This window comes from Taudactylus pleione, unplaced genomic scaffold, assembly GCF_031769625.1.
Source record: "Taudactylus pleione unplaced genomic scaffold, aTauple2 ptg000037l, whole genome shotgun sequence".
NCBI classification, from domain to species: Eukaryota; Metazoa; Chordata; class Amphibia; order Anura; family Myobatrachidae; genus Taudactylus; species Taudactylus pleione.
Genome location: NW_028284439.1, coordinates 22,981,969 through 23,054,057, shown reverse-complemented (window position 1 = coordinate 23,054,057; position 72,089 = coordinate 22,981,969).

The window sequence follows — 72,089 nt, the reverse complement described above, 5'->3', positions numbered from 1 at the left end:
AAAGGTATTCTATGTGAATTAAGTGGTGATGCCATGAGAAAGGCCCAGTCAGAACCCCCCCGGGGGCCCCTCTCCCAAACGCTCACCCCAAAATAATTATTGCTACATAATGGTAGCACCCACTCTGGGTCATATAATTACAATTGATGTACTGCATGATAACAGTACCTGTGTTATGCAATTAAGCTGATCTGAGCAACTACCATTTTTTTTTTTGCAAGTTTGGAGAGGCATGAAGGCAGTCAGCATTAGGAGGATGTGCTGATGCTTATAGTGCCATGTGGAGGTTTTTTGGGGTACCTCCAAGGTAAGTTAGCTCTCAGCTTTTGTATGTACTGTTATCATGCAGTACATCAATTGTAATTATATGACCCAGAGTGGGTGCTACTATTATGTAGCAATAATTATTTTGGGGTGAGGGTTTGGGTGGGGGGCCCCCGGGGGGGTTCTGACTGGGCCTTTCTCATGGCATCACCACTTAATTCACATAGAATACCTTTATCACTTCTCTATTTGTTTGTATATTATTTGTGTCAGTTTAATTCTTTCTCATTTCATTAACACTTATTGATTTATACTTACACATTTTTTCTTTATACTTCACTATCACCTTTTTCCCTTTTTCATGTGATGCCCTGGGGATGGCCCTTGGTTGGAATTTTTTTGGGGTGCCTTGCTTCTCGGATGTGAACCCCTTAATGCTAGGGACGCCAGTATAGAGGAGCCTTGACGATTGGCCTGGCGCTTATTCATATATTTGCAAATGTATGTAACTAATACCTCTGAATCGCTATTATCATGTAGGATTTAAGTATTGTTTTTGCTGCACTGTGCTGGGGGGCAAATCTCTTTTTTTTCTGTGTTTTTTTTTTTCTAACAGCTTGTTGCCTCCTCTATTTCCCCTGCATGCACAAAAATACATTTTGGTTCTTTATGTCTTTACGGTCCATAAGTTGCGAACGCATGTTCCGATCTTCACACCGTTGATACCGGAAAGCTGTGGATAAAGTGCGGATCAGTATAATATCAAACACGGCTTACTTATCATGTATTAAACCTTAGATACCAAAATAGTCTTTATTTCACAGCATTTGTAATAAATGAATAAAACTTGGATCTCTCACTTTATAGCTATGGAACCTTTTGTGTAAGTGTGCATTATGTAAGTATTACGGATATGGGAAAAGACACTAGTTAAGTTTATCTGATTTGGGACAGATGTGCACGAATGCAGCTAATAAACAGCGTTCGCATGCAGGATATTGTGCATTCGCTACTGAGCGTCATGTTAGCAGCGCAACTGTGCGTAATGTGCAGTGTTTATGCTCGTGAGTTGTAACTTAAAATGGCGCTGGTCGCAAAATGGCGTCTTGCATATTCTTGTTTCTAAAACGGAGTCTAGCTGCCATTCGCAAGATGGCGTTGTGCACGCTAATTTTTACGCTGATTCCGTCTCAGCCATTAATCCAGCTTCGACACTATGTAAATAAGATGGTCAGAGGGACATGGTGGCATAGTGATTAGCATTGACTAAACATTTGTGGGTACCAAAGGCTATTTTTTTTTTTTAAGCCTGGATGCTTTAGGTGTCATGCCACCCCCCCAACCTTTGTAAGGTGCCACCCCGAGCAGCTTTTATTTTTGGCAGTGTGGCTCTTGGTTGTGACATTGTAGTGAAGCACCATATTGTGACATGGAGGAGCAGAACCCGGCAGCTTCACAGGTAAGAGGTCCCAGCTGTTGCCCCTTCATGTTAAGAATTGGCACTCCTTGTGGTGGTGCAGAGGTGACAATAAGACACTGCCTGAGTGACAATATATTGCTTAATAAAGGGGAGATGTACTAAGCCTTGGAGAGTGATAAAGTGGAGAGAGATAAAGTGCCAACCAATCAGCTCGTAACTGTCATGTTACAGGCTGTATTTGAAAATCACAGTTAGGAGCTGATTGGTTGGTACTTTATCTCTCTCCACTTTATCTTTCTTCAAGGCTTAGTACATTTCCTTACTGTTTTTGGTTGCCTAATGGTAGTTTCTGTCCTGGTGGGCCCCACAGCAACATTAGCTAAGGGTCCACATGTAATTTGGGGCTTTTACAGTTAAGGTGGGTCCCAAAGCAGCTGCACTCCTTGTTACTATGATGATAATACAATAATACTTATGTCTTTCGTGGTTAGTAGTAGGGGTGTGCACCGGCCACTTTTTGTGTTTTGGTTTTGGATCTGGATCTTTCTTCGTGTTTTGGATCTGGATTGGTTTTGCCAAAACCACCCTTCCGTGTTTTGGGTTCTGGGTTTTGTGTTTTGGATCTGTATTTTTTTGAAAAAAAGCATAAAAACATCTAAAATCACAGAATTTGTGGGTTTTTTCTGCTCCTATGCTATTATTAATCTCAATAACCTTAATTTCCACTCATTTCCAATCTATTCTGAACACCTCACACCTCACAATAGTGTTTTTATGTCCAAAAGGTTGCACCGAGGTAGCTGGATGACTATGTTAAGCGACACGAGTGGGCGGCACAAACACGTGGCCAATCTAGGAGTGACACTGCAGTGGCAGACAGGATGGCAGTTTGAAAAACTAGGCCCCTGACAGTACATAATGCAAAGAAAAAAAAGAGGTGCAAGATGGAATTGTCCTTGGGCCCTCCCACCCACCCTAATGTTGTATAAACAGGACATGCACACTTTAGCAAACCACAAAACAAGCTGGCAATTAATCTGTCCCTGCACAAACTGGCTCTACGGAGGCAAGATGTCATCCTCATCCTCCTCATCCACCGATTCCTCACCCTCTTCAGTGTTGTGTACATCCTCATCCTCACAGAGTATTAATTTGACCCCGCTGGAATCCACCACCGCAGGTCCCTCTGTACGTTCTAGAGGCTGGTCTCCCTGGAAGAGTTGATAATTCATTTTTATGAACATCATCTTCTCCACATTTTGTGGAAGCAACCTCCTACGCCTTTCGCTGACAAGGTTCCCGGCTGCACTAAACACTCTTTCGGAGTGCACACTGGACGGGGGGGCAATTCAGGTAAAATAGAGCCAGTTTGTACAGGGGCCTCCAAATTGCCTCTTTTTCCTGCCAGTACAGGTACGGACTGTCTGACATGCCTACTTGGATGCCTACACCGATATAATCCTCCACCATTCTGTCAACGGTGACAGTATCATATGCAGTGACAGTAGACATGTCAGAAATTGTTGCCAGGTCCTTCAGTCCGGACCAGATGTCCAAATTTGGTCCTGCCTGCCCTGCATCACTGCCAGCGGGTTGCTTAGGATACCTAAGTTTTTTTCCTGGCAGCCCAGTTGCAGGAGAAAATTAAGAAGGAGCTGTTGACGTGTCACATTCCGCTTCAGCTGACAGTGTTTTCACCAGCAAGTCTTTGCACCTCTGCACGCTTGTGTAGGCTGAAAAGAGAGACACCACATAGACTTTAAACCTAGGATCGAGCACGGTGGCCAAAATGTAGTGGTCTGATTTCAACAGATTGACCACCCTGGAATCCAAGGCAAAGCGACTGAAGGGCTTCATCCACAAGTCCCACATGCCGAGCAGAATCGCTCCGTCTTTGCTTCTCCTTCACTTTCTCCAGCTGCTTCTTCAAAAGCCTGATGAGGGGAATGACCTGACTCAAGCTGGCAGTGTCTGAACTGACTTCACATGTGGCAAGATCGAAGGGCTGGAGAACCTTGCACAATACAGAAATCATTCTCCACTGCGCTTGAGTCAGGTGCATACCCCCTCCTTTGCCTATGTCATAGGTGGATGTATAGGTTTGAATGGCCTTTTGCTGCTCCTCCATCCTCTGAAGCATATAGAGGGTTGAGTTCCACCGCGTCACAACCACTTGCTTCAGGTGATGGCGGGGCAGGTTCAAGAGTGTTTGCTGGCACTCCAGTCTTCGGCACACAGTCGCTGAATGGCGAAAGTGGCCAGCAATTTTTTGGGCCACCCAAAGCGTCTCCTGCACACCCCTGTCGCCTTTCAGACAATTCTGCACCACCAAGTCTTTTGTTTGAGCAAAACATGGGACATGCTGGAATTTGCCCAGATGTAATGCCCGCACAATATTGGTGGTGTTGTCAGATATCACAAATCCCCAGGAGAGTCTAAGTGGGGTAAGCCACTGGGCGATGATTTCCCTCAGTTTCTCTAAGATGTTGTCGGCAGTTTGCCTCTTACTGAAACCGGTGATACACAGCGTAGCCTGCCTTGGAATGAGCTGGCGTTTCTGAGATGCTGCTACTGGTGACGCTGCTGTTGTTGCTGCGTAGGGTGATACATCTACCCAATGGGCTGTCACAGTCATATAGTCCTTAGTTTGCCCTTTTCCACTTGTCCACATGTCCGTGGTTAAGTGGACATTGGGTACAACTGCCTTTTTCAGGACACTGAGGACACTTTTTCTGACGTTTCTGTACAGTCTCGGTATCGCCTGCCTAGTGAAGTGGAATCTAGACGGGATTTGGAACCGGGGACACACTACCTCCATCAATTGTCTAAATCCCACTGCACTAATGGCGGATACCGGATGGGTGTTTAACACCAACATAGCAGTCAAAGCCTCAGTTATACGTTTTGCTTCAGGATGACTGCTGTCGTACTTCATCCTCCTCGCTAAGGACTGTTGGAGGGTCAATTGTTTAGTAAAAGTAGAGGTGTTCCTACTTCCTCTCTGGGATGATGAACGACTCCCAACAGCAGCAGCAGTAGGCTTAGCAATGCAGGATCCTCCGGAGGAAACCAGGATAGGAGAGTCCAGTCATGCCAGTGACATGGCCTGCTGGACTACTTCCGATCCTATCTAAGGAGGAAATTGACGAGGAGGGAGTTGACGGTGTGGTTTACAGGTGCTTGGATACAACAGGACAACGGGATTTAGGTGTACCTGGACTGCTTACCGTCTTAGCCAAAGTTTCTGAACTTGACAGTAACTTTTTATGAATGCGCTGCAGGTGCCGTATAAGGGAGGATGTTCCTAAGTGGTTAACGTCCCTACCCCTACTTATTTTACCTTTACATATGGTACATATGGCAAGACAGTTGTTATCCGGATTTGGATAGAAATATTACCAGACCAAAGAGGTGGAATGTTTGGTCTTCTGCCCAGGCATGACCGTGATGGGATTTTTCATCCCACAGAAAACTGTCTCCCACGGATCGTTTTAAACAAACCACATCACCATCAGAATCCTCCTCGCCAACTTCCTCCTCAGCGCTAGCTACACCAGTATCCTCATCCTGTTGTATTCAACAGTGACATCTTCAATTTGCATATCAGCAAGTGGACTGTGGGTGCACCTTTCAGCACTTGCAGGGGGCGTGCAAATGGTGGAAAGAGCCACCTCTTCCCATCCAGTGTTGGGAAGGTCAGGCATCGCAACCGCCACCACACTTGGACTCTCCTTGGGGATTTGTGATATCTTCTTAGAACGCACAGTTCTTCGCTGTGCTTTTGCCAGCTTAACTCATTTGATTTTTTTAGTGGGAGGAGGGCTTCCATTCATCATGTGAAGCTGAACCACTAGTCATGAACATAGGGAAAGACCTTAGCCGTTCCTTGCCACTCCGTGTCGTAAATGGCATATTGGCAAGTTTACGTTTCTCCTCAGATGATTTAAATGTTTTTTTAAGGTCTTTTTCCTGAACTTTGTCATTTGGGATTGTATGTGCCCTCTACTATGACATTTACGGCATCGGCCTTGGCAGATGTCGTTAATGGCATGTTATCGTCTAAGTCATGACTAGTGGCAGCAGCTTCAGCACTAGGAGGAAGTGGTTCTTGATCTTTCCCTATTTTATTTTTATCGGAGAAAGTTTGGTCCTCCATTTATGTTATATTGATATATACGTGCGGCTAAGGCGCACAAAAACACAGAAAATATTTTTTTATTTTTGTTGGAGACTAGTGCACTTTGTGGGTTACACCACCCTTTAAGAAATGAGCCAGCCGGCTCTTTGCTTATGGGACACAGGCGCACGCTTGGCGCTGCTCCTTTGTTGATGCATGTGCAGCTACAGTGCACACAATTCACAAAGACAGAAAAAAAAGATTTTTCTTTGTGGAGCGCACTTTGAGGGTTACACCACCCTTTAACAGATAGACGCACTCTTGTCGCTGCTGCTTTGAGGATGCACGTACAGTGCAGACAATTTACAAAAATTTACAAACACAGAAGAAAATGTTTTATTTTTGTTGGAGTGCACTTTGGGGGTTACACCACCCTTTAACAGACAGACGCACGCTTGTCACTGCTGCTTTGAGGATGCACGTACAGTGCAGATAATTCACAAACACAGAAGAAAATGTTTTATTGTTGGAGTGCACTGTGGTGGTTACACAACCCTTTAACAGACAGACGCACGCTTGTCACTGCTGCATTGAGGATGCAGGTGCGGCTATAGCCCACACAATTCACAAAGACAGAAAAAAAAGAAGAATTTTTTATTCTTTGTGGAGCGCACTTTGAGGGTTACACCACCCTTTAACAGACAGACGCACGGTTGGCGCTGCTGCTTTGAGGATGCACGTACAGTGCAGACAATTCACAAACACAGAAGAAAATGTTTTATTTTTGTTGGAGTGCACTTTGGGGGTTACAACACCCTTTAACAGACAGACGCAAGCTTGGCGCTGCTCCTTTGAGGATGCAGGTGCAGCTACAGCCCATACAATTCACAAAGACAGAAAAAAAAGTAGAATTTTCTATTTTTTGTGGAGTGCACTTTGGGAGCTATAGCACCCTTTAACTGACAAGCCAGCCGGCCCTTTACTTATGGGACACAGGCGCACGCTTGGCGCTGCTCCTTTGTTGAAGCACGTGCAGCCACAGTGCACACAATTCACAAACACAGAAAATATTTTTTTATTTGGTTTCGAGTGTACTTTGGGGGTTACAGCACCCTTTAATGGACAAGCCAGCCGGCCCTTTACTTATGGGACACAGGCGCACGCTTGGCGCTGCTCCTTTGTTGATGCACGTGTAGCCACAGTGCACACAATTCACAAACACAGAAAATATTCTTTTATTTTGTTTGGAGTGCACTTTGGGGGTTACAGCACCCTTTAACGGACAAGCCAGCCGGCCCTTTACTTATGGGACACAGGCGCACGCTTGGCGCTGCTCCTTTGTTGAAGCACGTGCAGCCACAGTGCACACAATTCACAAACACAGAAAATATTGTTTTTATTTTGTTTGGAGTGCACTTTGGGGGTTACAGCACCCTTTAATGGTCAAGCCAGCCGGCCCTTTACTTATGACACAGGCGCACGCTTGGCGCTACTTTATTGATGCACGTGCGGCTACTGCGCACACAATTCACAAACACAGAAATTTAAATTTTTTTCACTTGGGGGGAGCACCCCTGATGGACAGAGCACCCCATGGACAACACTACAGCAGCCCTTTAGGACTGGGACACTGCACAGGGCTTTGGAGTGGACACAGCCCCTATGAACAACTGACTGCACAACACAGTCCAGCCAGCCCCTATGGACTTTGGAGGAGTGGACACAGCCCCTATGGACAATAGCAGCACAGCTCAACACAGCCAGGCCCTATAGACTTTGGAGGAGTGGACACAGGGTCTCATTCAGACCCGCTCGCGAGCGCAGGATGCTCGCAGGCGGGTCGATCGTACCCAAATGCGCATGCGCACGACGGAGGGAGCCGTCGTGCGCATGCGCGAGACCCGCATAGCGATGGCCAAGCCGTCGTTATGGGTCTCGCACTAAAGGATGCGTGCTGACGATGGTGACTGACAGCACACCCCCTTTAGTGGGCGTGCCGGGGGCGTGGTTGACAGACGGAGGCGTTCCCATGGGAATGCCTACCGTCTGGGTCCGGCCCCACTGACATCACTAGTGATGTCAGTGGGAGTGATTTTGGCTCTGATAGAGCCAAAATCACTCCTGGGCTTGCGGCAGCGAGACCCTACCGCATGGTCTCGTTGCAAGCCCGATGGTCGTGATGGTCTTGACCATCGCGACCATCATCTTGGACGCTCGCATAAGCTGTGGGTGGTCACCCACAGCTTTGCGAGCGTCCAAGAGGCCGCTCCATTTTCAGGTAGGAGGGCCCTGATTCAGAGCCCTCAGCCCCTATGGACAACAGCAGCACAGCACAACACAGCCAGCCCCTATGGACTTTGGAGGAGTGGACACAGCCCCTATGGACAACAGCAGCACAGCGCAGTACAGCACAGCACGACACTACACTGCACTACACTACACTACACAGCCCAGCCAGCCCTAACTCCCACCCTCCCTCTTCACTGTCCACAGCCGAGTGAGAAAATGGCGCCGACGCGGGTACCTTATATAGAATCCAAAACCCGCGAGACCCGGAAGGCGGGATGATGACGTTTTGCCTCGATTTCAGATCCGAGTAAGGCAGGAAAAGTCGAGCCTGACTCGGATCGGCCTCGGATCGGGGGGGCTCGGGGGGCTTCGGATTTCAGAAATCCGAACCCGCTCACCCCTAGTTAGTAGTATTGCTATCTCACTGTATTGGGGCCAATAACACACATATGCCTTCTTGTCTAACTTTTACCACCTTCATTTATTTAAACTTTTTACTTTTTCTCCTAAGCTACTGCTCACCTTACTTTCATGTCTTCAAAGTAATCATAATAATGAAGGAACATCAGGACTGTCTTTACTATATGTGTCACTTTTGTATGTTTGAATGATTTTATTACATTGTTTGATGTGCACAAAGAAATGCACTTTTCTTGGGTGCAACCTGTGTTACATTTAAAGTATAGGACAAAATCCAGTTTCTGGCACCTCAGAGGTGCTGTGCTCACAATTTTGAAACACCCCGAATGCTCATTCATCACTCAATTATGTCATTTAAATAGTCATCTCACAAAATACAAATTTATTTTGACATTTTGGGGCTCTAGTGTACCTAAGTACATGTAATGGTTAATGTAATGTTTAACTTTACTGTAAATATCTTTTTTTGTTTAAATAAACATTTTTTTTAAATGATTTCTATTTGTTATAGCAATCCGGAGATGCAATACTTGTTACATAACATCCCCAAAGCAAAACACTGTGAATGTTATCCAGATAACTTCAGCAATTGAGTGTGTGGGACAGGAGAAATGGTCAGAGAGTTTGCTGGGTCCTCATTCGTGTGTGACGGAGTCTGATCAGGATCTTTGGACATGGAGGAGGGTCCATTGATTCACCTCACGGCTCACGCACGTCGGGTTGCAGGCTGAACTGATATTCCCAGCATCCTTTCTGCGGAGTGCTGTAACTAGGCCAAGCTAACTCCTGGGACAGCAGGGCTGTGGATCAATGCAAATCTAGATCAGCTCCTGTGGGTGCGTGAGTCCAGAACTCTCTCTCTCTCTCTCTCTCTCCCTCTCTCTTTCTTTCTTTCTCTCTCTCTCTCTCTCTTTCTCACTCGAGACGAGAGCACTGGCAGGGCATGCTTGGACTTGTAGTTCCAGAAGAGTTGGATAGACACAGGATGTCTCCCAGCTCCTTGTAAATCTTTCACACCTAGTTTCCTTTCATCAAGTGGTAAAACAACCTCTCACCAACATCTTTGTGAAACAAAGTCTTTTCCGATACTTATCTTTGTATCTCGCCTGAAATTTATTCTCAAAAGTTGTCCTTCGTTGCCCGGCCGACGTGCCTCTTCCTCTCCAATGGAGTCGCTTCAAATCCAAAAATGTTTAAAATCCTTAAATCTCCTCATCTCATTCTGAGACAGGCGGTGAACGTTCCTGGATTCTGGATTACTCTTGTAGTGGATGCTGTGTACGTATTAAACCAGTGACTAATATTCTCCTTTCATGCGCACAGATGTGTTCTCCATAGTTCCATAAGTCGCCCCACTGCGGGGATGACTAATATCGTATCAGTATGCTTGGAGCATAATTGCTGACATTTTAAAAAGGACTGCAGGATCTCTAAGAGAGCAGGCACAGGTATGGGGGGTTGTGGCGGCTAGCTTGCATTGATGCCATTCACTGCGTCATGCACCTCGCAGTTGCATATTCTCTTGGGAATGCACGAGAGCCCCTCAAGACTCGGGAATCTCCCAGACTGGCCAGAAGAGTAGGCCAGTATGGTGTGGGGTTACTACAGGGGAATGGTAAAATTAAGTTTTGTTTACTTTTCTGTACCCACAATACCCATTTAATAAATGTCTAATTGTGTATTTGTGCAAACTTAAGTTTGACATAAGGTCATAAAACACACACATTCCACAGCATTTTTCTAACCCACTGCTCCATGCTCCTTCCGCACTATCTGCCTCATCTGTGTCGCCCCTGTCTGTCTGCCCCTCCCCTTTAGAATGTAAGCTCTCACGAGCAGGGCCCTCACGTGCTTCTCCTTCCCCTACTTATACTATCATGTACTTCTGACTCCCCAATTGGCACCTAACGCCCTGCTGCTTGTGTTATGCAGCAATGTTTATAAACCAGGTCTTTGTCCTGAATTGTTTTGTACAGCTAATAACTGTTTTTCTTGTGTGCTCATTTATGTACTGTCAGCCGGATTCAGAGGCATTCGCTATTTGCGAGCGCTTGCTCTGAATCAGGGCGGATTTTTTTTTTAAAAATCCGCCTCCAGGCCGCTCGCATAGCTGTGGGTGACTCAGGGCGGATTTTTAAAAAAAAAATCCGCCTCCAGGCCGCTCGCATAGCTGTGGCGCGCCAATTTACTGTCTTGCCCTGGGTGACAAAAATCCTAGTTTCGGCCCTGACATGGTGATGCCTGCATCGCAAAGGCTATTACATTTACCCCTTAGAGTGAAATGTGACATATTGGCACACTGTTAACAGTGGTAATTTTACTGTAATGTATGTTTTATTAACTGCTTTATATTTATTACATGATTTCTCGATGATCTTTGTAACTGTGTAAATATTTTGCAATAAGTGGTTTAACAACTGTTTTGTACCCTACAAATCTTTAATAATTTGCTGGATGTTCTCAAATGGTCAGAATTTAACTTAGCAGGTTAGTCACAAAGAAACAGCATAAAATAACAGTGGGCCTCATTCAGACCCGGTCGCAAGCGCTAAGTGCTCGCAACCGGGTCGATGTTTGGCCACTGGGTATGCGCACGACGGAGCCGGCTCCATCGTGCGCATGCGTGAGACCCGGCTAGCGACGGGTGCACCGTCGCTCCGGGTCTCGCACCAAAGGGGGCGAGCTGTCTATGGTGAGTGACAGCTCGCCCCGTTTGGTAGGCGTGGCCGGGTGTGGCTTCTCAAATGGAGGCGTTCCCAAGCAAACGCCTGCCGTTTGTGGGCGGGCCCCACTGACATCGCCACTGATGTCTGTGGGAGAGCTTCCGGCTCTGTTAGAGCCAGAAGCTCTCTGGGGCTTGCGGCCACGAGACCCTACCACAAGGGTCTCGTCGCAAGCCCGATGGTCGTGATGGTCTTGACCATCGTGACCATCAACCTGGCCGCTCGCTATAGCTGTGGGTGGTCACCTCCAAAAATAAAAAAAACACCCTGATTCAGAGCAAGCGCTCTTTCAGAGCGTCCGGCTCTGAATCAGGCCCTGTGTTCACAATAATTAGTATTTAGAAGCAATCACTTTATTCCATGAAATGATGAATGGCTAAAACGAAAAAGTAATTTGTCAAAGTTCTTGCAGGCAGTCTGAAACAAACAAAAAAGGAAAACCTATATACCTGTTCATGCTCAGAATAGTCAAGGGGGAAGGGAGATTGGGTTTTTGGAGGCCTCGGGAGGCAATAGCGTATCTATAATGGGTGCAGGGTGTGCTGTGCTCACGGGCCTCTTGGTCCAGGGGGGCCCACCCTGCACACCCTCACCTATATATAGTTATACTTGCCTCTCCGCAATCTCCGTCTGGACACACACATAAGTGGTCAAGCAGCAGGCTTTCTTCCAGGATCATTGGATCCTGTTAGGGGCTGTGACACACACTCACCAATATAGGCCATTTGTACTCATCTTTCTATCATATTTACCAACATGTCAGATTATTATTGTGTTTTTGGACAATACATGGGGGAGATTTATCAAACTTTCTAAACAGGGCAAGTGGAGAAGTTGTCCATAGCAACCAAATCAAAGTCTAACTATCTTTTTTATAGATTGTATAAGATGAATGATAGAAGCTGACTGATTCCTATGGACATCTTCTCCACTTATCTTCTTTAGGAGGTTTGATAAATATTCTCCAAGGTGCCATTTAGGCCAGAACTATGCAAACTGTTTTTCTATATTTAAAAGAGCAAAGAACATATACAAACTGCTTTTACACATATAATATATCGACATATGGACAGCAAAGTAATCCTTTATTTTAAACACTAGCTTATGACCCCTGGCATAAATGTCAAATGTTTTTTTCTTCTATGAGATCTATTACTATTTGGCAAATGTGACACCTTCAGAACTATACGTTCCCAAATAACAAATATATCAATTGTGTCTTTTCATGTTGAGATGGCGAGGTATTGTCATGTACAGCTAGGAAGTTCAACTTCTTCCTGTTGCTTTGGCATATATACATCTGACTAGTCCAACTTCAAACTTTTTGCATTGGCATATATTTATAGCTGACCAGTCCTACTTCTTCCTGTTACCTCAGCATACTCTATATATAGCTGACCAGTCCTGCTTCTTCCTGTTACCTCAGCATACTGTATATATAGCTGACCAGCCCTACTTCTTCCTGTTGCTTTGGCATATATACATCTGACTAGTCCAACTTCAAACTTTTTGCATTGGCATATATTTATAGCTGACCAGTCCTACTTCTTCCTGTTACCTCAGCATACTGTATATATAGCTGACCAGCCCTACTTCTTCCTGTTGCATTGGCATAAATACAGCTGACCAGTCCTACTTCCTGTTTCATTGGCATATATACAGCTGACCAGTCCTAGTTCTTCCTGTTGCATTGGCATATATACAGCTGTTCAGTCCTACTTCTTCTTGTTGCATTGGCATATATACAGCTGTTCAGTCCTACTTCTTCTTGTTGCATTGGCATATATACAGCTGTTCAGTCCTACTTCTTCTTGTTGCATTGGCATATATACAGCTGTTCAGTCCTACTTTTTCCTGTTGCATTGGCATATATACACCTGACCAGTCATACTTCTTCTTTTTGCACTGGCATATATACAGCTGTCCTATCCTATTTCTTCCTGTTGCATTGGCATATATACAGCAGACCAGTCATACTTCTTCCTGTTGCATTGGCATATATACAGTTGACCAGTCCTATTTCTTCCTGTTGTATTGGCATATATACAGCTGACCAGTCCTACTTCTTCCTGTTGCATTGGCATATATACAGTTGACCAGTTGTACTTTTTCCTGTTGCATTGGCATATATACAGCTGACCTGTCCTATTTCTTCCTGTTGTATTGGCATATATACAGCTGACCAGTCCTACTTCTTCCTGTTGCATTTGCATATATACAGCTGACCAGTCCTACTTCTTCCTGTTGCATTGGCATATATACAGCTGTTCAGACCTACTTCTTCTTGCTGCATTGGCGTATATAAAGCTCTTCAGTCCTACTTCTTCCTGTTGCATTGGCATATATACACCTGACCAGTCATACTTCTTCCTTTTGCACTGGCATATATACAGCTGTCCTATCCTATTTCTTCCTGTTGCATTGGCATATATACAGCAGACCAGTCATACTTCTTCCTGTTGCATTGGCATATATACAGTTGACCAGTCCTATTTCTTCCTGTTGTATTGGCATATATACAGCTGACCAGTCCTACTTCTTCCTGTTGCATTGGCATATATACAGTTGACCAGTTGTACTTTTTCCTGTTGCATTGGCATATATACAGCTGACCTGTCCTATTTCTTCCTGTTGTATTGGCATATATACAGCTGACCAGTCCTACTTCTTCCTGTTGCATTTGCATATATACAGCTGACCAGTCCTACTTCTTCCTGTTGCATTGGCATATATACAGCTGACCAGTCCTACTTCTTCCTGTTGTATTGGCATATATGCAGCTGACCAGTCCTACTTCTTCCTGTTGCATTGGCATATATACAGCTGACCAGTCCTATTTCTTCCTGTTGTATTTGCACATATACAGCTGACCAGTCTTACTTCTTGCTGTTGCATTGGCATATATACAGTTGACCAGTTGTCCTTTTTCCTGTTGCATTGGCATATATACAGCTGACCTGTCCTATTTCTTCCTGTTGTATTGGCATATATACAGCTGACCAGTCCTACCTCTTCCTGTTGCATTGGCATATATACAGCTGACCAGTCCTATTTCTTCCTGTTGCATTGGTATATATACAGCTGACCAGTCCTTCTTCCTGTTGCATTGGCATATATACAGTTAACCAGTTGTCCCTTTTCCTGTTGCATTGGCAAATATACAGCTGACCAGTCATACTTCTTCCTGTTGTATTGGCATATATACAGTTGACCAGTTGTAATTCTTCCTGTTGCATTGGTATATATATAGCTGACCTATCCTATTTCTTCCTGTTGCATTGGCATATATACAGCTGACCAGTCATACTGCTTCCTGTTGCATTGGCATATTTACAGCTGACCAGTTGTAATTCTTCCTGTTGCATTGGTATATATACAGCTGACCTATCCTATTTCTTCCTGTTGTATTGGCATATATACAGCTGACCAGTCCTACTTCTTCCTGTTGCATTGGCATAAATACAGCTGACCAGTCCTACTTCCTGTTGCATTGGCATATATACAGCTGACCAGTCATACTTCTTCTTGTTGCATTGGCATATATACAGTTGACCAGTTGTCCCTTTTCCTGTTGCATTGGCAAATATACAGCTGACCAGTCATACTTCTTCCTGTTGTATTGGCATATATACAGTTGACCAGTTGTAGTTCTTCCTGTTGCATTGGTATATTGTATATACAGCTGACCAGTCATACTTCTTCCTGTTGTATTGGCATATATACAGTTGACCAGTTGTAGTTCTTCCTGTTGCATTGGTATATTGTATATACAGCTGACCAGTCATACTTCTTCCTGTTGCATTGGTATATTGTATATACAGCTGACCAGTCATACTTCTTCCTGTTGCATTGGTATATTGTATATACAGCTGACCAGTCATACTTCTTCCTGTTGTATTGGCATATATACAGTTGACCAGTTGTAGTTCTTCCTGTTGCATTGGTATATTGTATATGCAGCTGACCAGTCATACTTCTTCCTGTTGCATTGGTATATTGTATATACAGCTGACCAGTCATACTTCTTCCTGTTGCATTGGCTTTTGGTCCCATTATATTTCAGATATGTGACATGAGAGTGTTGTTCCATTTGTATTACAAAATGTTTAATGGGGTATATAAAGAAACATTCAGACCCTGTAGTAGGTTTTCTCATTGCAAGTTTTTTCTAAATGTTTTTACTACAGGGGCTCAGTTGAGTACAAACATTATGTTTGTGAATTTCATTGTTTAGCTGTTTTAATTTTCTGATCACTTTGCAATAAAATGTTACAAATATAACTATTGGACTTATCTTGAAGATGGCACAAATAGGGAATTATTCTGTTGTGAATAGCAGAATAGCTATTTACCGCAATACTCCCTTCTGAGTAGAGAAGTGCGGGTTTGGTTTTATTTGGTTCTTATCGCCAAATTATCACAAGTTCGATTAGTTCGGATTTCTCTTACTGGCTATCCAAAACATGTGACAGCCGGATAGCCAATATGATGCAATTTTTGAGATCCGAACATATCCGAGTAAATCCGAGTGAAAACTAAACCACACATCTCTACTTCTGAGTTAGAAGCATTTATTATTAGCTAGTGAAAATATATTTAGGATCAGCATAAGCTATTTTATCTATCCAGTTAACCTACTATTTTAAAAGGCACAAATACTGTTAGTAACATTGGTAATAAGAATATTTCAGCTAAAAAAAAGTGTCTGTGTAAATATGGATTTCATCTAACTGACATACGTGTGTTTAGACTTGACACAACTTAAATTTTGTGCAATAACTGGGTAATACATTGTTTTAAATTGTTAAATAATTACTTTCCATATACAATATTCCAGAACTTAAAAAGGGGACGAATCAAATTTATCATACCGGTATTGCCCACACACGTTTTATAACATAAACTCCCTCTGGATGGCAAGAGGCAGAATCTAATTGAACCAATCAGCTTGGGAGCTGCCATTGACTTCACGATAGGTGATAAAAAGTACTCATTGCCATGGAAACATTTGTCTGTGTGTGCTGGATGCTTTTGAATAATGAAAAACACAAACTGGCTTTCTAGATGATTAATCATTTCCCCTGTGATCTTTCTTGAATGGATTAGCAAAACAAGCATGATACATTTGTTTATCCCAAGACGATCATTAGAAAATTACCTGCAATCATAATTCTCTTAAGGCTCCAGTGTACCATATGCTTGATGACAGAAAAAAATCACTTTGCTTCAACAGGTTTTGAAATTACCAAGTTACAGTGAGGAATCTGTAATCAGTTGTGAATTATGCAAAGAAATGTTTTACTTGTCCATAGAAAACAAAACTATTTTCATGGTCATTGCTTGGATGATGTCTTCCTATGTCAGTTTGCTGTGTATATATTGCTAATACTCTGAGTTCCTGTAAATAGATGAAATGCTAAATGATGATTTGGATTCCCTTCTGTATAGAAACAGAGGTTTTGGTATCTTAATGTCAGTGATACGTGTAGATGTAAGTTCTTAGTGTACTTAAAGTAACGATTCCCATTATCCACTCATGCACTGCTGACATTTTGCACAACATCTTTCAAATGGCTATTGCCTTTTTATAACAAGTCTCTCACATATCATAGGTGCAAAACCCTCCTCCATATTACAGCCAGATTCCCATACAGAACATTGATATACCCCCTCATAGCACATTGAGACATATTGTAATGCTCCCTCTATCAGAGCTGGCTGAGTTGGGTGTGACTGGTGCCACCTCCCAGGGTGCAAGGTTGAGCAGGCGGCACAGCTCCATGTTACTTGCCCCAGTGTTATGGTCCCTGGTCTGTGAAGAGGAGTCCAACTCATATTTGTGGTCTGTCATCCCTGTCCAATGCCAACACATGGTGAAGATAAAGGTAGATAAACGTGGCTGGCATCTGACTCCTGGTGGTTCTTGTTGTTCTGCATCATTGGTGCTACCATCATGAACAGTATCACATGATCCGCTATGACAAATCAGTCTCCAGAAGCTCCAAATACATGATTCATCCAGCCTATCATTGCTAAGGATGCACCATTTAAACCAGGAACTGCTGATAGCTCATTACCAGTACAACATCTCTCTCAGAGGAACAGTACCCTGGTTCCTGGTTCAGTACCTGCTCCAGTTTTGCTTCACAGCATTCTGCACATGTTCCAGTAACCTGCTCAGTATTTGCTTCACAGCCTTTTGCACCTGTTCCAATTACCTGCTCAATATTTATATATTATATCCAGCTTGTACCAGTTATCTGTTTCAGTATTGATTACAGCATTATCCTCCAGCCATTTACAGTTACCTGCATCAGTATTGCTTCCCAGCATTCAGGACCTCATTCAGAGGCGGTCGGAGGATGCAAGCGGTCGCTCAGAAACTGGGCGGCCACTTGCATCCTGACCGCCCGCCTCTGTTGCGGTCGTTAGGCTGTGGGTTTACACCCACAGCTCTAACGACCGCTCAGGTGATGGTCGCAATGGTCAGAGACCATCGCGACCATCGGGGCTTATGGCGAGACCCTAGGGTAGGGTCTCACTTGTCGTAAGCCCCGGAGAGCTTCTGGCTCTGTCAGAGCCGGAAGTTCTCCACTGACATCACTTGTGATATCAGTGGGGCCTCCCCCAAATGGTAGGCGTTCCCATGGGAACGCCTCCGTTTGGGTTGCCACGCCCCCGGCCCGCCTTCCAAATGGGGCGAGCTGTCAATCAACATCGACAGCTCGCCCCCTTTGGAAAGACACCCGCTACGACCAGCGCTGTCGGTCGTAGCGGGTCTCACGCATGCGCACGAGGGAGCCGGCTCCCTCCTGCGCATGCGCACTGGCCAAACATCGAGGCGGCCGTGCGGTCGTAGACTGTACGGCCGCCTCTGAATAAGGTCCTCAGACCTGATACACTCCTGCAGCCTGCCTCAGTTGTACTCCCAGCACCTAGTTCTAAAGTTCCTGCAGACTGCTTATTTAGTGCTGTAGCACCCAGTCCCAGTATCTCTAACAGCCTTCTCCAGTTGTATTTCTGGCACCTGGCTCCAGTGTATTATTGCAATCTGTTCCAGATTTACTAATATAATACTCCTACTACCACCACAGGCTATATTGATAGCCTGCGCCTAGACTCAGTATATGTTCCTTGTCATTCTGTTGCATCAGGCTCTTCCAAAGCCAATGGTCTGCATGAGGAATAGTATAGTCTGGCCATCCAGCTTTGTTTACACTCCAGCACATACAGACTGAATATAAACTACTAGACTGTGTCAGAAATACTTAGGAGAAAGGGTTACAAATTAAAGAGTTGTCCCCTTTTTATGGTCTGATTTGTCTAGTCCTATTATAATTATGGAGAAATGTTTTGGGGCTGAGATGCCGGTTTATAATAGTGATTTCCATATTGGGAGTTCTCTTGCCTCTTTCGAAGCTTTAAAGTTTTTGCAGAAAATAATATAACAGTGGCTTCTTGCTGTAGGTCTTGAGGTGCTATCCCCACCAGTAAACAGGTTAAGGCTAATTTTACCCTACTGGTCCCAGTAGGCCTTTTTGATTGTCATTGGCAGGGGAGTTTGGATACCTTCTGTTTTTGGCGATGGGCTGACAGTTGTTCACCATCTACACCTTTTATTAGCTACAGTATAAACACTTGCCGGTGTTCTTTAGAGGTACTAGGGTTCATCTCATCTAAGGGAAGTCACTTATATATAATCTGTACTCTTTGGCTGAGAACTAACAATTTCTAATGTCTTTGGGGAAATGTATTAAACATTCTAAAGAGTACAAGTGAAGAAGTTGCCCAGGTTTTATGAATCTCCCCATTTAACTGAATTGTTGGCAGGTTCCACAATTCAATTAATGAAAAGTACGAACACTCCAGGAACATCATGTTCACCCCACCACCTGCAGGGCCCTGCCCCTCACACCAGTCTAGAATGCTTATTATTATTATCTTACCCGCATGCCACTCCAGATGGGCAGAGAAGACCCCACAATGGAACAAGGTATATTCCGATCATGCCAGCCCAATACCGCTCATACATATACACATACACACACATACAGAGAGAGAGTTACTGAATATGCAGTAGAGAGTGTACAAGTGATCTTTCTAAAAATGGGTACACTCCTAACAGATATATTTTGTAGATTGAATGATCTGCAGATATACCTGAAGATGATGGGTGTTCATACACACTGAACAACCATCATCTGCCCACGGGTCCTGCTGGCCGCACATCGCGCCCCCTCCCCGCAGTCTCTGCTGCAACTGTAGGGCAGTCAGCAGATATATTGGGCACTGGCTGTGCAGCACAGTCAACGCGATATGTCTGTGAACGACGTCATTCACAGATGTATCGCTGGTACACACTGGCCGATGCGCACAAGATATATTGCCCAATCAATTGATCAGCCAATATATCTGCCAGTGTGTACCCAGCATAACTGTTGTAGAATTGCAATGATACATTATTTATATAAATGTAGAATTTGCATTAATTTGTTTTTGTTTTGCTCTACATTTAAGTACTGTATGTTTGTCCATTTAGTCCCACTTAGATGCTTGTGAATTATGCCTACATGTTAAACATAATTGTGACTTTGTAAAATATGTAGAAAGGGTTAAAAAAATGTACTATATTTTTCTACTCTTCCTCCTTTGCTACTTCAAACATTTCACGATTTGTTAATGATTTACCAGCTAAAAGGAGGGCTGGGCAGCAGTCATTTCTAAGTGCAAACTATTACTTTCCACAGATACAGCGAAAATGACCCAGCAGAAGGTTAGACAACATAGCAATGTAGATAGAAACACATCATGGTTAAAGATTGTGTTGTTTACTAGAGTAAAGTTCTTCTTTGTTTTATTGGGATTACCGTGTTCTGGCATGGCTGTAATATTCTCGAGTAATGTTCTTTTTTATTCTAATTGAACTGCAGAGTTCTAAAGAAAAGGTTCTCAAGTGTGACCTGCTAGCTCCACACAGGAATTTAAAATCATGGGATAAATTTATTAAACGCGATTTTCAAAGCCGCAGCGTCTTGAGCAGTTTCAGAGTCTGGATTTAGAGGAGTAATAATTTTAAATACAAAGCAAGACTTGCTACATGTTTTTGCCCCTTTAAATCACTTTGAGATGGGTCGCTTAGTCATTTTACCCCCTAGTCTCTGTGCACTGAGAAGCATGGTTATAGTGTTCAGAATAATGGCAGTAAGTCCATTATACTTTTACCCAGGAGACCTCCATTGTATTGATACACTAGGTACTAATGCAGATTGTCATGAGGTGTAATTATTCTTATATATATCTGTAATCTACCAAACTGACTTTATCCCCTTTTTAATCACTTAACTTATATTTTTTTTTAAAAATGGCCCAAAAATGAAAAAAAAAAAATATTAATCTCACATTATGTAAATAATTGTTATTTAAACTAGTAATGAGCCGTTCGGTTTTGGCTTGGATTTAAGTTCGGATCTCAGAACGAGGCAAAACATCATCTTTCACAGATATGTGTCGAGATGTGTAATAGATTCATTTAAATTCTGGGAATGTTAGTTCCAAAATATTGCAATAATTTGTCCAGCTGACCAACCACATAATGGTCTCCCATTCTGGTCAGTCCCTACACTGACACTCACAAATATGAGCATTGCTCTGCCTAATTTGGCACCACCTATCACACAGATTTTAAATACAAATTATGCTTCTTCCATGGGTTCAGGTACTGGCTTAAAGAGACAGAACCACACCCAAGAAAATCAGTTAATGAACTCCTGGGGAGTAAGATGACAAAATTTGACTTATATATAGGAAATTGGGGTGTCATAGCAAGTGTGACCACAAAATGTGTATAAACAATTGGCTTCAATCCACGACACTCAGCCATCTGTGGTGCCTTTGGTATGTGATCACACTATTTAAATAAAAAATCATACAAACTCGGCACTCACCTACTTACATTCTAAACTGTTTTTAATTTAAATTCAGGGAATGTTAAAAAAACCTGATGTCATTCACAGACATAATGCATCGGCTGTGCAGCACAGACCGATATATCTTCAGAGATGCTGGTGTGTATGGACCACCTGCCGATCGCCCGTACACATGCTGCAGGGACAGCACAGCTGGGTGGGTAAATTTAAATGCCCTCCCAGTTGTGCCGTCAGGCCTGACACATCGGGCGGATGATTAGTAAGTGTGTATGTACTTACCAATCGTCAGATAGGTCGCCAGGTTGACCAAACGGCCGACCTATCAATCCAGTGTGTACCCAGTATAACATTTTACTGGATAAGGATAATCAGTCTCACTCCAATTCAATTCAATTCAGCTTTATTTGGCCAAGTATACATACATACATACATAAATATACAAGGAATTAGATCCGGGTTAACACATCCCATGGAAAACACAACAACAAAAACAATCAATCATGCCACAACAACAGCCCCCCCCTCAATTATTTAACACCTTAATAGCCTGCGGAAAAAAACTGTTCAGATGTCTGGAAGTTCTCGACCTATACCGCCTACCCAAAGGTAACTTTTGAAACAAGTGGCAACCTGGATGAGCATCATCTGCCACAATATTACCAGCTCGCCTACTAATGCTGGGGCGGAAGATCAATACCAATGATTCTTTCCGCCGCCCTAACCACCCTCTGCAGTCTGTTCTTCTCCCGCTCTGTAATAGAACTGTACCAGACAATAATTGATGTGCAAAGAACAGACTGAATTATTATTGAATAAAAAAGAACTAACAGTTCTTGTGGCAGATTAAACTTCCTAAGCTGGCGCAAAAAATACAGCCTCTTCAGAGCCTTCCCTACTATGGAGTCCACATTTGTTCCCCACTTTAGATCCTGTGAAATCACTGACCCCAAGAACCTAAAGGACTCAACCACAGCCACCACCGTATCATTAATAACAACAGGAGACATTTCAGTCGGCCGCCTCCTGAAATCCACTATCATTTCCACCGTTTTCTGTGGATTTAACTCCAAGTTATTCTCCCCACACCAGTTGGCCAGCCATTCGACCACTCCCCTATAAGCGGACTCATCACCCTCCTTAATAAGACCTATGATGGTAGTGTCGTCTGCAAATTTCAATAATCGCACAGAAGTGCAATCATTTGTGTACAATGAAAAAAGCAGTGGTGAAAGAACACATCCTTGAGGGGCCCCTGTACTAATTATTCGGCCACCAGATGTAAACAAACCCCACCTCACCTGTTGCTTCCTATTCTCTAAGAAATTAATAATCCAGCAACATATCGAACCAGGAACCCCCAAACCAACCAGCTTTGGGTAAAGTTTTCCTGGAACAATTGTGTTGAATGCTGAACTGAAGTCAACAAATAAGACCCTAGCATATGTTCCGGGCAAGTCAAGATGTTGCAGGATAAAATGCAGCCCTAAATTGACTGCATCCTCTACTGCCCTATAGGCAAACTGCATAGGGTCCAAGAGGGGGCCTACAATATCCTTTATATAATTCAAAACTAATCGCTCAAATACTTTCATGACCACAGAAGTCAATGCGACTGGTCTATAATCATTAAGACCCTTGACAGGGGATTTCTTAGGCACTGGAATAATCGTAGCACACTTAAACACAGATGAAACTACACACAGTTCCAAAGATGCGTTAAAAATCCCTGTAAAAACAGGGGCCAGCTGCTCAGCACAAATCTTCAGGCTAGATGGTGACACACCATCTGGGCCAAGTGCTTTCCTGGTCCTCAGCCTTCTGAACTGTTTAGCCACTTCAATCTCCTCCACCCTCAGAACAGGTGAACTACCTGTGCTCAGTGATGGAGGAATACCAAAGGACCCACCTATTTGATCTCGATCAGGCATCAAATCCCGCTTTTCAAACCTACAGTAAAAATTATTTAATTCCTCTATCAAATCCTGACTCATAGCAGAATTAGGAGATGACTTCTTGTAATTAGTAATATCTTGCAGGCCTCTCCACATCGACACAGGATCATTAGCTAAAAATTGTACTTTCAGCTTTTCTGCAAAACGCCCTTTTGCCACCCTGATCTCCCTAGTCAGAGTGTTCCTGGCCTGATTGTACAGAACTCTATTCCCACCTCTGTAAGCCTCCTCTTTGGCACGACGAAGCTGCCTGAGTTTACCAGTAAATGAAAGGTTTATCGTTATTAAACGTGTGAAAGGTCTTAGTTGGAATACACAAATCCTCGCAAAACCTGATATACGATGTTACAGTGTCTGTTAAATCATCTGAATCATCAGTTGCAGCTTCAAACATGCCCCAATCAGTACAATCAAAGCATGCTTGAAGATTACCCTTTGCTTCCTCAGTCCATTTCCTCACTGTCTTGACTACAGGCTTAACTGATCTAAATTTCTACCTGTACGTTGGTAACAACTGAACCACACAGTGGTCCGAAAAACCAAGAGCAGCACGAGGAATAGACCGATAGGCATCCTTTAAAATAGTGTAACAGTGATCTAAAATATTAGTATCCCTTGTTGGGCACCTAATATGCCGCCTATACTTAGGTAATTCCCGGCTCAAATTTGCCTTATTAAAATCCCCCACAACAATCAATAAAGAGTCAGGGTACTGACGTTCCATATCCATTATTGAAGCCGCCAGATGCTGCAATGCTTCGCTCACACAAGCCTGCGGAGGAATATACACCCCAACAAAAATAAAAGAAACAAACTCCCTCGGAGAATAAAATGGCCTACAATTAATACAAATACATTCCAAATGAGGGCTGCATGACTTATGCAGTACCCCAACATCTGTACACCAGCCTTCATTAATATAAAAACAAATTCCACCCCCCTTTGACTTCCCAAATAGTTCCAAGACACGATCTCCTCTATACAAATGGTTCATCAGGGGCAAATTCCTCTAACCAAGTCTCGGTAAAACATAAAACAGAAAATCCTGAAATGCCCCCATTTGATCTGCCCAGGAGCAACAACAGTTCATCCAATTTATTTGTCAAGGAACGAACATTGGCTAACAGGATTGCTGGGAGCGCAGACCTATGTCCTCTTCTCCTCCACCTCACCAATACCCCAGCTCTCGTCCCTCTCCGATGCTTCCTCCTCTCCTGCAGACCCAACCTCATCCCCTGCCCCCTTGGCTCAAACACTTCACCAGACGCCTGGTGAATCGCAGCCTCTTCCAAACCGCAGGGGGCCACCACCCTCATAATCCCCCTTCCCACTCCACATAGTTCATGGGGAGCCACCATGTCCACCTCAACAGGGAACCTCCACACCCCTGCTCCTACCAGTCCCGCTTCCAGCCACACTTTGGGTCACCACTTCTCCGCCTCCGCGCACAACCACCTCCTCTCCGACCATCCAGTCCAAATCACTGCAGCGCCAACACTGGGGCACCAGGTCCGGACCACTGCACCTCCAGCTCTCAGCATCCACACCTCCACATCCCCTCCGAGCCACCGCATCCCCGACTTCCAACTCCGGGTCACCGCAGCGCCAGCTCCGGGTCACCGCACCTCCACTTCTGCCTCCTCTTCCACGCCGAGACTCTGCGCCCCCGACCAGAAGCTCCGCCAGCTCCGGCCGCATCAGGACAGGCAAGGCAAACGCGAGGGACACGGTAAGTTCTTTAATCCCTAAAAGCTCCTCTCTGCTGTAAGTACAGAGTAGTGCTTACACCGGCCACACACACAAACACAGGAGCACCAGGGAGTGCAATGCTGAGGCAGCCATCCGCGGCGCCATCTTGCTTTTAGTGTAAATTTTCATAAAAGCAAGAAGCCTTACATTTTGGATGTTACTGTTAATGAGATTACTAAATTACATAATATCCATTTATTTATTGGGATCAAATAAAATACAATGAACATACAGATAACCAATGTTTTTTTGACATTTGCTTTTAATTCACTTGTGCATTATCTCACTAGTCATCACTATTGTCACAACATATTTTGCTTGCTTGTTTTATTTTATGTACTTGAAAAATCAAAGATATATTTTAATATTTGTTGGATCACTATAACTTATTACTGCAAACAATATTTAATTAGTTTCCTAATCAGTGCAAGTAGATAATAACGCAGAGTCTCAATGGCCCATTTGATGGCCAAGCACTCGTTTTTCAACGTGGCGTACTTTTGATCTATGAGCAACAGTTTTCTATTGAGACAGAGAACAGGTTTCCCCTACCTTCTTTCAATTGGGGCAGTACAACCTTTAACCCACACTAAAGACATCCGTTTGTAGAATGAACTTCTGGTTGAAGTCAGGTGCTTGCAGCAACTGAGAGGAGCAAAGTTCTGATTGTAAATCAAGCCAGGCTACTTCAGCAGCTTCTGTCCATGCCAGCTTATCAGGAAAATTTTTCAGAACAGTTCTGTTAATGGAGCCACACGAGTGGGAAAGTGACTTACAAATTGCCTGTAATATACGATCAACCCCAAGACGGTCTGTAGCTGATACTTTTTAAGTTGCTCTGGACAGTTTTGCACAGCTCTACTTTTTCAAATTTTGGTTTTACCTGGCCTTGATACACTATATACTGTACCCTAAATATTTGATTTCCTGCATACCTACCATACATTTTTCCAGGTTAATGGTTAAGCCGTAACCACGTAAGGTTTCTAGTACAGCCTCGACCTTTTGGAAAACATATACAAACACAGAAGGGAGCGCTACAGTTGTTATGAATTCATTTAATGTAACATGATTATACAACATATATTGTAAAACATATATTGTGCATTATCCAATAAAACTGACTGAATATAAAAGTTAAGTGTCCACTCTGCCTTTTAATGTTCCGATATAAGAAAATCTCCACTTTCAACAAGGTAAGTGTCCTGATCGGCAAGGAACAAACCACACATCAGCAACCTCATTATCTGGTATATGTACTCAACCTCCCCACCGTAAAGTCACCTCACCACAGTATGGGTCACAGTCCTCAGCTCCGGACCCGGAGTGCTGTCAGCGGGAGGGTGCAAACCTCTGTGAATTCCGCTCCCCGTGAACAGTCAAAGGCATCCACTTGATGTAATATTGGAGCAGCGTCGATGGGAGCAACACATCATTGGCTGGTTTGAGGGGAGGGAGATATAGCTTGATGTAGAAATATGCCGTAGTATGGTGTTAAGTCCACAATGGCCAAATAAAGCCTGAGTCAGTCTTCGGAGTCTCAGCAGTAATGGATACACCTGTAAAAGTTCCAAGGCATAGGCACTACAGAGTAAAAGTAAGCCAAGGCATAGGCACTACAGAGTCGTAAAAACTTGTCCATGCCCTGCTGGAAAGTAGCCAGGGCCCCATGTTAACCAAGCAGGAGAGTCTTGTATTGAAATAGCCCATTTTGGGCAGAGACTGAGGTCTTGGCTCTAGCTAAGGGAGTAAGTGGGATCAGCCATTAACTTTTTAAGGCCAAGGGTGGTTTAGTAACGACTGCTAGCCAGATTATCATACCAATACAATTGAGCTGTTCCATTGGATGGTGGATTCTCCCACCACATCCAACTCTAGCATTTTTGGCACTTCCCATTTTACTACCATCTGTCTCACCTTAAGAATATGGTATAGTTTACCTTTATGACTACACTTGGAGGGGTGACGAGGTCATGGTCTTTCAGGGTGGTACACCCAGGGTAGGTTTGTTCCTCCTTCTTCCTACCGATCTGCCTGACTCTGTAATTGAGTGGCCCCACAGCTTTGATTATTTTATACCAGCCTTGCCAGTGAGTAAACAACTTACTCTCCTTAGTGGGCACCAAGACCATTACCTTGTCCCCAGGTTGGAAAGATCGACCTACAGCATCCCCATCATAGTACCTCTTTTGGCATAACTGTGCCTCTTGAACATGTTGTTGTACTATTGGTGCAATTTTCCTCATCCTCTCATATAGCTGTGGCACAAATTGGACCACATTAGATTTTTTAGGATTCTGCTGTTCCCAACACTCCTTAAGGATATCCAGGATATCCCCTGGTTGTCTATCATACAATAATTTAATGGGGCTAAGCCTGGGAACATCTGCCTTATTTCTCATATGGCAAACATTAAATACTGCAAGAGGATGTCCCAATTTCTGTAATCTTGGGCCACAACCTTCCTTACCATATGCTTCAGTATTTTATTGCAACATACCTCTAGACCATCAGTTTGTGGATGGTAAACTGATATATGCAATGTCTTCACCTTTAACAACCGTAAGAGGTCCTTCATTAGATGGGCCATAAAGAGGGTGCCCTGTTTGGATGTGCTTTGGTTTCCTAGCCAGGTATAAACAAGCAAAATTTCCTTTTGCAATTGTGCTAGATTTATTGTTCAGCAAAGAAATTGCCTCTGGGACTCTAGGATTACAAGGACATACTGGTGTTTCTGAGCTGACTTTTCCAAGGTGTCAACTAAATTCATGCCTATAGGTTCAATGGGAACTTGGACTACTGCAGACAAAGAGTGCCCTATAGTAGTTTAGACAGACACAAGGAACAGAACCAACAGAACTTCTTTACTGCCTTGAATATCCCTGCCCAATAAAATCTCAGCAGTATCTTCTCCTGAGTCTTACCTCCAAAGCTTTCAATATGACATTGCAGAGGATCCCTGGACCACATTCCAGAAGGGTACCTCTATCAGTTTGTGATCCACTTCACCATGGCCCTCAGGCAGGTCTTTCATAATTGAATTTTGGCCTGTGTTTCAATTGCCAACCTGTGCAAGTGGACATGCTCTTAGAGGACCACTTTTTATCACATTTTTGTGGATGGGGCAGTGAAAACACATAGGTCCATGAACTTATCATGGATTCTATTTGTTTTCACTTGACAAAAGACAGAACTTTTTTCGAGCACAAAAACAGGCTCTAATTGAATTGCCCAAATGTAAAAAATGCAAAAACTCCAGTTTTATGCGCCTGAAAAATTATCGGGGCTAATTAAATTCCCCCCTATATATTTTTTGGGGGTAAAATTACCCACGCATCTTGAGAACAAAGGTTGGGGAAGTGCTAGAACCCCCCTCCCCCCATTTGAGCCCACTGATTATACAGTGCACAGCGGGCAATAAGGACACGGAGGTGTTTTCACTGTTTGTACAGTATGTAGCATGCAATGAGGTACATGGAGGTGTTGGCACTGTTTGTACAATGCGTAGTGAGCAATAAGGTAAACAGAGGTATTGGCATGTTTGTATAGCGTGTAGCATGCAATATGGTACACAGAGGTTTTGGCACTGTGGGAACAGTGTGTAGCTTGCAAGTGAGATACATGGAGTAGATGCAGTAACCCTGAAGCTCAAAATCACACAATCAGAGTACACAAATGCACATAGATCATAAATGCAAAAAGGGAAATTGGCACTACCAAATGCACTGGCACAAAGACCCCCACTGCTGGGCTTCACCAGGGATCATCCCAAGAGAATATGGACTTTACTCAGTGAGGTCATGGCCCAGTGTAGTGTAGAACATTGGAAGCAAACTATGCTGGAAAGTATAGTTCTGAAGCAGGATCATCTATTTTGACAAAATTGATTGATACAAAATTGGCACTGGAGAGAAATGCACAGAGCAGGCTTTTATAGTGGTTGGCTGATAGGTAATTCACTGCATGAGTGATCATTGCTGAAGGTAAGTGGTGACACTTGAGAGAGGTGTTATATTTGAGCCCAGCTGGGTTCTGTTGAGGATTGTGATGAGAAAGGCCAGCAGTCAGTGACCTGCTGAGTGTTTGGAAGCAGGTTAGTCATGTTCATGACTACTGGTACTGACAAGCTTAAGCACCACCAGGAATGCCTTCTCATCATCAGCCTCTGCATCATTGGGGCATGGGACACCTCTTGCTTGTGACAACTCCTCTAGCAGGAGCCTGGAATTCTCTTCCTGTGCTGCTGCCAAATTCACTCTTAATATCTCCTCCATTCTGCAGTTTGCTGGGCTGGGAATTGGAACCTACCTTCTGGTATCATTCCCTTATCTTCCCACGTCTAACACCACTGTGATGAAAGTAGTCCCAGAAGGCGTCACCTTTTGCTGATATGCTAAACCAAGTCCTCTATTTATTAGTCAGGATTGCACAACAGACAGCACACTTGTTCAACACCAAACAGCAAAACATTCAAAATCTTATGGCCATGGCTCTTACTGGACATACACCAGTTAGCTATACACCGGCCACTACCTGCCATTGGTCACATCCACCCCAACAATACTACAATCTTGAATACTCACTTCCAAGTTCCACCCAAGCACTAACTAATTACTTAAAACACAGCTGATTTCCCCACCTGTGTCTCTGGCTGTGTGTCTCTAAACCAATGATCACAGCCTGTCAACTAACACTAGAAATCCAGGGAGCAGAACTCCCATTGCCACAGTATATAAAGTAGGCTTGCCATATGATCCTTTTCATTTGGGACACATGTGAATTATGCAGGTTCTGTGGCTTATTAAAACCAGGTGAAATGGAGACTTGAATGCAGCCAGCCACAGAACCTGTGTGATTCTTATGTGTCCGGAATTAAAGGGATGATATGGCAGGCTTATATATAGACAATGTTACAACTGAACAAACACAATATATAGTAAGCAACAACTTACCAGGTTAGCACTAAAAGTTCCCATACATGTGTGATAAAGCAGCCGATCCAACGGATTGGTATGATTTGGCTACTATATCATAACGTGTATGGGCATGATATCAGCCAGTGCACACAGCCGTGGGGTCATACATCGCAACCCCAGATCTTACTGCAGGTTCAGTCGATCTGGGGATGCGATGTGTGGGTGGGGGAGGGGGAAGCTGGCATATCGGTTGGTCGGCCACTAGATTGCACCATGTGTGGGGACTGCCCAATATGTCAGACATCGGATCCCCCGTCGCATCGCACGGTGCATGTCGCACCTTGTATGGGCTGCATAAGATTTACCCCTCAATCTTTACAGAAATGCAAGTGTACTACATAAAATGTTCCCTAATATTGTAAAAATGCTTTTCCCTTTACTCCGTCTATATGGTTAGAATGCTCAGACATGTTTCCAATGTTCAGTTTTGATAAACTCTTATGCAACACTTCTATCCAGGGGCATATATATAATGGGTACAGGGTGTGCGGGGCACATGGGCCCCTGGGTCCAGGGTGGACCAGCACTGCACACCTTGTACCAATAAAACTTACCTCTCCGGAGTCCCATGATGGCTCCGGTGTCTGCGCCTGTAAAAAACGACTGGAAAATGGCTGCCGTGGCCATTTTCCTGTCATTTGCGCATGCACAGTACAGGGAAAATGGCTGCCGTGTCATTTGCGCATGCACAGTACAGGGGAAATGGCCATCGCGGCCATTTTCCCGGTGACCTGCGCAAGTGCTATAGACCCTGGGCACACTATAGTGCCCAGAGTCTATAAGTGCGGAATGGTTAAGAAGAAAACTCCTCATAGACCACATGGTTCTTGCTCCGCTAGGGGCCTGTCCAGAAGTAGCCATTCAGAGCATCTTTGTTCTGATATGCTAGTGTGTTAAAAAGCTGTTCCAATTAGTTGCTTGTGTATATATATTTCACAAAGTGGGGTATCATTGAGCTGAAATTTACCAGCGGCATTTGTTGTTAAAAAAAAATTTCATTAACTTTTTGTTCTCTGGCAAAATTTGTCCTTAAGTGTTGTCTCAACCACAACACACGCAAAAATGTAGTTGCGATTCCGCTTATCTCTATTCAAAACTATTAGAGAGATCCTCTACTGCAATTTTAATAATAATATAGAGATATATCCAAGCAGGAACCAGCTATAATTTCTGCCCATCTGTCCGTTCTCTCATACATCATTAGTATACGATTCCGGGATTGATAGTAGGTACTGGATGTGGTTGTACTGAGTGGCCCATGGTAGTGAAATAGATGTATTGATGTAAATAAGTGGAGATTGTGTAACTTACCCACAAGATTGAAGACTCCTTTTAATATGCAGCTAGGATCCAACAGACTGGAATGACATAATGCCTGGTCCCTCAATTTACTTTTGTTGTCTAAAATAGATAATATGTTAGTTACACACAGAAGGTGACTCAACTGTAAGAAGTCAAGTGGTATTTACAGTATGTTCTTTATTGTCATTTCTGAACAAACCTTTAATCCACTTATTTGTCCCTAACCTGTTCACTTAGCTTTACTCAAAAGACAAAGGCATTTGAAAACCACAAAAACAGGTTGAAAAAAGTTTCTAATCTACAGAATTTTTATAATTTCCTTCACATTTTGTTGAAATTTAATGTTAATGTGAAATCATAAATCAAGTTCAAAGTTTATTTAGTTAAAGGAAAGACAAATGGTCTTACTACAAAGTTGCATGGGAAACAAACTGTGCAGGCATCTTTTCCAATGATCGATTGTATGTTTTATTTTCCATTTTCAGGTTTGGCGGCTTTGTCTCAACCTACAGCACAGTACAGTACCATGTTCCTCTGCTTCTGGTATGAGGTGAGGGGACAGATCACAGGTCATAAGATACTCCATATAGTTACAAACAGCTCAAGTTTTAGAGAGCACAGGCAGGGCCATAGAGAGCCAACATGGGCCCGGGAGAAGGGGGCGTGACCCGATAGTGGGAGGCGTGGCCATGCCCCTTTAGCAAATGAAAACCTTTTTAAAGCACACTGGGGAGGGGAGCGCTGTGAGCCCCTCAGCCCAGCACAAATCCATGTTAGTGATCAATTATAGTAAAAAGTTACCAGTCTTTTGCCATGTCCCTCAATTTTATTCCACTTTAAGACATTTATGTTGATAAATTCAACTAAATATACAATATATGAAAAGGAAAAGGAAATACAAAAAGCATATCTCATCTGTAAGAGATGTAGTTCAAAGAGGCATACACAAATGCATGCAAGTTATATAATAATGAATATAAATACAAAATACAATGATTCTTACATAGTGTTATCATTATTATTGCAGTATATTTATATAGCACCAACATTTTCTGCAGTGATGTATAATAGGGAAGCATATAGCATGTCACATATTGACAATTATTATAATGTATGTTTTCTTAATAGTGCATTGACAAGAAACATAATCACGTTTTACACACCTTTTGCGTGCTGAACAAGAAAAAAAAGGATTTCTTAGCAATTACAACAACTCGATTCCATGTTGTGTATTAAATGGTTGCTATGTAATTAAAGAGCAAATCACTTTAAATCTGACAGTCACTGGAGCATTTAAATCTTTTAAAATGATCCCATAATTCATGCTTGTATTCTGATAGGCAGTGAAGCAGAAAGATGCAGGAAATGAAAGCTCTAACCACAAAAAATATTATATTTACTTTTCCTATATTACTTTATATTTTCTTTCACTTGCAAAGTAAATTTGGCTCAATTATTATAGGAGATTTATTATTATAGACCGTTTCTTCTGTAAGCACCATAAAATTGTCATATATTTTATCCTTCGTCATTTTAGATACTTTCATTTATCACATCATCGCTGTCATTATTATGTAAATATAAAATGCAGTAATATCGCCCCGCCCCCTCACAAAATACTGATGCTACTAGTGCCTGTATACATAGATATTATTTTTCACCAAGTATTTACATTATTGTCTTGGTAGAAAAAAAATAACTCTGAAAATAGCATTAATATATTTAAAAGTCAATTGGGAAATGAGAGTGTATATTGGAATGCTAGTGAAATAGTACAGGTTGCAAATTATAATATTTTTTTAATTTATTTATTTAACAGTTATTTTTATAGCGCACACATATTCCGCAGCACTTCACAGAGAATATCTTACCATTCACATCTGTCCCTGCCCCAGTGGAGCTTACAATGTATATTCCCTATGACATGCAAACGCACATACACATTATGGTCAATTTTTTTGTGGGGAGCCAATTAACCTACCAGTATATTTTTGGCGTGTGGGAGGAAACCGGAGTACCCAGAGGAAACCCACGCAAGCATAGGGAGAATATACAAACTCCGCACAGTAGGGCCGTAGTGGGAATCGAACCCATGACCTCAGTGCTGTGAGGCAGTAATAATAATCATAAAATGTATTTGTAGTAGTTCCCTTAGACAAAATATTGTATGTAACATCCTTTCAGCAAGTATCAGAGATAGCATGATGAGTGATGCTATGTTATTGCTTTGGGTTGTACCTTTTTTTCTGTGTTTTGTTAAGTCTTTTGCAAGTTTGTTACTTGTATATGAAAGCTGTTCTCCACTTATGTAACACCCCTTTCTTACGCACAGGTAAGGGTGTAGTAGAAGTGTCTTGTATGTGTGTCACGTACTTTCTTCTTAATGACGCAGTGTCTACAACTAAGTCAACTTCTCTTCTCACGTGTGGTTGTGACTCGAGTATTACAATCTTCCACCATGGGACAACTTGGAATCCTTTTGGACCCACACAGACCAACTCAAGTTCAACAGAACACAAAACTTTGTAAAAGTCATTTCATATATTTATTATTGGTCAGGGAATGGTGGGTAGCAATAATGATTGGTGGCAACCATAGAAAACAAAAAGTAACAATGCAATGGTAACTATAGTAAAAATATAACAATGGGTGTACTTCCCTGTCATGCATTTCATACATACACCCAGACACAAACCACACTCTTTTTGCTGGCTACACAAACAGTTCTAGCTGACACCAAACAGCCTGCAATATATTAACAGCATTTCGTTACTGAGCTCTTTGGGTACCATTGGCGCACTAGGTGAAACCAGGTCACATGCATTGCAGAAATGTCTCACAGGTGTCACAGTATATAAAGCCTTTTGAAGCTGACAGCACTTCAGCAATAGGCATTTTAAATCGGAAAGAGTCGGGAAGCCGATGGACGGAATGCCGACTGCCGGCTTCCCGACTGTACAATCCCGGCAAGGGTTAAATGACAGGTGTCGAAATCCTGATGCCTGTGATTTTCCCTATGCAGGGAGCCCGACACCCAGCTTACCGATCGAAGGTAAGCCGGGCGATGGTCGCGGACAGCCGCGGGGGGGAGGGTTAGGTTTAGGTTCCCGGGGGGGACTTAGGGTTAGGCACCCCCCTGGGAGGTTAGGTTTAGGCTAGGGGAAGGGGGGGTTAGGGTTAGGCACCCCCGTGGGGAGGTTAGGGTTAGGCACCTCCCCTGGGGGATTTAGGATTAGGCGGCAGGGAAGGGGGGGTTAGGTTTAGGCACTTAGGGGAGGGTTAGGGTTAGGCACTAGGGGGCGGAGGTTAGGGTTAGGCACCTCTAAGGGAGGGTTAGGGTTAGGGGAGGAATTAGGTTAGTGAATACTTACCTTGGGACGATCGGGATTTTTATCCTTGTCGGGCTGCCGCTGTCGGGATTTGAACCGCCAGCCATCCTTTTAAACGTGTATTGACTTATAGATTTTCCAACTGTGAACTAACAACAGCCAAGTATATAAAGATTAGCACAGCTTCATGTAATCAGAATGAATTGCTGCTTATCTGTATAGTATCTGATTGAGTACAGATGAGCATGTAGCAACTAATACAAACCTCCCATCGTCTTGCTTGAGGTTCTCTTTGCTACACACTTCATGGAGTCCCAGATTGTCTCTCTCAGGCCAAGAGCTATCTTGAAATGCCCACAGCTTTACTAGCTCACAGGGCTCTCCTAGAGAGTCACAGAGTTGGATCACAATTTATATGCTCTTCATATAGTTGAATGGTCCTCACCAGGACTGCACAGCTACTTTCTCACAAAAGGACTCAGGTTCTAATTGCAGAAGAGATAACTGCTCAGCTTCAGGAGTCCCATATTGGGGTGTCTTAGCTGAGCCATGGTAGACTGATATGGGAGATGAAAACAGATATTGCAAAAAACATTAATATTTTCTTTTTGTGAAACTGACCTCACACTTTATTTTACTTCTGTGATTATTATTATTTTAGCCTCCAGTAGCAGCCATTTCATTCATATTTTGCTTATTGTATACTGTGTATTTATAAAGTACATAATTTCTTCTCAGGGATTGTTCACTTACGGAAGTAGTCACAGGAAATGGATACATTTTAACTATAAATTTTCTTAACGTGTAATATGTTTATTTTAATATAATAAAAAAATCTATAAAAAAGCGTACTCTAAACTAAAAAGAGAATGATTTTCAATTTAACTGGGAGTATAAAGCTGTAAATATGTTAGTTTTTGGAAGGATTCTTGTCACTTCAACTTGTTTTTTTTAAACAAATATAATCATAGGTCTTTCTACACATGATTTGAAGCGGAATCATTATAGCTACAGATAGCTTATTATGAACTTTATTACACTAGTGTCATTTGTGGACAAATTATACTGAAAAGAGTAAAATATTTGCTTTATGTTATGAATTGTTTTATAAAGCATCTTAAAGTGGGTTAGTCCTTAAAATAGACATAGAGAAAAGATATTCCTTCATTTGAAAGTCTTACTATGTAAAAAAGACACAATTTTGATGTTTTGGAAGCTTGGTTTAGAATAACCCCAATAAATTTTATTTTTTATAAAATTAGATTACAGTTTGAATTCAAAAAGATACAATGTCCATAATTAAAATACATACTTCAACAGGAAAATTATGAAACTAAAAGAAATATTACTTTTATAAGCTAGGCTATAATTCTTACTCCAAATTTCTTTGCACTTTTTTTAGTCGATTTTTAGTGCCTCTGTAAATGATTTTTCATTTTCTAGAGGGTTTTTTTTCAGATAAAAAATAGCACTAATTATATAAAAAGCACTATTTTCAGTAATCCATAATATAGATATGCAAATAATATTTTTATTTTCTGCATTTAAAACTAAAAAACTATAACATTAACATGAATGTGTTTTATGTAAAAATATAGGCTTATGGCTTTGTCACAATTACAGTTTGAAATATCAATTTTTTACTAGTTTAATCAGTAAATGGTTTTTAAATATGTAAAAATACATAGACACACACCTCCACTAGCAAGAAATTGTAATCTGCTAATAAATATGTATACTTATATATTATATTAAAGGTTGCCATTATTAATTACTGAATTGTGTGTCGATGTTATATTCTAAAATAGCTCTAATTATAGGGAATGAATGGAAAATATGAACTATAAGCATTTATAAACTGTTGAGGCTATTACCAGAAGTCTCTCCTGGATTACTCGGCCACCAAATAATTCCATGACAGTGTGAAGTATGTCGGAAATTATTTACATTTAATTATTCTAAGTATATTCAGAAGTGCTGCATGTTTGGGGAGAAACTGTAGACAGAAAATATACTGATTTATATATTATCCCTTGTGATGTTTTAAGTCTGTGGCTCAACATTCACCTCTACATGTAATTATATGTGTACAGTGAAGTTACATACTTACAGCAGCAGTTAAAAAGAAATCAGTCATATAAAAAATGGTCCAGAATTTATAGAAAGCCAATTTCCCAAATGTTTCATCCCATTAGCTATAATACTAGTCCCAAAATCTTAAAACAATGTTGGATTAGAGCTTCCCACTGAATAGCCATGTGTATCCAGTCACATGCACTTCAGTACAGATAATTACATAATTAATATAATCAATAGTTAATTAAGATGCACTTGGAAAAGCAACCATTTAGATGCCTACACCAAAGAATCTGTTTTTGCAACACCCTCCCAATGTTATTGTGCTGAATGAGGGCAACAGGATGATATTTCCTTTTTGAAGACATAAGTAACACAATGTGTATTGCATGTAAACTTTGCATGAAATTCCATTTGAGCCCAGCAGTCAGAGAGGTAAGCATATATTATTTCACACATTCTGGGAACTGGTCTGTCAATAGTACAGGAAGCAAGATATAAGTAAGATATTCTACCGCAGACAACAATGGTGTTACGACACCTAATACACCCCTTCCTCTTTATACAAATGAACAAACTGTTTATGATTTTTCCAGTATTATTCATGCATAAGTTATATATAAGCATGAACAGTTAATAAACCATGAAATCCGTAGTGAAAGATTATAAGATATCTCTATGGGGTTTATTCATCACCATTTAATTTCTACAAAAGCAGGTTAAAATGACCATTTTCACCTGCAATTGTTGAAATTAAGTTATTGGGCCATTCATCAAGTAGGTAAAGCAGGAGATATTACAGATATCTCTTGCTTACCTTTCTCTGGTGGAATGGCCCATTGTCCCCATACACTAGTATGGGGACAGAATTCATCAAGCTCTAAAAATCTTCAGATGGTGAGTGCTCCCACTTCCCGCTCCTTCCCTATGGTTGCGGATCCCTCCACCCCTGTCCGGCTCCTTCCGCCGGACTTCGGGGTTCTTGCGCACAAGTGTGTCCAGAAAAGATTCACTGCTCTGAAAGGAGCAGTGAAGCCCCTTGCAGAGACACCTGATTTTCAGATCAGCTATTTCCATGCCGGAGCAATAATGAATTGCTCCAGCGCTCGCGGCGAGCTAGTATGTTAATTATCGGACCCTGATAATTAAGATACTGAAGAGACCCGTATACATATATCTATACTTTTAAAGATATATATATACTTTTATATGTACTGTAAGTGTGGAACATCTTTGATGAAGGAAAAGAACAATACAATAAGGAAGTGCTATGCTGCATAAATGTGATATTGGCGGATTTGGGTGTAAAAACAATATAATTTAAGTCCCTGACTAAGAGTGGGCATGAACAATAGGTGCCCAGGTCCTCCAAATCTGCAAACTAATTGGTATAGTAGTCCTTTTAGTAGCAACTGAACTTTATCCTTATTAGTGCATAGCAATTCACTGGAGTTATTAGCATCCATGCATATTACAAATACCTATAAATGATTGCAGATTATTTCCCAGTTCTGTTCATCAATGATATCCTAAAAACGTCCATGGGTAAACGGTAGTGGAAAACTGTGCAAACCCATTAATATACTCCCTGCTACCTTCTAGTGTTTCCACCCAGGGGCAATGAGAGGGGGCTGGGGGAGAGCGGGTACATCTTACCTGGGTCCAGGCCAGTTGGAGGGGCCCAGGTCACCTGCTTAGTGGGACATTGTTCCCCTTTGTAGGACTGTTCAGGTAGGGGCTGATCCAATGGGGGTCGATCAGAGTGATTGCCCCCACTGTGGGGGGTCCAGGGAGCATGAGCAGCAGCCATATCCTTTCTCTCACTGCCTGATATGCCGCTGGGACTGCACTGCTATATACTGGCCAGCGGTAGTGGGCAGAGAGGAAGTGCTGACTTTGTGCTGAGCGTCGCGCATAGTTTTACGTTAACATTTTTAGGAAAGGGTGCTTTGCTATGCCTCCCATATTAACCCATGCCCCTTTCCAGTACCTGGGCCTGTCCGAACTTTCGACAGCCCTGTTACCACCATATAATATGTAGAATGTGAATGTAAAATGCAAATACTTACTGCCTATTGCTCTAAGTCACCTCTGTAGTAATATATTTTCTATCCCATGATATTGATACACAGAATGGAAGTTGCTCAATCAATTTATTGGCCCATCACAAGTGCGTGTAAGGGAGGGGTTGATCTAGACAAGAAAAGAAATAAAAGAAATTCCCCCATCATGCTGCAATGGACCAGCAGAAGCGACATGCATACTACACAATAATAAAATGCAGAGTACTCAGTTACATACATTTGCGAACATATGGTAAGCCACCAGCCAATTAAAGGTGTCACTGCTCTGCTGGTCCTACACTACATACCCTTTGGTTCATTTATTCATTCTAACGTGAGAGCCAACTCACCTGGAGGCACCCAGGCTCCTCCAAAATACAAGGATCAGCATACCCTCCAGCTTCTGATCCCATACATTCCTCTCTGAACAGTGATACACAAACAGATCCCATGATGTCTTTTTAGTTTTCTCTACTGCTACATTGTTTTATAATACTATAATACACTGTATATTCTGATGTATTGATACATTACCCTGCTAAACTATCACCGTGAGCTGCGATAAAAATTATTGAAAAATAGAAATGTGGGATTGTTTTGTTTATCTAGATAGAGCACTCTCAATCATTTTGGAAACTACTTTTCACCCAATAAAAACACACTGATTTATTACTTATAGACTATGTGCTACATTCTCCAGTCACCCCTTTTTCTATCCATATAAACCATTACCAATTCTCACAACTTTTTAGGCCTTGATGTTTTTGATTCAAAAGCTTGTTTGGAGACCACCGCAAATGGGAAAACTATATAAAAATTGTGAAACTTGTCAAATGTAATTGTTTATATGTATAGCTAGATTAATACATAGAGCTAGGAAATTAGTACTGGTTCTAGATGAAGCAGTTCAGTAAATAATAAACAAATATTTAATGACCACAAGAATTTGATAACGCAATGATAACATACATTTTTATTTGTTTATTATATATTGTGTTCATGGAGATTGCATTTTTTTTTTATCTCTACCCAATGAGATCTTATATTGGTTTTCTGGTACAGAGAGGGTTTTATTATGGTACCTAATAAGGCCAAATACGTTTTTTATTTAACTGCAATATACAAGGAGACATAGGGGAAAAAACAATTACTTTATGGGTTCTAATAAAAGTTACTTTGCATTAGTGAATTTACCAAAACCATTGTAGAAATGTAAAATATATTTACTATAAACAAGAGACCAGGTTAAAAGACAGGTTTATTTGGAATAAACATCATTTAGGCTAATATTAAATCATTATTGCATGTGATCTAGTACGTGAGGGTATGCCAAGGAAAAGTCACAATGACCCAGTTTCCTGGAAAACCCCAAGACTACAACTTCTTCATTGAAGAATAAAGCATTCAGTTGAGCCCTGTGTGTGCATGGCTGTAAAGCAAGTGCAGGGAGTGCCATTGCTATGGAGCCCAGAGGCTTAGGGGGCCCTGGACCCAAGTCATAAAATTGTCTACCAAGTTCCTGAAAGTAACCGCTTAACCAATGAGTCCAACCTGTTGTCCGGCCTGAAAACAGGGACTTGTCATCGCTCATGTAGGTGGAGGTCTCTGTCTTTGCCTCTACAGTGATATGATTCACCTGCTATGTTCAAATTTCACCCCCTCAGGCGCAGCTGTGCTAATCAGCGAGCCTGGCACTGTTGGAGAGTAGGCTTCTCCTTGATTACAGCCTTTGTGAAATAAGCTTAGGGTGGGGATTGAGCTCCAAGATTAGGACTGTCTCCGAAGATCCCCACACAAAGTGGAATTTCCTGCATTAGGAAGGTAGGAGCTGACTGATCCCCGACCCTCCTCCCCTGTCTTTACACTCACTGTAAACTGCTAAATATCAGCCTTGAAGGTGCTGCGGACGTTGGGCAGTTGTGTAAGATTTAAATGCTGCCAGTAGGGATGGAGCTCTTGAAGTATTGCCATCGCAAATAAGGTGAAAAATGAAAGCCAAAATTAATTAATTAGGGCACTACTATAAGGAATTACCTTAACTAGGACACTACTATGGAGCATAACATTAACTTGGTATCTACTATGGGGCATAACGTTAAATAGGACACTACTGTTGGGCATAACATTAACTAGGACACTACTATGGGACATAACATTAACTAGGGCACTACTATATAGCATAACATTAACTAGGACACTACTATGGGACATAAAAGTAACTAGGGAACTACTATATAGCATAACATTAACTAGTGTACTACTATGGGGTATAACATTAGCTAGGGCACTAGTATGGGGCATAACACAAATAGGGCACAACTATGGGGCATTACATTAATAAGCGCACTACTATGGGATATAACATTAACTAGGGCACTACTGTGGGGCATAACATTAACTAGGACACTACTATGGAGCATGAAGTGAATAACCGCTGCAAAGATAGGTGTCTCCTAGAACCACTGAGGCAGGGCGTACCTTGAAAATATTGCTACGAGACCCATAATGTTTGGGCTACGCCCAGTGTATCCTGCAGAAAGATGCACTACTGCCTGTAGGTTGAAAATACAGACCATGTTTGTGTTGCCCAGATAGCAAGCTTTCATTATATAGTATACAGCTGCCTAGGACTGGGCTCTATTGTACACAACATGCCAGATTCCCCTTTGTGTTGTTGAATAGGTGTTACCCAAATCTGCATAGAATGATTTGCAGAGCACCAGTCCATTCACTGCAGTTGCTGATTGGTCTGCAGAAGACAACTGTCAAAAATGCCTTGTGCACATCTCCGCAAGGCAAATTTGCTTAAATGTATCCATGACTTTAACCATAAAAGAACAGAATGATGTTTAACAAGGATCATATCATTGTAGATTGCCTCTCCATAATGTCAATAGAAAAATCTGTATATGTTGCTATATTAAGAATACAAATAGGTGATTACTTCTTCTTTCAAATGTTTCATTGGATCACGTCAGTGCTTCCCAAACTGTGCGCTGCGGCACCCTTGGGTGCCTCGGGACACTTGCAGGGGTGCCTCAGGTTGGTGGTCCAGCACCAAATAAATGTTTTTATGGTCAGTGTAATGTAAATATGTGGACAAACAGAAGCACAAACCTATCCCCCACCACATAACTGAGCCTGAGGATGACAGGTCAGCACAATTTACTTCACATTACTACTTCACTACATTTTTTTCTGAATTTCTCAATAACTAACATTTGGCTTAGGGTGCCGTGAAAACAATACTGATACTCTAGAGCACCATGATTCAAAAATGTTTGGGAACCACTGGATTACGTGATAAAGGAGGAATATGTTTCATCACAGCTGTTGTAATGTATAGGACCTAAAAACACACAAATTAAAAATTCTAGCATCAGTCATCACCAAAAGATTACAAATTCAGTTATCGTAATTACTGTAAAGCCAACCCTATGCGGAAAAAAATTCTCATCCAACCGGATTATTGCACATGACTGCAGTGATCCTTCAACATATATGTGCATGTTTCCATTAAGACCTTTGTGATCTGGTTGTTTGGTACAATTTGGCCACCATCACCACAATCAGATTTTAATGTGTGCGGAGCCACTAACCTGAACAAATGCAATATATTGTACATACTATGTGCACAAATCAGTTACTGAAAGGGCTTTTACCACAAATGTGATGTTTTTAGTATTATTTTCATATGACAAGGTAAAAAAAATGTACCTGCTTTAATAACGTAATAGAGAGATTTCCTGGTTAACATAATCCAATCCCAGTGTCAGCTCCCTACGAGCTTTCCAACTGACTTTGTTTTCCTGGGTGTAATCGCCAAAATTTACATTGTAAAACCATTTGGACATGGGAGCTGTGCATGAAAAATTCTGTGTAAAAAAATACATACATGCAAAAATATTTTGAGGGCCAACATAAAAGATACTTTAAGATTTGGAAATATGATGATAACAATTGTTTTTAGAGTGTTTTTAGCCATTAGGCTTGTCATCAAGTTTGCAAGAAGGTTCACTGGAGAAAATTTTAATTTTCCCCAGCATTATATCAATTTCACTTTCAAGCATGAAGTTTATTGAATACTTCAAGTTACTGTTTCTTTTTGTTGTTGCTGTTGTTACAGTTTGTTTTGTTTTACATGGACAATTTGGAGTACTGCAATATTTAAAGTTGAATTATGTCTTATACAGTACATATTTGGACATTCATTTTCAGGGTTAAACACGTTCTTAAAGACTATAAAATACAATTAACATTGACAGGCCAAGAAGTAACATAAGCGAAAAGATCTGTATGCACTCTTTCTGACATGCGTTTACTGTGCTTTGCATCCATTTTTAAATTATTTGCTGCATTAATGCTTAGTAAAAAATAAAATAGCATTCTATGGAAATGCTTATTAAGTCCATAGTACCCAATGTTGCAGGGAAGCTTTAAGAACATGTTTCTAATGCTTTGTTAAAAGTATGGACAAAGTACAAGATTTTGTCTTCACTTTTAACTACCATTGTTTTTCAATGCCCATGTGTGCGGGCACTTACTTAGATTAGGAGGGACTAGCAAACTTACTTCTGTGTTGAGTCTGCAAGCTCTTTCATGCCAGAACTTGGAGCAGCTCTTAGATATGAAAACTTCCAGACAGTAAACTATCTTAAGCAAACAACCCCAAGAAAATGACAGCCCACACACCTGCAGGACACCTACATTATACCAATCAACACATGTCAAAGAGGTTTAAGATAGGATAAAATAAATAGGTATATACAACCACAGCTATTTAACAAAATAACAAAAAATTTGTTTCTTCCTTTCATTTTTTGTCTCCTTTAAATAACAGCAATAAGATCTAAGCAAAGGCAAGTTCACAAACATGCTTGCAGTTTTCTTACGCAATCCAGAGACCTGTGTGATGTCGAAAGTATCCATATTTTTTTCCTGTCACAAACTGCTAATTGATTCTGACAAAAACAGGTGTTATAGGTGTTTCCAGTGATTTTGCATTATAAAGGTTATTATTACTACACTGCGCTGTGATTCCTCCATATACTTAACTTGTTCACTTTATATTGTACAATCGCATTTACTGATCTACTGTATATGTATATATATATATATATATATATATAGATATATATAGATATATAGATATATACTGTATATTTTTTTTATTTATTTATTTATTTTTCAACTTTTCAGAAACAGTAATTTTAGTCATTTTGTGTCTTTACAGCAAGAAAATACCTGTATTATATTACATGATCATAGGTGCTTTCAAAGACTAGTTTATATTGTACAAATTTAAATGTAATCTATCATTAATATTTTTGCTGTTCCTTTACCATCCTTTTATTTATTATGGTGCATACACACACAATGATTTAGTAAATGAAAGATTTTAGTAAACGATTTTCGTTAATTTTTTCAAGGGAAAAATGAACGAAAATCGTTTACTAAAATCGTTCATTTACTAAATGTAATGAACGATTTTTTTGAACTACAAACGATTTTTGCATATTCCCTTACTGAAAATCGTTGACTTGGTCAGTCTGACTGAACTACAAACTACAAACGTGAACGCGCATGAACAATAGTCGTTCATCATTTTAACTCAGAAAGTGAACGATTTTTTCAACGATTGAACAATAAACGATATCGTTAACAATAATCGTTCAAAAAATCGTTGTGTGTGTATGCAGATTTACTGATACTGGTATTTAACATAAGGATAAGGTGAGAGAAATTAAGTTAATTTAGTTCCAAACATGTTCAAAATTAGATTGCTTGTCCTTGTTTCTTATAATCCAAATTAAAGGGCAGTCCACTTTTAGTGAAGCTGTTGTTACTGAAATATACCCCCAATGTGTAGCAAATAGTGGAAACCCACAAAGCTCTTGGCATTAAAGGACTAATAAGTCTTTTCACATCCCTACAGTAAAAGTCAATTGAGAGCTATGGATGGTATGCAATGTGCTCTTTTTCCCAGAAGCATCACATGGGAGAATAGCACAATGTCAATCAGGTCAGCTCTCAGCTTAGGTTATAAGGGAGTAGGGACAGGTCCTGGAGGGGGTAGATAGGATGGAGATGTCCCTTAAGAGTTCAGGAGCAGAAATACATTGGATTAGAAATTATGTTTATTAAACCAATATGAGAAATTAAGAGTCCAAACAACAGAGAAAAAAGTTAGTACAATGAAATATAATTTTGTATGTGCCCACACATACCATTATTTCGGTCAGCTGGTGACACCTGAATTTACAGTAAAGGTTAACATTGCATCAAGTTATGTATTATTGATGAGAAAAAGTTTACTAGTCTAGTGTTGTAGACTTGAATAATGAAATAAATCTTGCTCTGTGCACATCATAGTGTATCAAATACCATCATTCCTATATTGGATGCATAGAAATAATGTTATAGAAATACAGATTTAATTTTACTTTTTATTTTGAAATAGTTAATGACACATTATTTTGTGCTACTATATTGCTGGACAGAAATATTCCTTGTGTATTACATCTCCGATTGGGATAACATTTTATTTTCCTTTCCACATTTTGTTTTTCATGAGAAGTCCACTTCATGTGTACAGTCAGGTGCATAAATATTGGGACATTGACAGAATTTTCATATTTTGGCCTCTATTCACCACCACAATGGCTTTGAAATGAAACAAACAAGATGTGCTTATACTGCAGACTTTCAGATTTAATTTGAGGGTAATTACATCCAAATCAGGTGAACGGTGTAGGAATTACAACGGTTTCTATATGTGCCTCCCACTTTTTAAGGGGCCAAAAGTAATGGGACAAATTAAACAATCCTAAATCTAACTTTCATTTTTTAATACTTTGTTGCAAATCCTTTGCAGGCAATTACAGCCTGAAGTCTCGAACGCATAGACATCACCAGACACTGGGTTTCATCCCTGGTGATGCTCTGCCAGGCCTCTACTGCAAATGTCTTCAGTTCCTGCTTGTTCTTGGGGCATTTTCCCTTCAGTTTTGTCTTCATCAAGTGAAATGCATGCTCAATCGGATTCAGGTCAGGGGATTGACTTGGCCATTGCATAACATTCCACTTTTTAGCCTTAAAAACTCTTTGATTGCTTTTGCAGTATGCTTCGGGTCATTGTCCATCTGCACAGTGAAGCGCCGTCCAATGAGTTCTGAAGCATTTGACTGAATATGAGCATATAATATTGCCCGAAACACTTCAGAATTCATTCTGCTGCTTTTGTCAGCAGTCACATCATCAATAAATACAAGGGAACCAGTTCCATTGGCAGCCATATATGCCCACGCCATGACACTACCACCACCATGCTTCACTGATGAGGTGGTATGTTTTGGATCATGAGCAGTTCCTTTCCTTCTCCATACTCTTCTCTTCCTATCACTCTGGTACAAGTTGATCTTTGTCTCTTCTGTCCATAGGATGTTGTTCCAGAACTGTAATGGCTTTTTTAGATGTTGTTTGGCAAACTATAATCTGGTCTTCCTGTTTTTGAGGCTCACCAATGGTTTACATCTTGTGGTGAACCCTCTATATTCACTCTTGTGAAGTCTCCTCTTGATTGTTGACTTTGACACATATACGCCTACCTCCTGGAGAGTGTTCTTGATTTGGCCAACTGTTGTGAAGGGGTTTTTCTTCACCAGGGAAATAATTCTTCTGTCATCCACCACAGTTGATTTCCATGGTCTTCAGGGTCTTTTGGTGTTGCTGCGCTCTCCGGTGCGTTCTTTCTTTTTAAGAATGTTCCAAACAGTTGATTTGGCGACATCTAATGTTTTTGCTATCTCTCTGATGGGTTTGTTTTGATTTTTCAGCCTAATGATGGCTTGCTTCACTGATAGTGACGGCTCTTTGGATCTCATATTGAGAGTCGACACAAACTGATTCCAAATGCAAATGTCACACCTAGAATCAACTCCACACCTTTTACCTGCTTAATTGATAATGAAATAACGAGGGAATAGCCCACACCTGTCCATGAAATAGCTTTTGTGTTGATAGTCCCATTACTTTTGTCCCCTTAAAAAGTGGGAGGCACATATAGAAACCGTTGTAATTTCTACAACGTTCACCTGATTTGGATGTAATTACCCTCACATTAAATCTGAAAGTCTGCAGTTAAAGCACATCTTGTTTGTTTCATTTCAAAGCCATTGTGGTGGTGAATAGAGGCCAAAATATGAAAATTCTGTCAATTTCCCAATATTTATGCACCTGACTGTATATTTTACATGATGGCACAAAATGTCTAACAAAATGTTCGGGCTGATGTATGCATATATCAAACATAATTTGTGTTTAACAAAGCCACACCGAAAAATGGTGATTTTATTTCCATATGATGAGATGTGCACTTCCCAAGATGCATGCTGGTCTACAACAGTAGCTTATATACCCAGTTTAAATCAGGATATACATATTATATGCACGCCATCTTGTGTAAGAAAAAAACTGCTAAAATATAATATATGAATGAGCAACAAGTACTACACGCCATCTTGTGTACGAAAAAAATGCTAAAACATGCTAACAAAAACATAATATATGCAGGAGCAACAAAGGAGACACAATAGAGCATCAGAAATGGAGTCCCAATCAGCCAATCAGAGATTGTCAGGTAGTGATGGCAACTGTCATTAATATCAATGATAGCACATCTACAATTTATCCAGCTACGTCTCTGTACTAATCTACTGTACATGGTTGTACATTTTTGTGAATCTGACCGTGTGTTACTTGTCAAAATGCCTCTTTTGTCCCCGTGTCCTGCATCCCCATCCGCAAGCATTATAAGGGTCAGATTCATCCAATTCTGCAAATGTATGCCACTGGTATTCTAGTCTAGCTAAACTTTAGGCTTAGTGCACAAAATATTTTGGCATGCTTCCTTATTTTAGACTGTTGTCTAATTTTACACTTTCTCAAATTTTACACCAATTTTGACAGGTTCCTTGAAAAACATAATTTGTACTATAATAGTATACTAGTATATAGCCCAAGAAACTATAAAAAAACTAAACTGTCATGTTTGTATAAATTATTGTGAAAGCTTCATAGCTAGGGAAATGTATCTGACAGTAGAGCTATATACAATTAAGTAAATAAATAGAGAGCTATATTGCACAGATAACAATTATTGCTTCAGCAGTGGTGTATTTATAATGGGTGTATACAGTGTGTGCAGTCCATGAGTCAAGGTGGGGACGCTTGCAGCACATACTGCACCCAGAACAGACACAATCATTTCGGAAATGGCTTCATTGCAGGAAAAAGCAAAGACTGGCACTGTGACATAATCTTTGCCATCTTCTGTGCATACACTAGTTTTGAAAAAGCAATGGGGGGAGGGGGCATTACATACAGGACCTACCATTTATTAAAATGCCTCTGGATACTATTATCTAGCTGTGAATGGAATGGTGGTGCCGATGTCATATATTTCATTCGCTGGCACCATTAACGGTAAGCACTTTGAAGCTCTTGTACAGAACAATTTACTGTATGTAATATGGAACCATGTCTGAAGTTAAACTAAAGCTTATATACTTTGGCACAGTCCTTCTACTTCAATAGGCCAAATGCTAATTAACAACATTGACTGCAAGTCAAAACAAAATATGGAGGTTTATACTTATTAGAGATGAGCGGTTTGGACTTGGTTCTTTTCTCCAACTTATCGCAAGTTAGAATCTGAAAACAAAGCAATATGTCATCTTTCATGGACATTTTGGATCTCCAGTGGCGGAAAGATGACGTTTTGCTTCATTTTTACATCCGAACAAACAGAGTTAAATCCGAACTGCTCATCTCTAATAATAATATTAAGATGTGAGTTGTGTGATCCCATGCAATATCTTCGAACCTGGCTGCAGATTTAAAGTCACTATAATTTGAAATGCAAAACTAAACCCCATGATGTTCATTCAATCCCAACTAGTCTACTCTCTTCACCTTCTGTATTATCCAATTATATTGGTGGATTGTGTATATAAATTGTCCTTTATTGTCCAATATACTACAGCAGATCATTGCTCCCCCTTCCCCATCCCCAATGTTTAAACATCTTAGAGATTATCTAAGAATAGTTTTCAGTATCAAAAAAAAATCAAGGAATTATCTCCTCTTTTAGCTATAGATAAAGAAAAATATATATTTGAATTGGGATAAATGACTATTACAAGATTCAAGTCAGTCCAAATACAGTATTGTATTTTTCCTTCAAAATCATGTATACTGTAGATGTCTTTAACTTTAAATGTTAATACTATTTTCCTATTTTGGTGATGTTTATTTGTCAGATCCACACTGCAAAATTATTGTAATGTGTTTCCAAAGCATACATTCTAAATATTGAATTTAACACATGTACATTCCCCTCTTGTGTGACATTTGAGGATGAAATGGCCACACCTTCACTGTGACATGGCGATGGTCTATCTCATGGCACCTGGTAACACCTGTCTGATATCTGAGTAGAGCTTAGAGTGTCCGGCACCTGGAGGCTAATGGAAATAGGCCACTCAATAAGACAGACTCGTTTATTCTGCTCTGGAAGTGTTTCGTCACAGTTAATAAACTGTGGGATTATCCAACTTCATGTTTTTTAAACAATCAAATTAGCAAAGAGGTGGAGAAAAAAAACATTGAAATCAAATAAAAACAAATTAATTTATGTTTCTCAAAAAAATCAGTTATTTATATTCAATGCATTACAATGAAGTGTCATAGATAGCATAATATTGCAGCTTGATATTATAAAACCCTAGATGCAGTTAGTAAACAAACTATATTGTGTAAGATAACAAATTGAAATGTGCTTTATTATTATAAAAAGTGGTAAAACACACATGGCTCATATATACACAGGTGTAGGCTATAACCCAGTCACTTCAGGATTACCTGTCCTTCTGAAAACCTAGTAATAATCTGAAATCTGAAGCTCTACTTGAACTTTCCTACTAATTCAGTAATTGCTGCTATGCCTGAAATTGGCCTCTTTCCTACGATTACTCAATATACACGCTCAGTCAAAGAGGTTAGCACCTGAACCTAGATTCTAATTAACACCTAAGGAACACTTTTTTTTTTGTTTAAAGCTTAGTAAAAACGGGGACTTTTCCCAGCATAAGATTTCAATCTTCTTTGCACTTAAACACATGATCAGCCAATGGATTTGGCTGACACATAATCTGACAAGGACAAAGGTCACTCCCAGATCACAATATATGTTAAATCCACTATAATGCAGCTTGAGATCACCAACATTTTTCTGTATACAAAATGCTGGATAGAATATTAATATTAAGTGTAGCACTAATTAATTCTGAAAATCAAAATACATGTTTGTAACATTATATAGAAGAATGACAAAAAAAGGAATATGAAGGGACTTAAGTAAACAGAAATAGTAAATAGCATTATATATATATATATATATATATATATATATATATATATACAGTCAGGTGCATAAATTCCCATTACTTTTGGCCCCTTAAACAGTGGGAGGCACATATAGAAACCGTTGTAATTCCTACACCGTTCACTTGATTTGGATGTAATTACCCTCAAATTAAATCTGAAAGTCTGCAGTTAAAGCACATCTTGTTTGTTTCATTTCAAAGCCATTGTGGTGGTGAATAGAGGCCAAAATATGAACATTCTGTCAATGTCCCAATATTTATGCACCTGACTGTATATGTCCAGTTATTGCGGAGATGTTCACCTACTGAGATTGGATGCTGAAGAAATCTTGTTTAACGGAGTCTTACACAGCACCACTGGAGTACAGCCTTTGGAACAATGATTTGCGCAGCTATTTAGTTTAAGAAAACGAGAAATTGACTTTTACTTACATGGAGTAACCCTGTCGGACTATTTCAGGGACAAAAAAATCCCCAGAGGTTTTAGAATTAGAAATGTGCTGACAATAGGCCGCTATAGTCCCGACTTTTGTCAGAAGTGAGCAGCGATTTTGAACAAATATTCATTTGACATCATTCTGCTGGTGATCTCTGAGTCGACAAAGGAACTGTCTGTAATGAAAGAAAAGATCACAAAATTTGAAGTAGCACATCTGAATCAATTTAAAGGAGACACTAACAACAACTGGCTTAACAAATTGTCCATGCAGTTTGAAAAATACAAAGCTGACCTTATAAAATTTAAAAAAATCAAAATTAGATACAGTAAACAGGGATCATTCAAAGGGAAAGGTCTAAAGCTAGGTCAATTACAGAGGCCAGCCAAATATTAGAACACCACATCTAAGACCTAATTGTAGATTCCCTCTGGACACTGAAACCTCAAGTGGAGGTATATCATCCAGTGATCCAGAATGTGCAGGGGAGTCCTCAAAAGCACCGGCACAGAAGCCCCTTTAGAGGTATTACCAGGGCCCAAATAGGGTCCCCAATATAGCCAACACCCAGAGGGGTGGCCAGTGGACGAGGATGTGGAAGAAGAGGGCGCAGAGGGAGGACATAGTTTTCAACTTATCATCATGAATTTTAACATCGGAAGAACTACAAATCCTTTATAAAAGACTTTCCTTTGTGCCCACTAGTACTCCAGACCCATTTTCTTCATAGATTGACCTACACAAATTCGATTGCAGGATCAAACTTAAGGAATTCTTTGGGGAATCAAACTTCATTCCCACAAATGACCTGCCTTTCTATAAGCGATCTACCTTCAAGCCAGTATCCACTACTCCAGCTGTGAAATATTTCACTTAATGCATGGACAAAAATATTGATGCGTATTATGCTAAATATAAATCCACCATCGCCAATATGTCCAAATCAGAACAAAAGGCACTCGAGGATTGTCTGGCTATCTTGACATTGTAGTGAGACCAGGCAATAAGGGTGGTGGCATTGTCATCTTAGACCTGAATAAATACAAAAAAGAAATATGTGGACAACTTGCTGATAATACGGTATATGAACAACTCTCCTCTGACCCTACAGCCCGTTATAAAGCGGAACTTGATTCTATTTTGGATAAAGCAGTGGAGGATGGAATCATTTCCAGAAAAAAGTAAAGAAGCCCTAGTGGTGGTCTTTCCAAAAGTGCCGGTACTTTACACCATTCCAAAATGGCCACTAGTACGCCAGACCCATTTTCTTCATAGATTACCTATACAAATTCGATCTCAGGATCAAACTTAAGGAATTATTTGGGGAATCAAACTTCATTCCCACAAATGACACGCCTTCTATAAGGGATCTACCTTCGAGCCAGTATCACTAATCCAGCCGTGAAATATTTCACTTCACGTATGGACAAAAATCTTGATGCATTTTGTGCTAAATATAATCCACCATTGCCAATATCTCCAAATCAGAACAAAAGGCACTTGAGGATTTGTCCGGCTATCAAGACATTGTAGTGAGACCAGCCAATAAGGGTGGTGGCATTGTCGTCTTAGACTGAATAAATACAAAAAAGAAATATATGGACAACTTGCTGCTAACAATATGGTATATGAACAACTCTCCTCTGACCCTACAGCCCGTTATAAAGCGGAACTTGATTCTATTTTGAATAAACTAGTGGAGGATGGAATTATTACCAGAAAAAGTAAAGAAGCCCTAGTGGTGGCTTTTCCAAAAGTGCTGGTACTTTACACCATTCCAAAATTACACAAAAGCCCTGCAAATCCCCACAGAAGACCAATAATTGCGGCCAGAGATTCTCTTTTTTACACAATTTTTGGACTTCTTCCTCCAGTCAGTAGTGCAACATGAATCTGCCTGTTTAAAAGACACCCTCCTCTTTCCTACTTAAACACAACGATGAAGGATGAAGCTGTCAAATTTATGTTTGAGTGCAGTTATATAGAAGTGCATTATCTGGATGTGGCAGTTAAACTTGACAGTCAGTCAGAGAAAGAGACCTCATTCTAAACCAAATTGACGGATAGAAACAAGTTCCATGCCACCAGTTACCATTTTCCAGCTTCCAAGAGAGGTCTTCCCTTCTCGCAATTTTTGCGTATCCTAAGAATTTGCAGCAACAAAGAGGATGCTAGCACACAAATGGATCTAATGACCAACAAATTTCTAGCAAGCGGATATCATCCAAAAGCCCTTAAGCAGGCTAAAACCAAGGCGCTCTCAATTAACAGAGTGGACGCCCTGAGTTCCACCAAGAATAAGAAGAATGGTCTGGGCACAAGATTAGTGTGGCCGCTAAATTATACCCCCTTGAGTAAAAATTTTATGAAGTTGGCTAAAGAACTTCGGCCAATCTTGTCGGAAGATGAAGCACTACTACCGTCGAAGAATTCTTCTATCATGCCCGCATACAGGCATGGTAAAAATATAAAAGACCATGTTGTACACAATGACATTACTTCCTAGAAAACCCCCAAGATTAGTCATCTTCTCACTCACAAAGCAGGAAATTACCGATGCACTGGGTGGACCACATGTAGTTTTCTAGAGACAGGAGAAACTTTTGTATATCCTAGATCAGGCAAAAAGTTACAGATTAGATTTCCCCTCACTTGCTCTAGCAAATTTGTGGTTTACTATATCAGGTACCCCTGTGGGCTCCTGTATATAGGGAAAACCACTAGGCAGCTCAAAGAGCATATGGCTCTTCACAGATCCAGTATTAGAGCTGCTATAGAGGGTAAACCATCCAAACAGCCAGTTGCCAGACACTTCTGAGATTTCAAACATGGTCTGAGCACGGTATAAAATGATTGATTGGGTTCCCCCTAGTCTGAGAGGTGGTGACAAGGGTAGGACCCTTCTACAAAAAGAGGCCAGGTGGATCTATACCCTAAATACGGTACATCCTACAGGTCTGAATGAAATGTATAATACTCATGTTTTCTGTAATATGGATAGGAGAAGCTCTCCCTATATGGTTCCCCTTTATGCCAGGAGTCTACAGTATACTGTTAGTTAGGTGACTTATTTTAGACAGGGCTTATAGAATATTATAGATTGTAATGGATGCACATTATGTTAGGAATCCTATTGATTATCTATGTGCCCGCTTTAGTCTTCTCCCTTTAGGTTATGGATATCTGTTTGATGATTATAACAGAGTTGTTCTGTTATAATGCAGACCGCTGTCAGCACTTCCTGGTGTGAAGCATCTATTCTGCTAAGTTGTTCCTGATGCTGTCATGGTGATGGACATCTAAGGTAAGCCACGGTCCCTGCAGGCAGCCGGGGCATCAGCGGGTGGCTGCCATTGATGACGTCATCTGTGCTGAACGGGGCTCTCGTGGAGGTGTGATGCAAAGTGGTGAGTGATTCTATATATGTCTGTTTTTTCTATTTGTTTATTTGATGATGTCATGGTAAAAGAGGGAGAATCTCTGAAACGTTGATCTCCACTATGGTGTGGTCTATTTTATTACTTATTCACAGAGTGCCATCCACTGGTTTCTATGTGTCTATATATATATATACAGTATATATATATATACACGTATATATATATATATATATATATATACATATATATATATATTTATTATCTATCTATCTATCTATCTATATATATATATGTTTTACAAATATTTTACTGCTCATGCAAAGACAAAACCTAAAGTGTTTCTCTATTATTATACTTTGCTATCATATAGACATATTTTTCAGTGAGTAAGTGAATACCAGGAAAACAAGGTACAGAGGCGACAGACTCTAGAGCCTTGAAATGGTTGGTTAACTCATGAAAACCAGGAAGCCTTTCTTTGGAGCCACAAGTGCTGCTCCATGCAGCTGATTGATTAGACTCCATAGATCATTATCTCACTACTTGGCCAATAATTGAGACTTGGTTACATTTAATTTAACATAGTGGACAAATCAAAAAGACTAATTGTATTTTCAGAATACGGAATGTCTTTTGGAAAAAAAACAATATATAATTTGTCAGGAAACATAAACACACACTATTTAATGAAAACAATTCTTCAGAACTTCACTGAATTTCCACTTAAAGCTTCCATTACTAATTACAACCTATTCTGAGATCTGAATTTGGTGGGAAGATCTGAGCCAAAACTGAATCGCTCCACTCTAATTGTAAATATAAATATTGTATATTTTAGTAATCGTTGTTGAAGTGGTTACCTCATGATCACATTCTCACCTTAAATGGTGAGTACACATTCTATTAATTGCTAAACTAGCCTATACATATTATTAGTTCTGCTATTATATTTTAAGTTTCTTGTTTACAGTAAAACCGGATCCCCCCTGGGCAAACCAGCCAACTGGATTAGGACTTGCTGCAATCATGGTGGGGAGAAGCAACACTGCGGGTACGCTTTCTATGGTTCCACCACCCTGAAATTAGGATAGACCCATTGCATTTTTCCCTTGATTTTAGGGTAAACAGCACTTTCCTGAAAATACTACAGCTTGATAAAAAGTGTGGGATGGGGAGCACATATTTAAAATTATTTATTTGTATTCTTTTTTTTAACATGCAGAAGTATGGCTGCCTACTTCTGTGATGTCAGAAAATCGTTCAATTGGAGGAAAGTTGTTTAATTGGCTGGTGTGATGAAAAAGTTAGACGGTGTATGCAGTCGAAGTTCCTGATCTTTAAGTTGGTTAGATAGTCATTTACTTGGCTAGATGGATAAGAAGTAGGATAGTGGGTATGCAGTCAGGATGCCGATGGTCTAAATGCCGACCGTCGGCATCCCGACTGTCTAATCCTGGCAAGGGTCTAATGACAGGCGTCGAAATCCTGACACCTGTCATTTTGCCTACGCCGGGAGCCTGGCGACCAGCATCCCGATCGAAAGTAAGCCGGGCGCTGGGCATGGACAGCCGCGGGGGGGGAGAGGGTAAGCTCTGGAAAGTGATAAATTGGAGAGTGATAAACTACCGACCAATCAGCTACTAACTGTCATTTTTCAAACACAGCCTGTAACATGACAGTGGCTGGTAGTTTATCATTCTCCAATTTTTAATTTTCCAGAGCTTCGTACATATCCCCCATTGTTTTAAAATTCATCCTGCACTCATTGTTACATACTTATAAATAAAAGTTCACCAAGATCCTGACAGGTCATTTCATTTGATTTGTTTTCACATAAGACTTAAGTTTGTCCATCATCTCCATTTATGAGTCAGGCAGGATGGTACCTGGCAGGAAAAGTAGTTGGCACTCCAAAAAGGTTCTCCTTCCATTGACAAGGGGCAGTTTTGATCACTGTTAGAATTGTCAAGATCAAATTTAAGATTATGATTATTGTAATGATCAAATAATATATTATTATTAACGGAAAAAGATCACAAAATTATATTTTACCAAAATAGTTACTAACAATTAAGCCTATTTGCATACATAACAGATTATCATGTAATAAACAAGCACACATCATCAAAGGTGCTTACTGGCACTAGTTCAACACAAGGTGCCCAAATATGATGCATACGTGCAAACTGGCAGATGCTTTCTATGCCTGAAGGTTGCTGGATTCCCACCCAGAAGCTCAGCACATCTGTCAAAGTTTGGATGGGATTCTACAGCTATTAGCTTCATAACTGTGTTCTAGTGAAGACATATGTTATAGAGAACAGTGCTGTATGACATGGGAGCATGGTCCTGTAGTATATCTGATATACTCCTTTGTTACATTAATGTGAGAACATCATTTATATACAAAACTATATATTATACTCAGACACCTTTAAAGTGAAATATTATTTTAAACAACAGTGCCAGGTTGATTTTAGACTTGTTTGAATTGACAACACCCTGCTAATCAGAGCCACCCCTTATTAGCTTTGGTGTCTCTTATATTGCTGTAGTCATGCCACTGGGAGATGCATGGATTTTGGAGTGCCCCATTATAAAGCATTCAAGGTGAAGGATGCCATTTACAAAATCTTACTGTTGATGAACAGTGTGTTATGCCCATAAATCCCTGTCGGGCAAAGGGCAAACAACCAATGTTTTATCATTCTTGGAAACTATTATGCATTCTGAACATCTAGACTTTAGAGGTTTCAACAACAGTCAGTATTTTGTGCAACTTGTCTGTGTTTACAACCAGTGGTGACTATAGAGGTGAGGCTGCAGTGCAGTCCAAAATCCAAATAGGGGAGCTACACCAACTGCCAGTGAGTCCCAGCCAGAGATGTTTGGCAGTATTTGGAAGGGCAGTTGGTGTGGCTCCCCTATTTGAATTTTGAACTGTACTGCAGCCCCACATCTGGAGCTGCCACTATTTACAGCCTAGATATACACAGTGCACAGTTCCTTATAAAATATATCAAATGTACAAGTTATACACAACACACCACAGAGAGCCTGATTCTGGGGCGGATGCAGATGTGTCCGTGTCTGTATCTTTTGCCAGTATTGCCTCTGCAAATACTGCTGCACAGGTGCTAGTGAACAGCTGGCTTGCTCTAAGTCCACCGGATGGAGCCTATGAAGTGCATCTCAAAACAGTGTTCCATTGATGACTAGGAGAATGCATTGTCCATATGCACTGTGCTCAACGCTGTTGAGACAGCCGCTGGGCCAAGGTACTAAAGTGGTCATGGCCAAATTCAGGAAGTATAACCACGCCCCCTCTAGAACAAAAAGCGGAAACTTCTCTGTGAGGCACTGGGAAGCATTACCGCATGCTGCAAAGGGTGAAGTTTATCCCCCTCAGCAGCTGGGCCCCTCCAACAGGTCAGGGCCAGGGTAAATAATACTCGCCCATCCCCTCCCCCTGATAAACCTTCCATTATCAGGGCAAGTACAATCAGGACAGACAAAAAATAACTATTTTATGGATGAACTTTTAAAATAGGTATAATAGTGCTTTTAAAACAAAAAAACAGGGATAATTATAAGGCACAATAAAACATTATTACGGACATAACTCCATTTCACCCTGAAGTAGCTAAAAAACATTGTTTACATTTTAAACTTCAAAGTGCTAATTCAGAGTTGGGAGCAAAGCAAAAAAAAAGCAAGTAACTTGGCACCTTGGTAAACCCATGTTACGCTACAGGTGGGGCAGATTTATAATGTGCAGAGTGATTCAGATTTGAGAGGGGGCGTGTCCAAACCCAAATCTAAATTGCAGTGTAATAGTAAAGCTGTTTTTGTGTGCTGCATGCAGCCACTATTTACCCTGCATGCAAAATAATAATAGTAATAATAATAATAATAATTTATTTGCACCCATTGCAGTACAACATGGTTTGTCCATGTGTACAGTTATGTACTTGCTTTATATGCTTTGCTCCCAACTCAGAATCAGCCCCTAGAGCTTTATAGAACACCATGTCCTCTTATAGCCAGTTTGTATTTATCTGTAGACATGTTGTATGTGCTCTTTCCTGTTTCAAAGTTACATTTAGGAGTGGCTTAAATAAATCAAGTAATATTGCACATATTGCACTTTCCCTGACCTTCATTTAAATATTCTATAAACAGGTATAATTGCTTAAAGAAATGTAATACAACTTTAAAAATGGCTGCACCACTTTCGGTCTTATCATGTATCTAGGAATGCTTTTACCACAATAAAAAAGAAAACAAAGGCACGTGTATGATTTCTCCCTCTTTAATTACAGTGAGTCATGTGACAGCTATGAGCGAAAACCCTGCAATGTAACTAAACCCCAAAAATATTTAGCTATGTCATAGAGGACAAACTATATAGCATTTCCTTTATGTGGGTGTTAGGACAGCTATAGTAATCTAAAAAGTTTTAGCTATACTTATAGGTGTGATTTTCCTTTGCCATAATACTGCTCAGTTCTACAGCACAATTCCGCTTAATATGTATTTTGAAAATCAATTTGAATTAACGAAGATGTATACTTTAGACTTTATTGACAGAGTTTTTAAATGAAAAAAAATCACATGCAATATACATATCTTATCAAAGGGAGGATTATAGTGCACCAAGGTCCCCGTAGAACGTATTGTGCATTATGTACAGATGCACAGCTGTATTTTATTCTTGAAAATTATTTAATATCTGTAAAAGTTTTTAGAGGCTCGTACTTAGTTATGGGTGCTGAAATCAAGCACTTAAAGCAAGTTCTTACAACCTGCTAGGTGTGATTAAACACAGACAGTCCACAAAACAATGTACGTTAATTGACCACTAACACCACCTCTGCCCACTTTTCTTCATGTTGCTCCTCTTTGTCTGTACAGTGTTTCTTTTGCTCACCTCCCCTTGCCTATCATAGGAGGCTTTTATATTATTGTAACATAATAACAATGATGAGCAGGGAGGCATGTGTGATGCAAAAGGCTGTCAAGGCTATAGCAGACATCCAAAGTCATGGGACAGATTATTCCATGATAATCAGTAACCACCGTATTCCTCTCCCATGTGTGCCCCAGATCTCATCTCTCTGCAACCCCACAACCAATATATATATATATAGATATATATATATTGGAGACAGGCACCGTATGCCTGTCATAATTGTATACGTATACATAGTATACATATACATCTCCCTCCCCACAATCAATGTATTCTCTTCTTGGGACACTAGTAAATCCAACAATACTTAAAAGTGAATGTATCTTCAAATTTCTGTAGGCCCAACTAGTTTTGTTGTATGACTTTCTAAAAAGCATCAATTCATTTATTTGAATTTCTAGTATAGTGAGAATTAAAACAACTATCTCTAAGGAAATTGAAGCATTGCACAAATGCTTAGTCTAGGGCTGAACTTTTCTTTTAACTGTTTCGATTTTCGGATCAGCTGTCACCGCGAGTTGAAATGTTAATTATCATGGGCCATTTGTACCCCGAAAATTAACCAAATGAATTGAGCCCAAGGCTGACCACAGGAACTTGTAGTAACGCCATTGTCAGCGGTTCCTGCTGCCAGTGTTTGGGTCAGTTGGCAGGTCGCCTGTACACACACACACACAGATGTACCGATATCTGCAACATATATTGGTGTCTGCCATGCTGCACAGCCAGGGCACAATGTTGTTTACAGATATATTGGCCAGTACGCACGAGCCGATGCACTTAGCGATATATCGCATAGTGTTCACCCAGCATTAGATGCAGTAAGAGATAGCAACGGTGGTAAAGATAAAGAGCAGGGAAGAGACAAGCACATTGTGGGGAGCAGCGGAGTCGCAGTGTCTGACACAGAGAGCAGAGCAGTGACGTACTCACCAGATGCAAATCAGCAGTAGTCAGCAGTGGCGTAACTATAAATTTTGCTCCCCCATGCCAAAAAAGTTTCAGGCGCCCCCCCCGCCCAAAGATCAAACATACCCAAAGATGACGTTTAAGGTTTGTGGTTACATGATACAGCAACGTGCCGTACACATTATGACACACTAAGGAATGCCCCTTACAACACATTATGCCACACCGAAATGCCCCTTACAACACATTAACACATTATGCCACACAGCAATGCCCCTTACACATGCCACACAATAATGCCATGTATAACACATAATGACATACAGTAAAGCCCTTATAACAAATTTATGCCATGCTGTAATGCCCCTATTTCACATTATGCCACACTGTAATGCCACATACAACACATTATGCCACACAGTAATGCCACATACAACACATTATGTCACACAGTAATGCCCCTTACACATTATGCCACACAGTAATGCCCCTAATAGCACATTGTGCACACAGTAATGCCAAAAACACATTATGCCAAACAGTAATGCCCATTACATCCCACCCTGACAGATCTACTTCACCAACCCTCCTCTCTGCTCCTGCCAGTCTGTCACCTCAGCTCAAGACAGGTTGCACAGTTTTTATATCCGTGTAGACCCAAATTATTGGGAACATAGTTTATAACCTGTAAACTGTGTGTATCTAGTTAGTGCGCCTTATACAGTGCCCCTGTAGTTGTGCCCCAAAATGCAATGTCCCCTGTAATAGTGCCCCTTATGCAATATCCCCTGTAGTAGTGCCCATTATGCAGGGCCCCCTGTAGTTTTGCCCATTAAAGTTGTGCCCCATATGCAGAGCCCCCTGTAGTGAGCCCCCTGTAGTTGCACCCAGTAGTTTCCCCATGTAGTTGCCCCCAGTATTTCCCCCCAGTAGTGAGCCCCCTGTGGTTGCCCCCAGTAGTGAGCACCCTGTAGTTGCCCCCAGTAGTGAGTGCCCTGTAGTTGCCCCCAGTAGTGAGCCCCATGTAGTTGCACCTAGTCAATCCCAATAGTGAGCCCCCTGTAGTTACCCCCAGTAGTGAGCCCCCAGTAGTGAGCCCCCTGTAGTTGCCCCCAGTAGTGAGCCCCCTGTAGTTGACCCCAGTAGTTAGCCCCCTGTAGTTGCTCCCCCCCGCGCGCACAGAAACACACACAAAAAAAAACACTTACCTTTATCCCCGCTCCAGTGCTGCTGCCGTCCATACTCCGGCGTCCGCTCCTCGGCACTATGGGAGTGACATCATGATGTCACTCCAATAGTGTTCGGCGAGACCCGGAAGACGGAGCTCACTCCTGAGCTCCGTCCCCGGTGTCCACTCCTCGGCACTGTGGGAGTGACGTCATGACCCGGGACCCGGAAGACAGAGGGAGCTCCATCCTCCGGCTGCCGCCGGGGGGTTTGAATAGGAGCCGGGCACCCGCTGGTAAAACACTCAGTGGGCACCCGGCAGAAGGAGGGTGCAGGGGGTGCAACCGCACCCCCTGCACCCTCCGTAGTTACGGGAGTTCCGCCACTGAGTTGTGTAACTACTGCCCCCGTCGCCCCCAAGCTACCCAGCGCCTCCAAGCCACTGCGGGGGCTGCGGGGGCAGTAGTTACGCCACTGGTAGTCAGGTCTAATACATACCTTCAGACGAGGAGGCCTTATTTGCATTAGGGACTATTTATGCTGCAGGAAAAGTTTTGCAGACAGAATCCAATGACCGGCCTTAGCATAAAGAAGACAATATGTGCACCACCCAGTGTTTGGTCCCGAACTGAATAGACTTCTAGTAATCGGTACATATGTATAGTTTTAGTAACTGGACTCTTAGAGAGAACTACATCTTATATGTGATTAAATTATCAACTTATAACGCATACAGGTATATATGGATCTGAATAGTGCACAGGTTTTCAAACTCGGTCCTCAGGACCCCAAACAGTGCATGTTTTCCAGGTCTCGTCACAGAATCACAAGTGAAATAATCAGCTTCACCTGTTGATCTTCTAAAATGTGTCAGTGAGTAATGAATATACCTGTGCACCTGCTGGGTGACCTGGAAAACATGACCTGTGTGGAGTCCTGAGGACTGAGTTTCAAAACCACTGGAATAGCGTAGATCTGAAGCTTCTTTTAAATATTTATTGAATTCTTAGGCATTTAATGTTTTTAACTAACAATTATTTTTAATGTAAACTGTATTTTTACTGAACATAGGCCCTCATTCAGAGCCGTACGCTCTGAGCAGAGCGCACGCTCTGAATGAGGGCCGGGCTCCATTTTCATGGAGCGTCCTCCTGGACGCTCGTATAGCTGTGGGTCACCACCCACAGGCTATACGAGCGTGCATTGTGATGGTCGCGATGGTCGAGACCATCGCGACCTTCGAATTTGCGAGCCGGAGCCTGCGGTTGAGGTTTTCAACCGCAAGCTCCGGAGTGATTTTGGCTCTATCAGAGCCAAAATCACTCCCACTGACATCACTAGTGATGTCAGTGGGCCAGCTTTTGACGGGAGGCGTTCCCGTGGGAACGCCCCCGTCAGGGAGGCACGCCCACCAAAGGGGGCGTGCTGTCAATCAACATTGACAGCACGCCCCCTTTGATCGGACACAACGAGCGAAGGACTTTCCTTCGCTCGTCGCGTCTGGCGCATGCGCACGACGGAGCTCCCTCCGTCGTGCGCATGCTCAGTCCATAACATCGACCCACTTGCGAGCGGACAGCCGCTCGCGAGTGGGTCTGAATCAGGCCCATAGTGTCAAAAAGGATTCTTACATGTTTACATTGTTTAAATATTGGTCCTGTGGCTGCGCTCCACCTATGAGTTAACTCATAGTTTATTTGAACAAAACCTGGTAGAACTTGTTAGGTTCCTATTAGCAGAAGAACAATGTCCAGGAGTTGATTAATAATGAAACATAATTTCATATTCAATATTGTCTCAATTTTATGTGTGGCCATACTGTCTTCAAATTGTTCCTGTGGCCTCTGCCTCTCTGCCTGGGGTGTTCTCCTAATGGAATTTCAGGTCAACTGGATATGAGAGAAGATGAAGGTTGTTCAAGTGAGTTTCAGTGGGCAGCACACCCAGTTTATTACACCACTTCCAGTGTGTTACACATATACAAATCATTGCTACCTGTGCCTGACTTCCATGTGCATGCCCAGCACATATTAAGCGCTAGCAGCCCTTAAGCCACCTCTCCTCTCTACCAAATACCCATTCATCACCATGGTTCTCCATGCTTTGCACCAGTGAGTGGGACATACCTCCTCAGGTGGAACTCCCTACCGAAATCAAGACATTTGGAGGTATGCATGTGGCTAAGAGACAATTCTGACTACAGTCTCACAGCCATTGGCATATTCATTCATTCTGATGTTGCTATTAAACAAAATGTGACCTGATATAGGTTGATTTTGTTTCTTTGATGTCAACACCATGATATATCTATGGCATTGATGCAGGTGTCAAAATATGGGTGCTGATATTCTCTCCACGAGTCAGCTGCTTATTTCTAAGCTCTACGCTTGATGGAGGCTGTCCAAACAAGCTGGACAAAAAGTCGCCAGGTCATCTTATCGAGTCCAGACTGGTTAGTTTTCTATCAACATATGCTCATGTTTGTACATTGGAAATTGAAGCAAAAGCTTTGGCTTCTAGTTCCGGTTTCAACCCAAAAATAAGTTAATGTTTCTTTAAAAGACAAAAAAGGAAAAAAATAATTTTCTTTTTAAAATTCTGTATAAAAATAATAAACCATACTTCTTGTGGACACCCAAGGCTATTGCCATCCTAAGATGGTGTTAATGATTGGACTGTGCTTGTATCGACACTGTCTATGATAAATGCCGCCAGTGAAGATGACTAAGCAGAAGCCCTAAATCCTATGAAAACTCCCACTACAGGGCTATAGGTCTACACATAGATCCATTAGTGAGGCAGATAGTTGTGGTTTTATTGTTGAAAACTTTATTTTTTTTACTGCACTGATAAACTGATGTGTTCCTTAACCAGTGGATATAATGAATTTACCAACGGCCAGGATGCCGGCCACCGAAATCCCGTCGGAATACCGACATCAAAAGTCCGACTCGGGATTAAAGGTAAGTGTCGAAATACCGATGCCTATCTTTAGCTCGATGACGAAATCCCGACACCCAGTATCGCGAATGAAGATAAGCGGGGACAGGTTAGCATTAGCTGCGGGAATGGAGTGTTGGGTTAAGCCACCTCTGGGGGGAAATTAGGGTTAGGAACCTCCCAAGAGGGTTAGGGTTAGACTCCAGGGAAGGGGGTTAGGCACCACCTAGGGGGGTAAGGGTTAGGTACCCCCCCCTAGGAGGGTTAGGCTCTGGGGAAGAGGGTTAAGGTTAGGCACCACCTAGGAGTAGTTAGGGTTAGGCCCCCCCGGGAGGGTTAGGTTGAGGGTGCGGGAAGGGGGGTTAGAGTTAGGCACCACTGGGGGGAGGCTAGGGTTAGGCACGCCAGGGGGAGATTAGGGTTAGGCACCACTAAGGGAGGGTTAGGGTAGGGAGAGGGGAGGATTAATATACTTACGAGCCCCTGTCGGGATGTTGAACCTTCTGGATGTTGAACTTTCGGGATGCCGCTGTCAGGATATGAACCCGATATGAATTTCATACCCATTCCCTAACCAGTTATATGCACCAGTATCCTGCCATCTATTGTATGCATACATAGACCACAACATTTTTCAAAGCAAACAGTTTGCATGGCACAACATCTCCACACTAAATCATTTCCTTTCTCAATAATCCCTAGAATGTCCTTCTGTATTTATTTTCACAGTACTAATTAGTTCTGACATGTTGTAGAAATGTGCAGCTTCTTTGTAATAATTATAATCTGGCACAATAATGTCACTATAATTTACATCCTGTTTTTGGGTTAAATAATCACTTCATAAATTCCTCTTGTAAGAACAGTTACGTAGGAGAGTAGCATCATTCTAGAAACAAAAATAACTTTGGAAGACTCGTGAAACGTCAAATCCCTAAGCAGTGTTCACTTGCAAAAATATTTTTGTAATTACTGGGGCTTGTTACTGGGGAATTATACTAATGTGTGCATCAGGGATAGACATGGCATTTGCTGATTGTCTGCAACTAATATTTTCAATATCCATGTATATAGGTCATTAAAAACAAGTGTGGAGAACATCTAGCTGACTAAAATAGAATATATAAAATAGTGCTGCAGCAATGGTACACAGACTTAGTAATAGAACATATTAGAAAATATAATTATTTCTTATTGCTGTGTAAGTTGGAGGCCGAGGAAATCCACCTTGGGTCTGTACATGTCCTTTACACTTTGCAGCTTATTATATCCATGGTTTGTATTCAGAACACTGAAACCTGAATTGTAAGTTGCAACAAATTGTGTTTGTTGCATCACATTTTTTTCAGCTAGTTTGACTCTTGTACATTTGAGGATCTGCAACTTTCCCAAAAAATCATCAAACTTTCGATTTAAGCAAAGCTCATCCCCCACCCCACCCAAGAGTATAGGTTTTACACATAAAATGTAATAGTGCAAGCTACGAATGATCAACTAGATGGGGTCTGATTCGAGCAGTGTTTGGCAGATTGCTGGATTAGTGGATGGCTAATTCCTACTTTCATGTTTATGTGCCCCATGATAAATTTTATTGTGCACCAAAGTTCACGTGGCCACAGAGCTCCATGGCTCTAATTAACCATCTGTATATAAATGTGTTCCACCAGTAAGTGGGTGAATTTCAAGTACATTTGATTCCCCAGTGCAAATACTTGCAACATAAAATTAAAAATGAAAGTACATTTTCAATCACCCACATCGATGGGAACTTAAGGCTTCTCCTGCTCAGATCTTATGTCATTTCTTTAGTAACATTTCGAGGTCTGGGCATATCATACAGCATGGCCAACATGATGGGGCATGTCTATAAGGGTTGCAGGTTGCCGCACACCCTGCACAACAAAGTTTGTCAGGCTGAGGCTATCACCATTTTACCAGTCATTTCATAAAAAATATGTTGCCATTTCTGAAGAAAAAATGGTAAAAATCAAGCATGCACTGAAGATAGCAAGGACTCTCTCACTGCGCCATAGTCATTACTATCCTGTGCTCCTACACTGGTGCCAGTGGAAGGGGGCCCACACAAAAACTTGCACACGAGTCCCATCATTTGATAAGATTGCCCTGTCAACATGTTCCTGGTATTAAATCAGAAATGTTGGGATGTATGCCAGCGTTCCTGAGAAGGCAGGATATCCACTCATGGTCCATATCCAAACAGACTGCTGTGAAGACTATCCTCAATCACTCTGAAGATCGTCATTCATTCACCATTGGATTTAACCAAGTTCCAGAAATGATTGGCAAAGTTAAAAGTAGTCTTATGGTAATAGGAAAATTTTGACCATTATTTTTGTCTCCACAACACTGTGTTGGATGATTTGAGGATCATTCACTAATTACTTTATCTCAACTGTTGTTTTTGAGTCATCTCATTTAGACATATTGACATATACACTGACTTAAGAATGATCTGTAGCAACAAGATGAACTAATCAGCATACTTCAGAAAGATTCCAATAAGATTATCCTTAGGACTTGTATAGGTGACCTTATCACTACCAATCTGATAGATTTCCACTAATAACAATTCAGTGTAAGCAGTAACCACCTACACACAAAGCAGGTGATTTCCGAATCCCAAAATATGTGCAGTGCAAGACAAGTTTTGAACAATTGATTTGCAAACAGCACCTACAGATGTGTACACTGGGCCTGATTCAGACCTGCTCGCAAGCGCTATGCACTCAAAAGCGGGTCGATGGCCGTGCAGTGCGCACCAGCGGCGTGCGCACTGAGCATGTGCGAGCCCCGGAGCGAGTGAGAACTTCACTCGCTTGGGGCTCACAGCAAAACGGAGCGGCTGTCGATGTTTTGTCCAGTTTTGTAGGTGGGTCGGGGGGGTGGCTGGCCAAATGGAGGCAACCATCGCAACCATCACCTGGCCTCCCAATAAAGAAGTGGGTGGTCACCCACAGCTTAGCGAGCGGCATGGAGGCCGGCCAAAATAAAAAAACAGACCGCCCTGATTCAGAGCGGGCGCTCGCTATTTGCGATCGCCTCTGAATCAGGCCCACTTTTGCTTAAGTCATGCAAACAGAATCTCTCAGTGGCCTTGCAGCATCTTTCTCGCTCAAAATGTCCATATTATTCTCATAAATAAAACAACTGTGAGCAACAAAATACATTGCTGGCTTGCACTGATCAATTAAATGTGCAACATTTATATATCGTTGTGTGACTGAGTCTGAATCTGTGTACAAAGTGCTACGATATAGCAGCCGCAGCTTTTTCTCACTCCAAATTCTGCTGTGCTTCATCTGTGACTTTGTAAGTGATTAAAACTAAATCCTGTGTGGTTAAAGTCATAGCCCAGCGTTTCTAGTCCACTTTGAAGTGTACTAGAAGTGTACTAGTGTTTCGCTGCATCTGCGAAGTGAATAAGATGCAAGATTTAAAGAAAAGTACAGCACACTATGTCTCAGTCGCACCCGATGCCTTGCGCCATATGACATGTCGATGCTAGGTGTATAAGCACAAATTTGTAGCCGTGGCTCAAAGGTTTGGAAGATGGGGAATTTGAAAATGGGGCATTTGTAGACTTTGCACAAGTAACAGAAATAGATGTAGGGTGTATCCTGGTTTCCAGGTGACAAAAGTAATAAAACATACCACACATACAAAAAGGTCACATGTAATTTTAACAGTCCCTATTCCTCATCACTCTGAGTACTGGAATAAGCCATAGATAAGGCTAAACCAATTAATGTTTTAGGATAAAAATTAAAAAGTGAAATTTATTAATAGGGGACTTCTAAAGTGTTAGGAATTTGGACTTTGATGTGTCTGTTGCACCATGCATCACTGGAGATCTTCTTGCCTTATTCCTGTCTATACGTCAGCTGGGTGTACACTAACAGATGTGTGTACCCAGTGATGGGACGCCCGATGTGCCAACATATCGGGTGGTGGTACACATTACATGATCTGATGCCCGACCACCCGAGATGTCGAGCAATGGTTCCATTCACCTGCCTGGAATTGGCAACTGAGTCATCCCGTTGGCCCTACATGCAGGTCGACGAATCAACCCCAATGAACGGTGCACATGTTCATCCATAGTGGGTAAGATTTGCCAATGTGGATGATATGTCGTCCCGATCTGCCGGATCGGGTGACATTTCGTCAAATGTGTACCCACGTTAAGACACATCTTTTGAGAGCAGGTGGTAATGCTGGGCATACGCTATACAATTATCTGTCAGACATATGTCCAATGTGGCTGGTTGAAATGAAAACCTGGTCCCAAACACTGGAAAATTTACAAAAACTATTGTTCAAATTGCTTAAAATTGTTTGATCTAACCAATTTGTCTGAAGGACCATTTTTGTCTGTTTTCCAGTGTTTGCATGAAAATGGTCGATTGTCATTTGCTCCCATACATTACCAGGTTTTCATTCCAGCCAGCCAGATTGGTAGGTATCTACGCTAGTTAGACCAGCATCAAGTGTGCCTCATAAATTCTTCCAATGGAGGCAACAGGTGTATTTGAATTCCTTTATATATTATTAAGATATGTTGTCACTTTATTTAGCCATAACACATGCTCAGTGCATATGCTGTCTTGAAAAGATAGGATACCACAGGTATTTTCTGCATATTAAAGACCCGAGACTGCATGTGAAAACAGAAAAGTGTTTGTTTATGAATGAGCAAATCCGAAACGTAGTCATGCAGAATGCACTCTGCACTGTCTATCACATCATGGGAAAAACTGAGGAACCTTTGTACAATTAAGTAATCAGCTGCTTTTGGTAACCCCTGACAACTTGGCCAGAGGAGAAATTACTAAGCAAACAGGCAGCAGAATTAAAAAAAAAAGCCAATTAGATCTGTGAAAATGTCCACATTCCCAAGACAACTTTCTATTTTAAGAAGAGGAAGTGGGTTCCTATGTTTCGGAAAAGCTTTTAGGAAATATTCACAGACACACAAACACATCCAGAAATCACACACACACACAGATGCAACGAGAACCTAACTGCCTGACAATGTGATCTAAATGTAACAATAAATATGAGTTTGAAAAGTAATTACATCCAATTTAATATTAACATCACGACTTCAAAAATATGCATGAGTCACGCCAAAGCATAGCTAAAAGCTTACACTTTATATAACAGTCTACTGACTTCAAGGGCAGACTGAAATATTTTATTCCATTGTTTATTGTAATGATGTGTGCCCGCACAATGAACAAATGACAGTTTGGGGGAAAATGCTTATTGGTAGCTGTATAAGGTTCAGCCTATTTCATCTGCAATACAAGATACAGATTAATAAATATATTTTAACAGAAATGTTCATTTCAAGAAGAACTGAACTACAGCAAATTCAGCGCAAGTTCTAAAACTCCATGTAAGAGGCATCTACTCTCGCTAGGGGATGTAGTCAGCATCCCGGATGCCGACCAACCCTTTGCTAGTGTACACGTATTATTATATTGTGACTTACCTCTATTCTCAGAACTCAGATTATGGTTGGCAACTGTCATGATGACCTCTCATAAGAGAAGTGCTACTGTATTGGAAAATATGAAAACTGATAGGATCTACTCTCATTTTTCTATTTTAACAAATAAAGAAAGGTAAATTGCCTTCTTCTGCATATGGTTTATACTGTAACTGTGCTGTTATTTTTCTTCATTTAGTCCATGATTTGGGTTTGGATGGCTGTAGACATAACTATGTTCTGCTCCATTACAGCATTTACACAAATTCACATTTTGCAAAGATCGTGTAAGATCGTTTTTTGTGACATCTCACTGAAGTAATGTATGAACAGTACTTGATGGTATCCCCTTATTTTCAAGCTAAATTCCAACTTGAGGCTGAATTCAGTTTTATATGTGGAACTCTGGGAGAACCATTATTTATTTATAAGCTGTCTTGATATAAATATGTGAATGTGTTTTTACATTGTAATAAACATACTTCATTAGGATGGTGGTTTGTTCTCCTTGTTCTCCTATTCACAGTATATTTGAAAATGTATCTTGAATGTGGATTTTCCAAGTGTGCGGCAGGATAGCACATGAAGTAGAAGCACACTTTAAGTTTATTGAACAATAAATCCTGAAACTGAAATGTCACCTATCTATGTTCAATGCGTAAATCTCATCTGTGTCTGTGGGTGTAATCACTAGCTGACATATTAGCCATCAACCACATATAAAATGCAGTTTTGTAATGTCAATTTTGACCCAACTTGCAATGCGGTCAGAAAACTGACCCGTTGCATTATCAATGTTGGGCCGTCAGGACAGAGCTTCTGAAAAAGTTCTGGTAAGGCAAATGCCTAGAAGCTACCACCTAGAAGCTACGGCGATCACTTTGCCTGTGGGTTTTGGCACTAGAACACAAATGTTATGAAAAAGTAGCCCATAAGCTACTATGGGCTAATGCCTTTCCAGAACTTGGTATTTCTGACTTGCACAGCAGACCCCCGTAGCTTTTGCAGTCATGGAGAGACCACAGCAGAGAACAGAAATATCTCCTGCACTATCTTCGCACTACATCTAATCGTTACTTTGATTTTGCGATGATCCCCTGAAAATGTCTGTTTTTGAGGGATTTCCCACAAAATTGCTTTAATAAATATGTCACTAAAAGGAATGTTGTTAGCAATGAAGAAAATTTTGCAATGAAGAAATATATCAACTTTTAATGAACGTTTATGGGAAGATGCAAATAATGACATAGATACAAACTACTATGTGTGCCACATGGCAATGCGTACCCAGCCAATCAGAGTTTACTATCTACAAACTGGAAGATTAAATATGTAACACCAAAATCCTCTAAACTAAGCAATCTGGAAAGAAGTTAAACATCAATCTAATGTGGACCCTACTATAGTGTTAAGGAATGTATCTCTAGTAAGTTTTGCAATAATATAATTTCCAGGTTTCCCAGGTTTGAGGTACAGGGGCTGATTCTGCACTGCTGCAAAGTGGCTGTGTTTGTGTGATGCCGTGTGACCCATATTTACTACCTTATGCTCATTCAATCTTCTGTACAGCTATTGCCAGTATCCATGTGACTTCAAGCAGGAAACCGCTCCACTTACTGTTTTTCCATCCACAGCCACAACCATTATCATTAGTATTGGCACGTGCACCAGAAAGAGATCCATCAGAAACAGGCTTCCATTCTACATACATACCAACTCAAGCTGCACTCCCATGGTACTCCCACAACACTCCAATAACACTCTCACAGCACTCCAATACCATTCCTACAACACTCCAAAACCACTCCTACAACACTGCAATAACACTTCCAGAGCACACCAGTGACTCTCCCACAGTGCTCCAATAACACTCCCACAATACTCTAATGACACTCCCACAGCACTCCCATGACACTCCCACAACACTCCAATTACACTCCGGTAACACTCCAATAACACTGCCACAGCACTCCAATGATGCTCCCACAACACTCCAATGACACTCTCACAGCACTCCAATAACGCTCCTACAACACTCTGATGACACTCCCACAGCACTCCCATGACACTCCAATTACACTCCAGTAACACTCCAATAACACTCCCACAGCTCTCCAATGACACTCCCACAACATTCCAATTACACTCCAGTAACACTCCAATAACACTCACACAGCACTCCAATGACACTCCCACAACACTCCAATGATACTCCCACAACACTCTAATAACACTCCTACAACACTCCAATGATACTCCCACAACACTCTAATAACACTCTTACAACACTCTAAAGACATTGCCAAACCACTCCCATGACACTCCCAGAGCACTCACAAAGCACTCCCATAACACTTCACTTATACTCCAATGACACTCCCACAACACTCTAATGACACTCCTACAGCACTCCCATGACACTCCCACAACACTCCCATGACACTCCCACAGCACTCCCATGATACTCCCACAACACTCCAGTTACACTCCAATGACACTCCCACAACACTCCAATGACATTCCCACACCACTCCAATGACACTCCCACAGCACTCCAATGACACTCCCACAATACTCCAATTACACTCCAATGACACTCCAATGACATTCCCACACCACTCCAATGACACTCCCACAGCACTCCCATGACACTCCCACAAAACTCCAATCACACTCCAATAACAGTCCAATGACATTCCCACAGCTCTCCAATGACACTCCC